Source organism: Nycticebus coucang, chromosome 13 (genome assembly GCF_027406575.1).
Source record: "Nycticebus coucang isolate mNycCou1 chromosome 13, mNycCou1.pri, whole genome shotgun sequence".
NCBI classification, from domain to species: domain Eukaryota; kingdom Metazoa; phylum Chordata; class Mammalia; order Primates; family Lorisidae; genus Nycticebus; species Nycticebus coucang.
This window is the reverse complement of record NC_069792.1, coordinates 46,440,498-46,512,155: the sequence shown is the minus strand read 5'-3', so window position 1 is coordinate 46,512,155 and position 71,658 is coordinate 46,440,498. Positions and strand designations below refer to the sequence as shown.

General features: G+C 44.7%; 1 protein-coding gene and 2 pseudogenes across 1 annotated transcript; 2 read left to right on the top strand and 1 right to left on the bottom strand.

Annotated features, from left to right (window-relative positions):
* Positions 1–17,238: 17,238 nt before the first annotated feature.
* Positions 17,239–48,566, bottom strand: LOC128564021 (ras-GEF domain-containing family member 1C-like). The gene is made up of 11 exons (XM_053559608.1): positions 48,462–48,566; positions 44,793–44,993; positions 43,722–43,796; positions 28,912–29,012; positions 27,392–27,483; positions 26,877–26,951; positions 26,694–26,794; positions 24,317–24,412; positions 22,786–22,909; positions 17,873–17,945; positions 17,239–17,376 (listed from the first exon to the last, which is right to left on the bottom strand). Exons 2-11 carry the CDS (start codon positions 44,976–44,978, stop codon positions 17,352–17,354), a joined length of 948 nt encoding a protein of 315 aa, XP_053415583.1. The 5' UTR covers positions 44,979–44,993; positions 48,462–48,566; the 3' UTR covers positions 17,239–17,351.
* LOC128564020 (pre-mRNA-splicing factor RBM22-like) lies at positions 33,789–35,321 on the top strand (annotated as a pseudogene).
* On the top strand, positions 48,366–54,258 carry LOC128563365 (2,4-dienoyl-CoA reductase [(3E)-enoyl-CoA-producing], mitochondrial-like; annotated as a pseudogene).
* Positions 54,259–71,658: the final 17,400 nt, after the last annotated feature.

The following is a 71,658-nucleotide window of genomic DNA, read 5'->3' as shown; positions in this document are numbered from 1 at the left end:
TTTCTGTTTCTGTTCATTTTTGTATGGGTCTTGCTCTTGCCCAGGCTGATCTCAAATGGCTGAGCTCAAGTAATTCACCTGCCTTAGCCTTCCAGAATGCTAGGATTATAGGCGTGAGCCATGATGACTGGCCCTTCAATTTTTGTATGATTAAAAAAAGTATTTCACTTCTATTTTTGAAAGACATTTTCTGTGGGTATTAAATTCTAGGTTGGTAGTTATTATGGTTCAGTATTCTTTTTTTTTTTTTTTTTTTGAAGGACAGAATCTCAGGCTGTTGCCTAGGCTGAACTGCAGTGGCCTAATCATAGGCTCACTATAATCTCAACCTCCTAGACTCAAGTGACCTCCTGCCTCAGTTTCCAGAGGAGGTAGGACTACTGGGTTGTACCACCACACCTGGCTAATTAAAAAAAAATGTTTTAAGACGTGGGTTCCTACTATGTTGCCCAGGCTGATCTTGAACTCCGGGCCTTCAGCAATCCTCCCATCCTATCACAGCCTCCCAAAGAATGGGGCTTCTGTGAGCCACAGTGTTAAATGAAAAAGTAGCCAGTTTCAAAACATCCTGTGTATTAAGATGCTATTTAATGTGTGTGTGTGTGTGTGTGTCTCCAGTGAAATGTCTGGAAATTAAAAAGAACTAAATCTGGTGCTGATGAGAATATGGGGAACAGGTTATTCTCCTATGTGGCTGGTTGAAAGGAATCTGGCAACATCATTTAAAACTTAAAAGGCATACTCTTCAACCCAGCAGTTCTTACTCCTAGGAATTTGTCTCAGGAATAAATCGGCAGCATGCAATGACTGTGTATAAGAATGTTTATTAGATAATTGTTTTTGTGGCAAGAAGAAAACAACCAAAAGTGAAATGAATACTCAGGAATAGTAGGATGGCTGAGTTAATTACGATGAAGCTATGCCATGGAACATTATGCAGCCATTAAAGTTAATGATTTAAACTTTTCTGTTGACACGGAGGGAGGGAATGCCAGGATGAATCATTGTATGAGAAAAACAAGATGCAGAAAAGCATCTAAAATAGAATACTATTTTTGTGACTCAAAGCCTGTGTATGCGCGTGTGCCCTTGAATGTGTGTGTGTGTGTGGTGGGTGGGGTGGTGAAGATTATAGAAAGTATGGAGAAAAACAGACGGGCAACCTCGGCAGAGGGTGTGGGTGGAGAGGGGAGGAGAAGGGAGAGACCAAGTATAAAAGGAAAAGTCACATTCAGGAAATCATTAGGATTCTGTAAATTTGTAGATATACATTGTTTATGTGGAGACAGGTGTCTTAGGACAGATGTTAGTAATTTCTGGAGGTATATTTATTTATTAAGAGCTTAACAGTGATTATTTCTGGATCGTGGGTTTTTGTTGATGTTTTTATTTTTCTTTTACATTTTTAAGTATTCTTAAAATTAATAATAATGTCGTGATGTGTTGCTAATATGATTAGGGAAAACTATTTGACTTTGGAGGAAAGGAAGGAAAGAAGAAGGGAGGAGGGATGGGAAGGTTCTCTTTGAGTGGGAGCTCTGAGGGTGGAGGGCACAGCGGTGAGGGGTGCCAGCCTGAGCTCAGCCCATAGTGCGGAGGCAGCGTCTCCTCTTCCTTCAGCACCAAAGATGCCTGAGCCTCTGGTCTCTGAAACCAACGATGAGCCTTATGTGATGCTACCCTGCCACCCCCACAGAAGCCCAGGGGTGGGAGCTTTCTTCCTGTCCCAGGAGCCACTCTGTGGGCACACAGCCCCTCCTAGAGGCCAAGGCCAGATAGAGACTCGACAGAGGGCCATGTCTGGGCCAAGTCACAGAGGTCAGGGGCAGGTGAGTCATTTCGTGGGAAGCCCTGGGCTGTCCTTTGGGCCTTGATTCCTGCCCAAGCTTGGTCCTCCCACCTTCCTCTTGACTTGTGAGCTGCCCAGTGCCCTGGCCACAAGCGTCCTTTCCATCTGGATCGTGCAGAGCTGGCTTGTATCGTTTGTAGATGGAGCTTTCCCCCTCAGGGAGGCGGAGAGAAAGGCCAGCTCAGTGAAGTAACCCCTGCTGTGTGCCAGCACCCTGCACCTGCAAGCCCTACGACAGATGTCACCTCCTCGGCAGGACCTCCCTGACCCCTCTCCAGGCTAGGAGGCATAAGATGCTCTTGCTAAAGGTCTCCAGTTAGCATCCCCAGGTAGAGCAGGGCTAGGTGGATTGGAGTTGTGACTGGCTGGGAGACCTTCAGGGAGGAGCCAAGTGATTGTTCTCCCTGCTTCCTTCCACACCTGTCCCCTCTGGATTCCCCAGGGGCCTCTCTTTCCTTCCTCCCTAACCCCATTCCTGCCCCTTCCCTGGGGTGGAGGGGCCTTGACTGACAGGTAGTGCCCTCGCACTGGGATGACACTGAGAAGGAGGTCTTTGCTTTTCTGCCCATGAAGGGCTGCTGGAACTGTCAGCTTCCAAGTCTTGCACCTGCAAAGCAGTGGTCATCTTCTCCCTCAGGGTCCCTGGAGTCAAACACACTCAAGTCCTCAACTGTGAGCTTCTCTGGAGACGGCTCAGGCTGCGCCACACATTCATCCTGCACCTTTCCATGGCTGTAGTCACAGGGTACCACAAGCTTGTGGCTTAAGACAACACAAATTTGTTCTCTCACAGTGCTGCAGGTCAGAATGTGTATGCTGCCACCAACTTCAAATCGCTCTGGTGCCGCCTCCATCATCACTTCTTCTACAGTCAACTCTCCCTCCTCCTCCCCCCATAGGAGCTCTTGTCATCACATTTAGGGGTAACCTAGATAATCCAGGATCACTCTTATCTCCAGATCCTTAAATTTGTCCCACCTGCAAGATCCCTTTTGCTGTGCAAGGTCCCTGGGACTAGGACATTGCGGCCTGCTGTTCAGTCCCCACAGTCACTGTGGCCTTATTATGCTTATGGAGCATCTGCCTCCTTCTGGTGTGACTTTTTCCCCTACAAGGGGTCCCTATAGTAACCAAAACACCTCTTTCTGAGGGTCTCCATGCTCACGTGACCTCTCCAAGCCCCAGGTAAACTCCCCAGAGACAGTGTGCATCCGTCCTGCTTGCACACCTGTCTCAGAGCCATTCCTCACTGATCACCTCAGCACTGACGCCTGATGTGCCTGGGGCAGGAGGCCACATGTATCTGCTGCCTGCAGTGGAAGAGGCCTGTTCCTCTGTTCTCCAAGAACAGGATGGTTGAGCCAAAATTTAGGTCCATTACTCTCCCATGTTATTGCCTGGGTCCATGGCACAGCCCTCTATCCTCCTGGAGGCAGAGAGGGAGAGCCTCTGCCCGCTCCCTGGCCTCTCAAGGACCAGTCCAGCTGCTCCTCTGGAATGTGGGCAAGTGGGATTCCAGGGGCAAAGGGGAAGCCTGCGTCACTTGGCACCTCACCCTATCTGTGCCATCTAGCCTGGCCAGCAAAGCCAGAGCTTCACTGCTCAGAGCCCAGATATCAGGAAGGGCAGCCAGGCCCACCTGACAGGCTAGATGTAAAAAGAAGGGGGTAGGGTGGAGGAAAAAAATACTGTATTTTAATTTTTTTTTTTTTTTTGGTAGAGACAGAGTCTCACTTTATGGCCCATGGTAGAGTGCCATGGCATCACACAGCTCACAGCAACCTCCAACTCCTGGGCTGAAGCGATTCTCTTGCCTCAGCCTCCCGAGTAGCTGGGACTACAGGCATCCGCCACAACGCCCAGCTATTTTTTGGTTGCAGTTCAGCTGGGGCCGGGTTTGAACCCGCCACCCTCGGTATATGGGGCTGGCGCCTTACCGACTGAGCCACAGGTGCCGCCCTGTATTTTAATTTTTAAGTGGATGGAAATTAAGCCCAGATCAGATCACACAGGGCCGTAGATATCATTTGAAACCATGTGGGCACTATCCTAAGGGGCCCCTCCAGGGCCCCAAACCCAGCTGCTGTAGATAGAATGTTCGTGTTCCTCCTATTCCCTCAAATTTATGTGTTGAAATGTAATCCCCAATGGGACGGTATTAGGAGATGGGTCTTGGAGGGCCATTAGGTCATGAAGGTAAAGACCTTAGAATGGAATTAGTTGCCTCACCCCTTTCTGCCACATGAAGACACAGTAAGAAGGCGCCTTCTACGAACCAGCAATCAGGCCCTCGCCAGACACCAAGTCTGCCAACACCTTGATCTTGGACTTCCAGCCTCCAGAACTGTTCGAAATAAATGGCTATGATTGTATGGGTTATGCAGTCTATGGTATTCTCATATAGCTGCATGAACAACTAACTGAAGATGCCAAGGACCGGAGCCCAGGTGTACCAAGGGAGCGTGTGAGGAGCCCCTGGGGGTGGTGTTAACTGCTGGAGGGGATGTGGCCAGAGGGGGCAGATGATGCAGATTCTCAAGAACAGCCAGAAATCTGGATTGTGATATATAATCTCTGAATTCGAAATGTTTGTCATCAATTAACGAGATTGCAGCTACCACACAAGCTGGGCTAAGGAGCCTGGCTGGGAGCTGGGTCCACCACTTTGTGCTTTTGGACCGTCGTTGACTTTCACACTGTGGTCTGCAAAGCCCGCACTGCTGTTGTCTCAGAGTGAGGACCACGGACCACCTATATCAGCATCACCTGGGGACACATTACCAAGCAACTCCCAGGCCCATCCCAAATCCCTGAGTCTGAGTCTTAGGGGTGGGGCCCAGGTCGCTGGCTCTGCCACAGTGTCACAGTGCCACTGTGGTGGAGGCAGAGTCGCCTCTGCATTTGAGAACTCTGGCCCAGGGGCATTCAGACATGCAGAGCTGTTTAGCCTCAGTGTTGTATCTGAAACTTATGTAATATAAGAGTTCCTTTAAAAAACAACCCCACTTGGCTCGGTGCCTGTCGCAAGGTGGTTACGGCCTCAGACACATACACCAAGGCTGGTGGGTTTGAATCCAGCCTGGGCTGGCTGAACAACAGTGACAACTGCAACAAAAAGTAGCCGGGCGTTGTGGCAGGTGCCTGTAGTCCCAGCTACTTGGGAGGCTGAGGGAAGAGAATCACGTAAGCCCAAGAGTTTGAGGTTGCCGTGAGCTGTGATGCCAAAGCACTCTATCGAGGGCAACATCGTGAGACCCTGTCTCAAAAAAAAAAAAAAAAAAAAGATGAAATCCAAAAACAACCACTTGCCAAACTAAGTTTGCTATCTAGCTCTGCCAATCAGGGGTCAGGGATATAGAATCCCTGTATCTGGAGGAACTCGATCTTTTGAAAAGGAGTCTGGCCAGATCACTTGTTTGATGACACGCTTCCCCCGGCCCCATAGTCCCGTGCTCCCCAAGCCCGGCAGTCCAGGCCCCACCCTGCTATGGCCTCAGGTCCCGCTGGCTGGGCGCCTCCACCTCTTTGCTGTCATCCCCCACCGTTCTGCTTGCTCCTTTGCTCAAATGTCACTTTCTTAGGCAGCTTCCTGGCTCCTTAATCACCACGCCCTCCACCCCACAGGCCTTCCCTTCCCATTTTGTTTTCCTTCCCGCCCTTTGCTGCTTTCCCGCCCCGATATTACATTATAGGATGTTTTCCTCCCTGCTGTACCCACCATGAATAGTACCGAGCACAGACTAGGGGTTCAATAACTATTTGTGAAGTGCATGAATGACTACACAGAGGGGGGGTCTCTGGATTGTTCTTCCTCCTCGCTGAACCCCTCGCTGGCTCCTTCTTGCCCCTCAGGTCCCATCAACATCAAGTTTGTCTTCATCTCAGAGAGCCCTTCCTAGTCACCTCGTCCTTATTCTGCTTTACTTTCTTTTTATTTAAATAAGGATGTAATTCACCTACCATGAAAGCGTATATACCTTAAAATGTATCCTCTTAAAAGCGTACAATCAGTGGTTTTGAGTATATTCAGGAGGTTGTGCCACCATCCCTACCGTCGATGCCATAGCATGCCCACCACCCCAAAGAGAAACTTCATGCCATTAGCTGTCACTCCTCACTCTCCCTCCCCAGTCCCTGGCAATCATTATTTCTGTCCCTCATTCTAGATATTCCATGTAAGAGTAACCATACAACATGTAACCTTTTACATCTAACTTCTTTCATTTTTTATTTTATTTTATTTTTTGGAGACAGAGCCTCAAGCTTTCGCCCTGGGTAGAGTGCTGTGGCATTACAGCTCACAGCAATCTCCAACTCCTGGGCTTAAGCGATTCTCTTGCCTCTGCCTCCCAAGTAGGGGACTACAGGCACCCGCCACAATGCCCGGCTATTTTTTGGTTGCAGCTGTCATTGTTGTTTGGCAGGCCCGGGCTGCATTCGAACCCCCAGCTCAGGTGTATGTGGCTGGCGCTTTAGCCGCTTGAGCCACAGGTGCCGAGCCAAACTTCTTTCATTTTTGTTTTCAAGGTTCACCTATGTAGTAGCATAAGTATGAAGTGCATTCCTCCTCATGGCTGAATACTATTCCATCGTATGAATATGCCACTGAGTGTAGAAAATCTCAAGCTGTTTGTTTGCCACTCTCACACCACAACAAGCAACACAGAAGGTTTCTGTGGCCAAATGTGTGTGTTTTTTCCTCACACAGCAGCAAGTAAGCATTTGATTTTGCAGCAGTCACCAGCTGGGTGTCCTCTAATTCTATGAGGCTGAGGGAAGAGGATCACTTAAGACCAAGAGTTTGAGGACCTGGTGGTACTGGTCCATGGCCTGTTAGGAACTGGGGGCCACAGCAGGAGGTGAGCCAAGGGTAAGCAAGTGAAGTTTCATCTGTATTTACAGCTGCTCCCCATCGCTGGCATTGCTGTCTGAGCTCCACCTCCTGTCAGATAAGTGACAGCATTAGGTTCTCACAGGAAGACAAACCTTACTGTAAACTGTGCATGCGGGGGGTCAAGGCTATGTGCTCCTTGTAAGAATCTAATGCCCGATGATCTATAATGTGCTTGAATCATCCCAAAGCCACAGTCCCCCCACCTCATCCATGGAAAAATTTTGTTCCATGAAACCAGCCCCTGGTGCCAAAAAGGTTGGAGACCACTGTTCTAATTCAACTCTGACCTGATCCACCTGGAGGCTGAGTCAGAGCCCATAGTAAGAGGTCATCCCCAGGACTACCCCCACGCTCAGACAGCAGTCCCAAACCAGGGTCCCTGGAACTTCTGACTGACTGGCTTCAAGTTAGGGTTCCCACAACCACCTTTTTGGGTTCCATTAATTTGCTGGAGCAGCTCATTGAACTAAGGGAAATACCTACTTAACATTGTACCAGTTTATTATAAAGGATATTCTGAAGGATACAGATGAAGGGATGGGGTGGGGGTCAAGGCACTTCTAAGCCCTCCCTGGATGTACATCCTCCATGTGTCCAGCTCTCCTGAACACTGTGTCCTCTGAACACTGTCCTTTTGGGATTTTATGAAGGCCTCATGACATGAGCATGACTGATCAAACCTCTGGACATCGGTGATCAACTGACCTTTGGCCCCCTTCCCTCCCTGAGGTTGGGGGGTAGGGCTAGAAGTCCAAGTCCTCTAATCCTGCCTTGGTCTTTTCTGTGACCCACACTCATCCTGAAAATCCAGCCACCCGTCATCTTATTAGTATACGGAAGACTTCTCTGTAGAGATTCCAAGGATCTTAGGAGTTGTGTACCCGGAAACAGAGATGAAGACTAAATTTGTATTTTACAATATCACAGCCACATTTTTGCTTAACCATTCATCCATTAATGCACATTTTATTTTTTTCTACTCCTTGGCTATTATGAATAATGTTGCTTAAGAACATTTGTATACAGGTTTGTTTGTGTGTGTGTGTGTATGTGTGTGTGTGTGAGAGAGAGAGAGAGAGTGTGTGTGTGTGTGTGTATGTGAGTGTGTGTGTTTTCATTTCCTTTGGGTATATGCCAAGGAGCAGAATTGCTGGATCATATGGTAATGTTTAATTTTCTTTGGAGCTCTTATCATTTTCTGAAATTACTACCAGGATTATTTGTTTATCTCTCCTGGGGCTGGGACTGGGATGGGTACCCAAAATCTCAGTCATTGCCATAAATAATCTTTTAATGCAATAAAAAAAAATCAAAGACAAGGTCAGAGTCCTGGAGCTTGAGGCAAAAACAAAAGCCTAATCCTGTCTTTATTTATTTTTTGTTCATGAACTTTTTGCATTCACTTTAGTTTTTAAGAAATACTGTATTAAACTATTACTAATCTTGATGACTGAGGCTTTTGTCCCCCCATTACATCTTGCTAGAGAGGGGAGTGAGGCACCCTGAAGGTCTTTTGTTCAGTGGACACAACAGGCTCACAGGTCTGTTCAGGTCTGGCTGAAGGGAAAGACTGCAAGCAGGGAGTATTTAAGGTCAGCTTTGATTTTAGGGCAGGCTTTCATGCTGTGAGGCCTGTCCTAAAATGGAAAGGTGAGAACAATCTCATGAGGTGAGAGTAGTTAAGGCCAGAGCTCAATGAGGGATGCAGGATGGAAAGGAGGGAATAGATGCCAGCACACCTTGAATGAGAAATGGACACAGGCTGGTGACCAACTGATGGGAGGGCATCTGGGTGTAGGAGGCACAGTGCAGGTGGTTCCAGTCCATGTGGCCAGTACTATGCCCCACACACTTGCATGGCCTCCACAGTAAGCAACCTATCAGGGCTGGAACCTGGGTGCCCAAGTTTTTCATGCAGCAAGCTACTACCCACATGTTTTTGTAAATAAAGTTTTATTGGAAATTGGGCAAATATTGGTGAGCAAAAGCCTCTGGAACCAGCCAAGTATCAGGGAAATGTATGGGTGGAGGGGGCTGGGTGTTGTCATAGCCTTTCCAGAAAGTAATGAGGTTTGACAATTAAGTTCACAAATTTGTCACCTTGTTCACTGCACTTGCAGCACTGTATAAACAACTCAGTAAGGTTTTATAACCTTGGTATATCAGTGTCTCGCAGCTGTGTTTGTGTCGATGTGTGGTGGTGTCTTGCTGAGTGGTGTTCATGTTTTTGTTACTTTGTGCATGTGTTTGTGTGCTGTTGGGAGAATGTCAGAGCTCAATTAGAGCAATGAAGAAACATTAAATTTCTTGTTAAACTTACCAAGAGTGGAAGTGAAATTGAGAACATATTATTCCAAGTGTATGGGGATAATGCCATGAATAAAATGGCACTGTACAAATGGATTAACTTTTTTTGAGGGGAGAGAAAGCATCACTGATGAAGAGAGGTCAGAAGGAACCAATAAAAACATGGAATTTTGCATCAGAATCATTAGCTGACTGTGAGAAGCATGGCAAACCAAGTAAACATTGGTAGAGTAATATGAAAACCTTTTTTTCTTTTTTCTTTTTTTTTTGAGACAGAGCCTCAAGCTGTTGCCCTGGTTAGAATGCTGTGACATCACAGCTCACAGCAACCTCCAATTCCTGGGCTCAAGCGATTCTCCTGCCTCAGCCTCCCAAGTAGCTGGGACTACAGGCGCCCGCCACAATGCCCAGCTATTTTTTGGTGCAGCCATCATTGTTTGGCCAGCCCAGGCTGGATTTGAACCTGCCAGCTCAGGTATATGTGGCTGGTGCCCTAGCCACTTGAGCCGCAGGTGCTGAGCCAGAGTAACAGGAAAATCTTAACTGGAAAGCTTGGCATAAGAAAGGTTTGTGTGGAAATGGTCCCAAAGGAGCTCACAGATAAACAAAAGCAAAGGAGAGTTAAAGTTTGCCAGGACCTGTCGAAGAGACAAGATGATGTTTTGGTCCATGTTATCAATGGTGATGAAACATGGCTATATCAACACAACCCTGATAGGAAACCTCACAGCGCACAATGGAAGTCAGCCAATTTGCCATGACCCAAAAATTTTCATTAGTCCAAATCGAGAGTCAAAACTTTTTTGATATCAGAGGGATTATTCATTATGAATTTGTACCAACTGGGCAAATAGTCATGTTTACTGTTTGGAAGTGCTGAAAAGGGTGTGTCAAAAGTGGGAAAGAAAATGTACATTGATCTATCTTCATGCTGCTGGTACTTTCTTCTGTCAGTTCAGATCTACTGCTGAACCTCTGTAATAATATTCTTTTCATTTCAGTTATTGTACTTTAAACTCATATTTCCATTCAGTTTGTTTTTATCATTTCTATCTCTCTATTGATATTTTCTGTTTGACGAGATGTTTTCATCTCATCCTTTATTTCTCTAAGCAGGATTTCAGTTAGTTCTTAAAACATATTTATAATGACTTCTTTGAAGTCTGTTAAATCTGGTATCCTCTCTGAGTTTCTGTTTCCTGCTCCCCCTGCCCCCATGCATGGTAAAATATTCCAGTTTCTTTTCATGGCCTGTAATTATTTTTTTTTATTTTTTATTCTTTTTGGCCGGAGCTGGGTTTGAACCCACCACTTCTGGCATATGGGGTTGGCACCGACTCCTTTGAGCCACAGGTGCTGCCCTGCCTGTAATGTTTTTGTTGGAAATTGGACATTTTAGAAACTAGCATGTCTGGTTTATGAAAATTAGGTCAACTTTAGGAAGTGGTCAGTGTAGGGAGGTGGTCAACTATGGAGGTTCTACTGTATATTGTAGCAACTTTGAGTATTGGACCCACATCCCCAGACTACTTGTTATTTTCTTGCTTATTTGTTGTTTGATGACTTAGCTGGACTATTTTTGCGAAGTCTATTTCCCTAGTGATGTGAAGCCTCATTGCTCCTCCGAGCGTGCAGCCTTGGGCATGGTCACAGTCCTCCTGGGATGGCCAGTTATCAGGGCTCTCTGGCTCTTTCCTTCATTTCTCTGTTAGCAGTCTGCCTTCATTGGTATCACACCCAGCCATTTGGCTCTGCTAATCACTGGATGATCGTTCTCCTGTTTACAGCAGTGTTTTTCAACCTTTTTAAAATCTCACAGCACACTTTAACCTATAGTTAAGCTTGCACAGCACACCTTCCTGACCTTCACCCTCTGTCTCCCGTTCTTACTGTTTTGTAAATTTAGCTCCTACCGTAAAGAAGCCTATCTTGAGTAGTTCAGCTGGACTGATTTAGGAGATTAACTCTTGAAGTAGAGTGTTGTAACAGGTCACTGAGTTATGCTAAGGGTTAATGGGATCTTTGCTTTGAACTAAGCAAATTAAGAAAGAATATCACATTGAAAAGAGGATAGCTTGGGTAGTGCCTGCGGCTCAAAGGGTTAGTGCGCCAGCCCCATATGCTGGAGGTGGCGGGTTCAAACCCAGCCCTGGCCAAAAACTGCAAAAAAAAAAAAAAGAAAGAAAGAAAGGAGGGTAGCTTTGGGTATTTAAGAAGTAAAAATTTGAGTAAAGATTGGTGAGCTGTTTCTGCCACCCCTTTATTTTAAGCCTTGTGTTAACTTTTGTAGAGCTTTTTTTAGGTCTTTCCGTAAACTCTGCACACTCTAAGGTGGCCTGTACTTTCTTACCTCCTGGTTGTCCTGTCTGTTCAGCAGGGGTGTGTCAACTGAAAGTCTCTGGCCAGGGTACACCCTGGTGTGGCTTGAAGTGCCTCCCTGGAAGGAACATGGATGGATGGATTGCCCGTGAGGGTGGCAAGCAGGTTTTCTTTTTTCTGACTCTCTTCTCACAAGGGACAGTCACCTGTCCTAGTCTGTTTTTGTGGCTCTCTGTTCATTAGTAGTATGTCTTTCAATTCTTTGTTTGACTCCCCCCCAAGAACCTGCCATTCAACGCTCCAGCATGCTCTCAGCCTTACCCTCACCTTTGGGAGCTGCCCCCTGGGGTCATGTGGGGTCTTGCTCTGGTCGATTACTGGGTTAGATGAATGGGCTTCATGGAAGGCTAGATATAGCCAGGTTCCTGGGCTAAGTTGCTGAGCACAACGGAGAGGCCTGCTGTGGTCTGAATGTGGGTGTCCCCCTCCCCCAGATTTATATGTTGAAACTTAATCCCCAATTCGATATCATTAATAGGTGGGGTCTTTTGGGAAGTGATTAAGTCATCTGGGTTCTGCTCTCTCGATGAGAGTGCTGTCCTCATCAAAGCAGCAGGAGGGAGCTCCTCACCCCTCCTGCTCTGTGAGGACACGGAGAAGGCACCACCTACGAGGAAGTGGACTCCAAATCCACAGATACCTTGTCCTGGGTCTCCCAGCTTCCAGAACTGTGAGCAATTAATTTCTGTTGTTTATAAACTACCCAGCCTAATGCTTTTTTTTTTTTTTTGAGACAGAGTCTTACTATGTCGCCCTGGATAGAGTGCCATGATGTCAGCTCACAGCAACCTCCAACTGTTGGGCTTAAGTGATTCTCTTGCCTCAGTCTCCAAGTAGCTGGGACTACAGGCATTCACCACAATGCCGCGCTATTTTTTGTTGCAGTTGTCATTGTTGTTTGTAGCAGACCATATAGCTCATGGCAAAGAGAAGCAAGAGCTAAGCTCGGAGCATTCAGTAATTGCCGCTCCCACGGCATATAGCCGTAGTGAGGCAGTGCTGTCCGCGTTATAGAACGACGGGAAGGTGGTTTGTGCTCCCCGGAGCTTTGCCCCCAGCGCCCCCAGTATACACAGCATCAGAAATGTTGCCTAGCATGCTCAGTTACCCGCTTAAGTTTAAAGATTGTGGCGTCTACTCATGTGTTTGTCATCCTGTACCAGAAGTCTGTTTGTTCTGATAAATTGTCAATATGTACTTTCCTAAGAATGAGCACAATACACTACTAATCCAGATAGAGCACAGCCTTGTAAGCTGCTAAACTCAGTGACACCAACAATGAGCACATAAAGATGTTTTCCCACCAGTGAGCTAAGACGATAAGCCCAAGGACATAAAATACAAATTATCTACATAAGTTACAAAGTCACTGAAACACATCCACCCACCATAAAGTCCTGTTCAGAACATCTTGTTTCACCAATTGTCACACATAATAAAAATCAATAGGAAAAATAATACTTGTCAAAGAATTTACTCTAAATCAAAATTATAATTATCAATAACAATAAGATCAAATAGTAAATGTAAAATTAGTCAAGCATTAAACATAAAGAAGATGTCAAGCTGTTCTAAAAAGATAATAAGAAACTGAGATAGGAGAAAGCAGACAGAGTTGACTAATAACCGCCACCCTCCGGAAGCGGAACATTAAAACATAACAATGCATGATAAATCACACTTGTAAACGCAAAGATAACCCGCACACATAAGCAAAAAGATTGCATTATGTAAGCTCTGTAAAAATGTATAAATACCAACATGTGTACCCAATAAATTCACAGCTGCATACTCCAACCCGTAGTGTGTCAGACTGTCTTTCCTGCGCCGATCTCTCGACCTTCCTCGTTCCTTCTCCCTGCACCCCCTCGGACTGAAGGCCACCGACAGGGCGGTCCGTTGCAAGTAATCATAAGAAACACCTCAGTGATAAGGGCATGGGGAAGGGTTTTGGCTCTGAACACGAGAACATGGGAGCTGGCAAGACGAGAGCATCGAGGATTAGCAGACTCAGCACCTGTGGTGCAAGTAGTCACGGGATTACAGCCATAAGAAGCTGCAGGAGGAGGCAGTGGGAGGGACGCTCATTCTTTCCTGGACCAGCTCACTCTGACTCTTTCGCTTCTCCTGCTAGCAGAATGCCTGCACGGTGTCTCTCTACCAAGACTGCTTTTCTCCCTCAAATACTGTCTCTCTCTCTCTCTCTCTCTCTCTCTCTCTCTTCCTTCTGCTAAAGCGAATAGCCCTCAGGCATCTAAAGGTAATTGTTTCCAAGCAAGATAACAGCTTCTGGATCCTAGATAAGCTGGGGCCAGAGACCTGGTCAGTCCTGGCCCCGACAGTTATTTAGCTGGCTTGGGCTGGGTTCAAACCCACCCCTCTTGGTGTATGTGGCTGGTGCTGTAACCACTGTGCTACGGGCACTGAGCCCAGCTTAATGCTTTTCAAAATAGCAGCCTAGGGCCAGGCACAGTGACTCAGCCTATAATCCTAGCACTCTGGGAGGGTGAGGCAGGTGGATCACTTGAGTTCAGGAGTTCAAGACCAGCCTGAGCAAGAGCAAGACCCTGTCTCTAAAAATAGCTGAGTATTGTGGCAGGTTACTGTTGTCCCAGCTACTGGGGAGGCTGAGGCAAGAGGATTGCTTGAGCCCAAGAGTTTGAGGTTGCTGTGAGCTGTGACACACTAGCATTCTACTGAGAGTGACAAAGTGAGACTCTGTCTCAAAAAAAAAAAAAAAGGGCGGTGCCTGTGGCTCAGTCTGTAAGGCGCCGGCCCCATATACCGAGGGTGGCGGGTTCATACCCGGCCCCGGCTGAACTGCAAACCAAAAAATAGCTGGGTGTTGTGGCGGGCACCTGTAGTCCCAGCTACTCGGGAGGCTGAGGCAAGAGAATCGCTTATGCCCAGGAGTTGGAGGTTGCTGTGAGCTGTGCGATGCCATGGCACTCTACCAAGGGCAATAAAGTGAAACTCTGTCTCTACAAAAAAAAAAAAAAAAAAAAAAAATCAGCCCAATGGTCTAAGACATGTTGTCTTCCAAGAAACCACTTGGGTGGGGGAAGATGAGTCCCAGGGCTGCAGCACTGTTGGAGGCAGAGACTTTAGAGAATGCATGGATCCCTGTATGAGAATGAACTGATTCTGGATCCCAACCAGGCCCAGGGCCTTTGAGGCAAACCCCAATTGGGGAAGAATCTGCCAGTTTTCCTACTCCCACGTCCCCCCAGCTCCTTCCCTGGAAGGATCTGAGAAGTGCTAGGCAACGAAGGGCTAGGCCCACAGCCAGGCCCCTCCAGGGTCCCTGGGGCGTGCCTGTGCTATGCTCAGCGTTTGCATCACCTGGCGCCATGCTGGGCCTCATGGGCATCAGTCTTGGGTACCACTTGTGCTGCTGATACCTGCCCCAAGCCACAGGCCCTGCCCTGGAGAGAGCCCCTGGGGACACTCCCATCTGGCTGCCTATATGGGTAATGGGGCCAGGACCACAGGAGGACAAATATGCCTCTGGAGGGAAGGGCCACAAGGCCTGGATGTGGCTGAGGAACAGCCTGTGTGACTATGAGCAAGGCTCTCTCTGGGCTCTGAGGGTGTACCTGGAGAAAGGGCATACTGTCCCCACTGGGGGCTGCCAGGTGGGTCCCCTGAGGGCCTGGCACCCAACATCTACTCAAGGAGGTAGTGAGCAGTGGTCCCTGGGTGATCCCCAGCTCACATCCTCCCGGGGTTGGCTGTGGGCTGTCGCCTTCTCTCCTGTCTTGGAGAGCCCAGGCTTTACCTTGGCATCCTCCTGCTGCCCATGCTGTGCTGGTCTGCCAAGGCGCTGGCAAGCATGGAAAGCCTGTTGTCAAAAGTACTCCTGGAAAATGGGCTGTGCACCTGAAGCTGCAGCTCTGACAAGATCAACTGGGCAGCAGGAACAGCATGCTGGGCAGCAGGAACAGCATGTGCCAGGATCCTGTACCATGTTTCCTTTGCAATGGGGTCTTCCCACTGGAGTTCCAACCTGGGGGTGGGGGTGGGGTGGGGGTGGCTGTCTTGTTTATCCAACATCCTTTCTTTATGTTTCCTGTGGCCAGGGAGGAGGCTGCCAAGTCAGGGCATACAGTTGCATCTCTGCTGCGGCTGTGGGAGTGCTGGTGGCAGCAGGGGCTGGCCCTGGATAGAGCACTAGGAGCCTGGGCCTGTGCAAGAACTTGCATGTGGGGGCAGGGAGCAGGGGCAGGGCCATGGCCAGTCACCCCAGGCCCCCCGGAACCCACAGGTGTCAGCCTGGACCTCCTCACTCCTATGCTGCATGCCCCCAACCCAGCAGGCAGAAGGTCTTTTCTAATGTTGCCAAGGGTGTTCCAGGGTCTGAGGGTGTGGGGTAGGGATAGAGGTGATAAGGGGCTCTAGCCAGCTCCTGGAACCTCAAGACTCCTCTGGTTTGGCCCCAAGTCCTAGGCCCCAGTTGGGAGCATGAGGAGTGAGGAGAGGCAGAGGGCTGGGGAGGCTGAAGCACCACTTGCCTCTCTGTGATATCAGACGAAGAGGGGTTGGTTTGGGTGCAGAGCAGAGCACAGCCCGCTTGACCCTCACAGGAAGCATTCCTAAGCCTTTGTCAGGCTGCTTCTGGGGCCTTGATGAGGTCCTCTGTTCACCAGACAGAATTCTGAGTTGGATGACGCACCTGGGCCTGTGACTGCTGGCTGCCCTGTCTCTGCCTGTCCTTGCTGGGACCCACGCTCAGGACAGGAGCTGGTCAGGATGTGTCAGTGCACCCCAACATCTCCTCCCCATCCTATTCCTGCCCAACAGGCCCTGCCCAGGACAGCGGGTGTACAGTGCACTCCCTGACTTCCTGGCCTGATGACTTTGTCATGTATCGTGTGGGGGGTCTCACCGCTCCTTGGCCAGTTTGCTCCCTGGCTCAGTGCATGAGGGGCTGGGAACACAGGCTGAGTATGGCCATGGGAGGGACCCTAATTGGCTTCATCACTCACACTCTGCACAAGGGGCGCATGGTGTAGGCAGGGCTTTCAGTATCTGCTCACCAAGGTCACTGAGCACCCACTACCCACCAGGCTCTATTAACACAAGATGCGGTCTGTGGAGGGGAAAAGGCTACCGTGCCCCATGACCAAACCGTGGCTACAACATTCCAGGGGCTGAGTTGAAAACCTGCCCAGCGTCCTAGCCAAAGCTCATCTCAGGCTCGTGGGTCAGGGACACGTGTGGATACGGATGTGCCAGATGTACAAATGTGTTTATAGCAACCCTAATGCTTACAAGAGAGAAGGGCGGCAGGACTGTAATGTACACATTGTCGACTCAGGAGTCCGGTGTGTCCTGATGAGCTATTTCACAGCTGTCACCTGAAGGCTTTCCTTAATACCAGCAGGATCCAGAAGGGGAGGATGTGTAGGGCTGCAGAAACAAGCCCCCTGGGAGGGGTAGGGGACAGGTCCACTGACAGAAGCTCAGGGCCCCTGGTGGGCTCCGAGCTGGCACAGACACACCTCACGTCACACCGTGATGCCTGCTGCAGCTGCAGAGGCTCCAAGCCACTGATGCCAGACTGTGGGCGTTGGTCAAAGAGGCACACATCACTCACGGGGAGCACAAGATTGCAGTTGCCTGACCCTCTGGGGCAGTGCTATGTCCTCACCGAGGACGGACAGATTGACCAGCAACATGACCCCCACAGTCCTGAAGGCAGGGTGTCCTCGAGGTATCTGGAATCCCTGGGCCCTGCCAGGGCTGGGGTCCCGCAGAAGGTCTCCTGTGCCCATGTGGCCACTATGGTGGGTGCCAGGCCAAGGTCTCGGTTTGCAAAACAGTGAGGCACTGCCTCTGCTTCTGCCCATGGGGCCATCTGGGGCAGGGCTGCAGAAGGCTTCTGCTGCCTCCATCTCTTCCTCTCCTTCCACTCAGCGCTTCTCATGTCTTCCCCAAAATAGAAGATCTAGGGATTTAAACACGCCAGAGTGTAGTATCAGCTTGGTGCTAGCCATCCTGCAACTGATGGCTTTCCCCAATAGATGGCCACTTGCTCAGCATGCCCGGTGAGTCAGCCTCCTGCCCCAGGGGCATGCTGCAGGTCCCCTGAGCTCGGCTCTCAGAGCCCACTGTGATGGAATGTCTCCAAGCCCCTTTCAGCTGTATCAACATGCTGAAAAAGTGAGCGGTGTGTGTGTTTCACTGTGGCATAAAAATTTGGACTGGGAGTTCCTGGCCCTGGGGCCACAGAGGCCTCTAGCTATGGGGGCCATGGACTCAGCCTGTTCTCCACTCCAGCCTTCAAGTTCTGCTCTCCTACCTCATGACCTTGGCTTGGTCCTGCCCCCTCCCCATGGCCTCTCTAGGCTCCCAGGAGGCAGATGACCTGGGTATCTCTGAAACCCCTCGGCCCCATCTGGTCCCATGCAACCCCCAGACTCCGTCTTGCCACAAAGACTCACCTTAGAGATTTCCACCTCTCTTTTTCTGTCTGGTTCTCTGGGCTTTCACTTTCATAAGAAGCCAAATAAAGACCTAGACAGAAAAGGAAGTGAAATTATGCAATTATGGTTGATAATAACAACCTGTTCTACACCCAGGCCTTGATCTGCTTTCGGTATTTAAACTTTTTTTTTTTTTTTTTGAGATGAGCCTCAAGCTGTCTCCCTGAGTAGAGTGTTGTGGCATCCCAGCTCACAGCAACCTCCAACTCCTAGGCTCAAGTGATTCTCTTGTCTCTGCCTGCCTCCCAAGTAGCTGGGACTACAGGCGCCTGCCACAACGCCCAGCTATATTTTTGGTTGCAGCCATCATTGTTGCTTGGTGGGCTCAGGCTGGATTCAAACCCGCCAGCTCAGGTGTATGTGGCTGGCGCCTTAGCCGCTTGAGCCACAGGCACCGAGCCAGTATTTAAACTGTGTTTGGAGTTAATTATAGATTCACATGCAGTTGTAAGACAGGACACAGAGATTCCCGTGGATCCTTTACCCAGTTTCCGCAATGCGTAATCCACTTGCAAAACCACAGCATGGTATAGAGTAGTGTCCAGCACAACCAGAATATTCTCTCTGCACAGTCAAGACACAGAATATTTCCACCCCCACCAAAGGATCTACCACCAGTGGATCCCAGGCCCACTCCCCTCCCCTCCCCACCCCTTTCTTAAGCCCTGGGAACCACCAATCTGTTCTCTATTTCTATCATTTTAAGAAAGTTAGGTAAATGTAAGCTTTTGAGATTGGCTTTTTTCACTCAGTGTAACTCTCTGGAGACCTACCCCTGCCCTAGCAGGTATCAGTGGTTGAACATTACATGGTACAATTGTGCCACGGTTTGTTTAATCGCTCACCCACTGAAGGACATTGGGGTTATTTCTAGTTTTTGGCCATAAAAAATACAACTGCTATAAACATTAGTGCACAGGTTTTGGGTTTTGTGTGAACATGAGTATTCGTTACTCTAGAATAAATAAATACTTAAGAATGCAGTCATGGATTCATGTAATAGCTGCATATTTACTGTGATAAGAAACCCTCTGTCTAGTCATATATCCTATAGGTTTTCTGCTGCCTTTTCTCTCGAAAAGTTGTATAGGTTTACATTTTACCTTTCAGTGTGCGATCCATTTTTAGTTAGTTATTAGTGCAAGGTGTGAGATTTAGTTCAAAGTTTATTATTTATTTATTTAAATATTTAGTCTTACTCTGTCACCCTTTGTAGGGTGCTGTGGAGTCACAGCTCACAGCAACCTCAAACTCTTGGGCTCAAGCGATTCTCTTGCCTCAGCCTCCCGAGTAGCCGGGACTACAGGCGCCTGCCACAACGCCCAACTATTTTTAGAGACAGCGTCTTGCTCTAGCTCAGACTGGTCTCAAACTCTGACCTCAAGTAACCCACCTGCCTCTCGGGCTCTCAGAGCGCTAGGACTACAGGTGTGAGCTACTGTGTCCAGTCTAGGGTTTATTTATTGGTCCGTGGATGTCCAAATGCTCTAGCAACATTTGTGGAAAGGCTGTCTTTCCTTCATTAAATTGCCTGTGCACGTTTGTCAAAAATCACCTGGCGTGTTTGTGGGGGTCCATTTCTGGGTTTTCTATTCTGTCCGTTGATCTCTGTGCCTATCCCCTCTGTACCTCACTGTCTCGACTGGTATAACTGCAAGGTCAGCCTCACTATCAGGTAGACTGATTCCTCCCACTAACCCTCTTTTCCAAAATTGTCTTAGCTTTTCTAGTTCCTTTGCCATTCCATATAAAGTTTAGGATAATCTTGTCTATGTCTCATAAAACATCTTGCTGGGGTTTTGATGGGTATTACATCAAACCTGTACTTAAATTCTGGGGCAAGAATTGACACTTGTTATGTTAGTCTTCCACTTCATGAACGTCATGTCTCTCATTTATTATGATCTTCTTGGATTGCTTTCATCAGCATTTGTGTAGTAGCTGTTTTTTTTTTTTTTTTGAGACAGAGTCTCACTCCATTGCCCTGGGTAGAGTGCCCTGGCATTGTAGCTCACAGCAACCTCAAACTCCTGGGCTCAAGTGATCCTCTTCTCTCAGCCTTCTGAGAATCAGATGCCCGTCACAATGCCCAGCTACTTTTCTAATTTTAGTAGAGATGTGGTCTCCCTCTTGTGTAGACTGGTCTTCAACCCTGAGCTCAAGCAATCCTCCCACCTCAGCCTTCCGGAGTGCTAGGATGACAGGTGTGAGCCATTGAGCCTGGCCAGCATAGTGTAGTTTTTAGCGTACACATCCTATATATGTTTTATTTACACCCACATGTTTTATTTTTTCAGTGATTGTAAGTGGCATTATATTTTCAATTTTGATGTCCACACATTTATTGCTAGTATATAGAAATACAATTAATTTTTGCAGGTGTAACTTGTATTCCGTAACCTTGCTGAACTCACTTATTAGTTCTAGGACTTCTTACAGGTCCCCTGGGATTGTTGTAATCCCACAGATGAGGCTCTGTTTCTGTCTATTTCCTCTCTGTTGTTTAGCTTGCATACTTTTTAATTTTTCTAGCTTCCAGGTTGCTGATTCTTTCCTGTGTCCTATCATTCTGCTGGTGAGCCCATTGACTGGCCTCTATTTCTATTATTGTACTTTCTAGTTCTAAAACTTCCATTGGCTCTTCCTTGTAACTTCTCTTTCTTTGCTGAGACTTTCTAATATTTTCATTTGCTTCAAGGAGTCCAGTGGCTGGCCAGTTGCCAGGTGGGCCCTGCCGTGGGAAGCCTGGGGCTGTCAGGGGCTGTGACCAACCCAGTTGGAGTCTAACACGTCTTAAATCTCTTATCGTACTTTCCTCTACTTTCCTAAGGAGGAAAATAGTCAAAATAGCAGATACTCTTCTCCAGGGTAGCTCTGGGAGGGCTGTTTGATCACTACCACATTGCTGCCTGGCACACATGACGCTCTCAAGAAATCCTGAAAGACTGAATGAAATGCCCCCTTTTTATTACCTCCCTGCCCCAAGACTCCTATCACTCCCCTCATGTGTCTTTGACACATATTATTGTGATCATGAGCTGACAACAATCATCACAGTAACTAGTACAGTAGGTTGAATAATGGCCTTCAGACATACCCACGTCCTCATCCCCAGGACCTTTGAATGTTACTTTTTGTGGCAAGAAGGGATTCAGCACATGGGATTAATTTAAGGATCTGGAGCTGGGGAGATGACCCTGGATTATCTGGGTGGGCCCTGAATGCAACCAAAAGTGTCCTTTATAAGACTTGTGATTGCATTTAGGGCCCCAAAGAGGGAGATTTGAGAGAGGATGATGTGATGATGGGAGCGGAGATCGAAGTGAGACATTTCGAAGATGGGGGAAGGGGTCACAAGCCTGGGAACACAGGTGGCCACTGGAAGTTCAAAAAGGCCCGGAAGTGGATTCTCCTTGCAGACCCTGCAGAAGAAATCAGCCCTGCCAACAGTTAGGCCAGCAAAACTGATTTCAGACTTCTAACCCCCACAACTATACAAGGGTCAATCTGTGTTGTTTTGAGCTGTCAAATTTGTGGTGATTTGTTTCGGCACCAAACTAATACACTAGGATGAATCAGGTATAGTCCTGTGGGCTTCACCTCTGCCAACCCAAGCAATTCTCACCCTGGGAAGGATATTTTCTCAGTCTCACTTTGCAAACGTAGCAGGTGAGACCTAGACAGGACGAGGCCTTCCTGGGCCACACAGCTCGCTGCACTGGGAGCAGGTCAGGTGGGTTTATCGGGTGCTGAGCTTCTTGGGGCGGGGGTACAGATATGAATAAAACCCCCTCCCAAAAGTTCCTGGCTTTAAAATGTAAGAAATAAAATGGCAAAGTTGAAAGTGTTCAAAAGCATAATCATTAAAAAATCCTTCCCTCTAATATATTATTTTTTGGCAGCTTTTGGTGCATGTCATTTCTTAATACATTTACTGTGGTGCGGCGGAGCCAGGCCCAGGGTGAGCAGCTGACCTCAGGGCTGCACTGTCCACAGGGACGGCCAGCTCAAGCCCAGCTGGACACTTACTTCTCTACCACTTCTGCTTCCTGAAAGAGGGCGATGCTGGCACCCACCCACATAACACATTTGCAAGCAAATTTGTATCTGACAAATGATCATGTGGGAATGCTTATTTACTTGAAGAAACCAAAATTAACAGTCCTCTGGAGGAAAGAGGCCTCACCTTGTGCCAGTGTGCATTGCACACCTCTACCTGCACAGATGTGGCCCTGTGCATGAGCCCAGGAGGGTGGTTTTTATCATCGGGCCCTCTTCAGAGCTGGATGGCTCAGATTTACAATGCCCAACTGTGTCCAAACTGTGTCCAAGGAGGAGCCTGCCCTAGGTGTCCTTGAAGTCCTAACCTGAAGCACCTTGGGCCCATCCTATGCTCCTGGTTTGGCAGTGGGCCAGCCAGGGGGAAGCAGCTTCCCCTATTCCCTTCTGGAGCCAGCACAGGTAGGCATGGTACATCCCTACTCTGAGCAAGATGCCATGAATGGTGACTAAGAGGCCACTCCAAAGTCCTCTGGCCTGGCTTGGTGCCCATAGCTCAGCAGTTAGGGCGCTGGCTACATACACCCGAGCTGGCCCACAGCCTTCTTTAAGCTGGAGGGTTTGAACCCAGCCTGGGCCTGCTAAACAACAATGACAGCTGCAATAACAACAAAAAATAGCTGGGTGTTGTGGCGAGTGCCTGTAGTCCCAGCTACTTGGGAGGCTGAGGCAAGAGAATTGCTTAAGCCCAAGAGTTTGAAGTTGCTGTGAGCTGTGATGCCATAGCACTCTACCAAGGGTGAAATAATGGAACTCTGTCCCCCCCCCCAAAAAAAAAGTCCTGTGGCCTGGGAGCAGGGAGGCTGTGGGGCCATCCTCACTGAAGATGGGGGCGGTGTACAGGTAGTAGGTGATGCTGGGGTCTTGCTCGAAGGGACACTCCACTTGTTTCCATGTGATGAACTCTCCAATCTGCTTGGCCAGCTCCAAAAATTTCTGCCAGGGTCACAGAGACACAGAATGGAGGCACCCCAGTGACTGGAGGTCCCTGTCAGTGTGAGTGACTGGCCCCAGGAAAGCCTCTTTCCCACCTACCAGTGATCTCTGGGATCTGTGGAGGAACATGGGGCAGTAAGTGAGAGACAGAGCACCCTTGGCCCACAGCCTTCTTCTAGCAAGAGCGCATATTTTATTTTCATTGGATTTATTTTTGTAGTTATCCCCTATTTATGACAAGTGATTGATGTTTGTTGATCTAGGGAATAACGCAAATACATTTAAATAATGCACTTAAGTAAGATTTAAGTAAATTCATATGACTATAATATAAATACATGTATTTAAATTTTAAATAGTGTGCCAACTTTAAGAAGGATTTAAATAAATAGCAGCGCAGTTTTGTTTGGCGGGGAGCCCTACTCTGTGGTGTCCCTTGCTCTGTCCTGGCAGCTAGGCCCAGTGCCTACTGCCATTTCCTTAAGCCAGGACCACCTGAGCCTTTTGCAGTCTTACCCATCCTGGGCTCCATTCTGAGGACCAGCTCAAGAAAGGCTGTGTGCTGGTGTCACCTGTGGAGGAAGCCCCCAGGCCTCATGGCCCCTGCAGTCTTGCCTAAGCCCCGTCTCATCTGTGTTACATCCAGCTTGGGCTGTCTCCAAGCTGTTCACCACCTGCTGAATTGGACTTTCCCCAGATCTGCTGGCCCTGAGGAGTAACCAGGTCTGCGAGCAGCATGTGATGGTCTGTGGGGGTGTCCATGCAGAGGGCAGCTCCAGGCCAAAGGGCCCAGGTATGTGCTGTGACCCTGTCAGCAGGGGACACTCACAGAGCCCTGGGTGGGCCCTGCTGCATAGCTACTTTTCATAGCTTCTCCATGTGGTGGGAGTCGGAGCCCTATTTTATGGAGAGACAGAGACTGAGGCTCAGACAAAGCAAGTGACTGGCTTAGGACTTACTGCCCCTTGGAGTGGGAGGCTGGGTGGGGCACCCGCATCGCTGCTGAGGGCAGCGCCCCTCCTTCCTGGAGACTGGGGGTGCTGCTGCTGCCTGGTGCACTGTCTGTCCAGTGCCTGCCCAGCCCATAGCCGTTGAGATGCACGTGCAAGGTGCACTGGCGCTGAGCAGCCTGTCACAGTTGCTACCTGCATTCGTGGAGCTGTCTTCTCTCCACCTAGTGCTCACCAAGGTCTGAAAGGGTTCTGTCTCACCTGTGCTGGGCACAAAGCCTAGCCTGGAGTGGCTATCGCCCTGTGGGTGAGGCTCAAGTGGAGGGCATGGAACAGGGGAAAGACTGATAACTGCCCTGACGTCAGCTGGGAAGTGCTGTGCTCTGCCCAGACTGGCTGAGTGTTCAGGGGCCCTGGACTAACACAGTGGGAGTCCCCTTGAGGTCCTAAACACTACCTCAAAGTTGACGCATCCATTGGGAAGGCTGTTGGCGCAGCCCTCGTTGAGGAAGTAGATGTCTTTGATGAGCAAACTGAAGAAGGGAAGGACGATCTGGAAGGGAGAGGTGCAGGTCAGCCCCAGCTGGCCTCCCATAGCGCACCCCAATACTGCCACATGCATCTGTGCCCTGGGAAAAGGAGGCTGCCTGGTGGAGTGCCGACCCTGCTGTGCAGAGCCAGGCAGGCAGGAGATTGGTCCTGGCTCTGCCACCTACTCAGGTGGGACTTGAACTAGTGATGTCTCTTCCTTCAGTCTTCTATCTGGGAAATGGCAGTTCTGACACCCATCCCACAGGGCAGTGGTCAGAATTAAGTGTGTGTGGGTCAAGTGGCCAGAAGGAGGTAGGTGCTCAGTGAAGTGAGCTTCCTGCCTGCTGCCCAGTTCCCTGGCCTCCACTCCTGGGATCTGGGGGCAAGCCCATATGCCTTGGCATTTGAGGTCACATCTCACTAGACACTTCTCACTGCAGCAGAGTCACTGAAGTGCTCATAGCCTGAGCAGGAAAGGCCAGTTGGACACACTGCCAGCAGTGTGGCTGGCAACTGCCGGTTGGGTGGGGTCTAGGAAGGCCTGGCTGGGGCACAGGTGTGCATACTCAGCTGGTTTCCACAAACTTGACCACCATACATCCAATACAATTCCCCAGTGAATGAGAATTTCAAGAACAGCAATTTGTCCTATTATTCCTCAAGTTGAAGACAGACCTCCACAAACCACAGCAGGGACTTGGTTCCACCAATGTTCCTGCAACAGCCCAGCTTTAAAGGCACAACAAGTCTTGGGGGTTTCTGTCCATGGAGATGAACAATTCTGATCATCAGGCTGGTGACAGGTTTTAAACCAGAGGATCATTGTAATCCCAGGGCCTATGCATGATTTGCTATATTAGGAGGCATGAGAAGAATTTGGAGGAGAAATAAAATTGATCAGGGTCAGCAAAGGTCCCCCCAATGCAAATGTATAAGAATATGACTTGTGGGGCGGCACCTGTGGCTCAGTGAGTAGGGTGCCGGCCCCATATGCTGAGGGTGGCGGATTCAAACCCAGCCCTGGCCAAACTGCAACAAAAAATTAGCAGGGCCTTGTGGCAGGCGCCTGTAGTCCCAGCTGCTCGGGAGGCTGAGGCAAGAGAATCGCGTAAGCCCAAGAGTTAGAGGTTGCTGTGAGCCATGTGACACCATGACACTCTATTGAGGGCGGTACAGTGAGACTCTGTCTCTAAAAAAAAAAAAAACGAATATGACTTGTGAACAGGCCGTTTGGCCAAGAAGAAGCTTGATTCAGCCATTGCCAAAAACATAAATGTGATCTGAGGCCACATAAATGAAGGTATTGTGTTTAGAATAGGGGAGGTGAAAGATTCTATGTACTTGGAACCACACCTGAAACAGAAGGGATTCTGACAAATGGAGCTGTTCAGAGACCACAGGAACCCACTCAGGAAGGGGACTGGGAATCATATTAATATTATAGCATAAGATGTAGAATCAATCCAAGTGCCCAACAACTTATGAATGGATTAACAAACTGTGGTATATGTATACCATGGAACACTACTCTATGGAGTACCATAAGAAAAGATGGAGGCTTGACTTCTTTTGTGATTACCTAGATGGAGTTGAAACCCTTTCTTTTTAGTAAAGTATCTCAAGAATGGAAAAAAAGTATCTAGTGTACTCAATACTAAATGAAACCAATATATAAACAACTACATGCCCACATGAAAGAAAAAACACAAGTATAGTCTAGCGAGGAGGGAGATGGGAGGATGAGGAGGGAGGGTGACTAGCAGGATCTCACCTAGTGTGCACAATGTGAGGGTGTTCAGCACACCCCTGGGTGAGGGCCCAACTACAATGTGAACATTACCTTAGAAATGAAATCAATGTAACCTAAACATTTGTACCCTCATATTAATCTGAAATTTAAAAAAAAATTGTATGGCAGGATGTCTCTGGAGCTGCTAACTCAGGAGAGGAGAGGACAGGGACATGGAGGCTCTGGAGGTCTGGGGAGCAGAAGAGGAAATGGCTTTACTCTGTGTGCCTCCCCCGACAGGACGGCCCCAGGCAGCTGGCTTCGGCCTCTCTAGGAATAACTTCCTCTAGTCACTGCTGGAGCATGAGCTGACCTATTTTGCGAGGTGGTGAGCTCCCCACACTGGAGGCATGCAAGTGGGGCAATATGGCTATCTGTTACAGATACTGTAGGAGGGCAGGGCTGGACCGCGTGGTCCCTGAGCTAGTGCCCAGTTTGCCTGATACAGTCCACCTGGGCCAAGGTGGTCTGGAGCAGGGAAGAGATCTGAAGGCTGGGCAGGCTCCTAACCTACTTTTTCCCGGCTGCTGTGGGCGGTCAGGGAGCGGTGGGCAGCCCCTCGCAGGGCTGTCCTGTAGTTGCAAAAGTTCCCTGTTGGGTCCATCTGGTGCTGGAAGGAGACAGGGAGGCATTTGGGCAGTCCCGTGCAAGGGATGACCAGGGGCACCTGGCAGCCCAGCTAGCTTGTTTAACTAGAGGATGAAAAACTTGGCCATCTTCAGTTTGGCCCAGGTCTTCTTCAGCCTGGAGACAGGGCTCATGTTCATGCCCGCTGGAAGAGGGAGGGCTGGGCTGGGGCTGCCCCAGGGGGCAGGAGGCCTCTGTGTAGCTGCAGGGGCCTCTCCATGGCTAGGTCTACAGAAGCTCCACCTGTCAGATGGTGGGTGGGTGCAGGTGGGCACTGTGTTGAGGTGGGCACAGCTTCTGTGTGTGCAGACCCTGTCCCCACCCCCATCCTTTGGGCAGTACTTGCTTTGGGCCCTCATTCTCTGAATCTAGGACACCCTGCCATCCTTTTCCAAGCACCCTGAGGACTTGTCTCAAGAGGGGTGTCTTAGGGCCCCCGAGGCAGAGACACAGCTGTTGGCTGCCTGGGGGCTGTGTGCAGCCCACATGCACCTGCTGTGCAGAGGAGGGCCCTGGCTTGCACCCACTCTGACCTCTCTGGGGGTCTTCACTCTGGGGGTGCCAGGGCTGGGCCAGCCCACTCACAGATGATGGCCATCAGAGAGTTGAAGTTGCTGATGTTGAAGCACTCTCGGGCCACATCAATGAAGAACTCGATCACCTGGGCCCTGTTTCTTCTTGGCTGGCTGTGGACAGGGCACCAGAGCCTCAGGGGTGCTGCGCTGTCAGCTGGCCTGGTCATTTAACTTCTCTAAACCCATTTCACAGCACAGAAGCTTGAGCCCAGGGAAATGTCCCAGGGCTCAGGGTCTCAGAGGTCTTCACTGGCAGAGCGAGCAGGCAGCCCTCAGTCAAGGAGGGTTTGGGTGGGGCCAGTGGGGTCCCAGGAACCCCTTACAGCCAGAGAGCTGCTGAGAGGCACCACAGGAGCAGCGGGGAGGCCCTGCCTGCCCCTCCTCCCAGCTCCTGGTTTGCTCTCCCCTCCCTGAGGGCTGCATGCTGGCCCTGAGACTTGTCCCCTGAGTAGCTTCTCCAGCACTTTCTATGGACTAACTGCATGACTGCTAATCCCCTCTGATGGTGCAGAGCCGCACTGCATCCTTCCCTTGTGCATCCTGCCAAGCTAATTCCCTGGCAGGCTCAGTCCTGGCTCCACTCAGGTAAACCCCATCTGGGCTGTTGGACCAGTGACAGGAGGGTTGGGAGGGGGCTGAGCCAGCCATGCCCTTGGTATCATTCCTTCCACACAGACAGGTTTTTCTTGCCTACTAAACATTCAGCAATGACATTACTGCCATCAAGAAGCATGCTGTGGTGCCCATAGAGACCTGTCACCAAACTGCTTTCCTGGGGCAGCCTCGGGTGCAGAGAGCTCCCCATCCAAGACCTTGCCCCGTTCTTCCAAGGGCAGCCTGGGCTGCACCTGTGACAGTGATGAAGCTGGGCATGGGATAGGGGCCAACCATTTTGGCCTTGTGTGGCCATTGCAGGCCAACTGTTCCCTCAGTGCAATGCTGTCTCTTCCCTGTTCTCCCAGCTGCTGTTCCTACATGTTCATCTGCCCCCATGCCATCTCACCACCTGGCTGGGCTTCCTTTTTTGGTGAGACAGTGGGTCCAGAGAAGGTTCCCTCTGATGTAAGGATGAGAAGGAGACAGGTGAGTGTGGCCAGGTGGGACTCAGTGACCAGCACATCTGGCTCAAAGTGGCTGGGTCTTCCTGCCTGCCAGGAGCTGCCAGAGATCTGGACTTTTCCCTTACCATCTCCCATTTCTTACAGGGTGGATTACTTGTACCTCTAAATCCCGAGCGAGCCTGACAAAAGCAGTTGCAGGCCAGGCTGCCCAGACAGGTAGGCACAGATGTGGGGAGCGGAGCCCCTCACTCCTTCAGCAGACCAAGTCTGACACCCTCTGTGATCGGCCAGCTCTACCCAGGAAGAAATAGTTTTTGATGTCTAGTGTCCTGAAGGGCATGCCCAGGCTGATCCTGGACTTGTGGACGGATGCGGCTCAAGAGACCTTTCTGGTTCCCTCCCTGGTAGGCTCCTCCCACCCCCTGGGCACTCTGGGTCATGCCCACCACCAGGTCACGCCCACTGTGGCTTTCTACTCACCATGCAGATCTCGGTTGCCACGAGGTAGCACAATCTGTTGAACCATTTCATGTAAGCCTCCAGGTTATTAGTCTTGTCACTGAAACAAGGCTGGAAAAGACACACAGGACAGCATTCTTGAATGTTTTTGTCAACACCTTTTTAGAGCATGAAGTCAGTTCATGATCCTTGCAGACAATCTCACATCAAAACCTCAAGACCAACTAGAAATACCAATGATTTGGTCTTCTATACACTTAAGGTCTACTTGAAAATTATGTACACGCATACATGCAATCCTCATGATTCATGAAGTCTGTGTTTGTGAATTTGCCTGCTTCCTAACATTTATCGGTAACCCTACACCTTGTGTCGACTTTGCATCTGTGTGCATTAGAAGAAAAGTGAAAATTCTGGAATCACTCAATGTGCGTGCACACCCCCAACTGGGCTCTACGCAAGTGACACGCTTCTTGTGTCAGCTCTCATACTGTAAACAAGTGTCTTTTTATCAGACGAATAGTGTCATGTATCTGTATTTTTGTGCTTTGTGTTGATAATTTCACCGTTTAGAAAGGTCCTGAAGCATAGTGTTGAGGTGGGGTCTGGAGTTCCTAAGTGCAAAACCGCCGTGCTGTGCCCTACAGAGAAATTGCACAATTAGGTAAGCTGCATTCAGGCATGAATTAACAGTGCTGCTGGCTGGGAGTTACTGTTAATCAACAATATATACAAAAAAATGTATCTTCAAATGGAACAAAAAGTAAAATCATATACTGATACTGATCAGTTGATGAAAATGTTGTGATGAGAGGATTGTAGGAACTGAACCTTATATTTCCCTGGAGCAATGGTTTGGTATTTGCTGATTTAGTGTTGGTGATAACATTATGCAAATAGACAACTATTTTAAATTGCACATGAACTTTATGGCCACCCCGTATAACACAATTATTGGGAATAACAAGAATTAACCATATATGTGTATATTTATCTATCTATAACTATCCATCTATAATTATTTATATATGTAGGTATTTCCATACTTTGCCATAAGAATCTTTTCCTGTGCCATAAAATATCCTTTGGAAACATAAGTCTGTTTTTTGAGACAGTCTTGCTATGTTGCCCAGACTGATCTTGAACACCTGGGCTCAAGTGACCCTCCTCCCTCAGCCTATCGAGTAGCTGGGATTACAGGCACACGCCACCACACCCACCTTGGAAACCATTTTTTAATCAATGTTAAACATTCCACTGTTTATATGTACCACAGTTTAAGAGATTAAACTGATGCTTACTTAAATGTAAATGTTAAAGCTGCTACGGTAACTCGCAATGAATAAAGTGGGAAGACAGGATAGGGGACCTATTAATCCAAAAGAAACAAGGAAAACAGAGACAGTAAGGAAGAAAACTAAACAGTACAACTGAACAAACCTTTACATATCAGTAATTACAATCATCAAAATTAAAAAGAAATTCAGCTGTTCACCATCTTCAAGAGACACATTACAAACTCAAAGATACATGAGGCGGGTGGTGCCTGTGGCTCAAAGGGGTAAGGCACCGGCCCCATATGCTAGAGGTGGCAGGTTCAAACTCAGCTCCAGCCAAAAACTGCAAAAAAAAAAAAAAAAAAAAAAAGATACGTGAGGCCTGACCGTTACGTGTGTAAACTTGCCACTGTGTGCTTACGTTGGCAGCACTATGCAAACAGCTCGGTAAGATTCCATCACCTTGGTGTATCAGGGTTTTACAAGGGTGTTCTTTGTTTTTTTTTGAGACCCTTTTTTTCTTTGTCACCCTTGGTAGAGTGCTATGCCATCATAGCTCACGGCAACCTCAAACTCCTGAGCTTAAGCAATTATTGTGCCTCAGCCTCCCAAGTAGCTGGGACTACAGGCACGTGCCACAATGCCTGGCTATTTTTAGAGATGAGGTCTCACTCTGGCTCAGGCTGGTCTCAAACTTATGAGCTCAGGCCATCCACCTGCTTCAGCCTCCAAAGTGCTGGGATTACAGGTGTGAGCCACCCCGCCCGGCCTTCACAGCTGTGTGCTTGTCCATGTGTGCTTGTCCCTTGCCGAGTGGAATTCATTATTGTTGCGTGTTTTTGTGTTCTCTTGAAACAATGTAAGAGCTTGAATTAGAGCAACAAATAATAAATTTCTTGTTCAACTTGGCAAGAGTGGAAGTGAAATTAGGGGCAAGTTATTCTAAGTTTACAGGGATAAAGCCATGAAGAAAATGACAAATGGATTAACTTTTTCTGAGGGAAGAGAAAGCATCACTTATGGTGAGAGGTGAAGGCAGCTAGTAATGAGCAGAACTGATGAAAACTTTGTAAAACTTCATTGAGTTGTGCGTCAAAATTGTCAGCTGACTGTGAGAAGCATCGCAGACCAAGTACATATTGATTGAGAAACAGGACAATCTTAATGAAAAATCTTGGCATAAGAAAGGTGTGTGCAAAAATGGTCCTGAGAGAGCTCACCAATGAACAAAAGCAAAGGAGAGTTGAAGTTTGCCAAGACCTTTTGGAGAGGCAAGATGGCGTTTTCGGCTGTGTTATCACTGCTGATGAAACATGGCTGTACCATACCAACACAACCCTGAAACAAAGCATCAAAGTGCACAATGGAAGTCAACCAATTCTTCATAACCAAAAATTCCTTCAGTCCAAATCAAGCATCAAAATGATGTTGCTTGTTTTGGACATCAGAGGGATTGTTGACTCTGCACTTGTACCAACTGGGCTGAGTTTACTATTTGGAAGTGCTGAAAAGTCTGTGTGAAAAAGATAAAAATGACCTGAACTTTTTGCCAGTAACTCATGGCTCTTGCATCACATCAATCCACCAGCTCACATGGCACCGTCTGTGAGGGAGTTTTTAGCCAGTAAACAAAAAACTGCATTGGAACACCCTTTCTTTTTTTTCTTTTTTTTTTTTTGAGACAGATTCGGTAGAGCCCCATGGCATCACAGCTCACAGCAATCTCAAACTCTTGGGCTCATGTGATCCTCTTGCCTCAGCCTCCTGAGTTGCTGAGATTACAGGCACCTGCCAAAATACCCAGCTATTTTTTTTTTTTTTTGAGACAGAGCCTCAAGCTGTCACCCTTGGTAGAGTGCTGTGGCATCAGAGCTCACAGCAACCTCCAACTCCTGGGCTCAAGCGATTCTCCTGCCTCCACCTCCCAAGTAGCTGGGACTACAGGCGCCTGCCACAATGCCTGGCTATTTTTTGTTTGCAGCTGTCATTGTTGTTTGGTGGGCCTGGGCTGGATTCGAACCCGCCAGCTCAGGTGTATGTGGCTGGTGCCTTAGCCGCTTGAGCCACAGGCACTGAGCCTGGAACACCATTTCTACCCACCTGACCTGGCCCTCAATGAGTTTTTTCTTTACCCAAAGAAAAAGGCAATATTAAAAGAAAGATCTTTTGATGAAATTCAGGATATTAAGAGTAATATGACATCAGCTGTAATGGCCATTCCAGAAAAAGAGTTCCAAAATTCCTTTGAAGTGTGGACTAGGTGCTGGTATTGGTGCACAGCTTTCCAAGGGGAGTACTTTGAAGGTGACTGTAGTGATATTCAGCAACGAGGTAAGTAGCACTTTTTCTAGGATTAGTTCATGAATTTAATTGTCAGACCTCGTAAATTAAAAAATGGAAAAATATACGTGCGATAAATATCATGTAGCTATATTGGTGAAAATAGACTTTAAGGCAAAAAAAGACTCAGGCATGAAGCACTGGGAGAGATTCCAGGGTAACTACATAATGACAAAAGATTCAGTTCATCAGGAATATGCCATGAGTTGAAATTTATTTGCATCTAGTAACATAGCCTCAAAATAGGAAAGCAAAAATAATCAGAAGGGTGAAGTTGTTTGTAAGGAGAAGTTAACTCCTACAGTCACAGTGGAAGATTTTAACACATATAGCAGCAATTAATAGGTTAGGAAGATTGAGAAAAGGAAGACAAAACCAAACCCAGGATAAATATTAATTTGAACAACATAATTTACACAATTGAGGTGATAAATATGGAAGCCTAAACTCAATTATTTGAGAACCCTAAAAATTATTTAGAAATCTAAAAATGCACTTAAAAATAATCTATGGATGAAAGATGAAACCAAGGCAAACCTCTCACAGCCCTATAAAGGCGGCGGCTGCAGCGGCAGCAGCCTCTCTCTCTATGGAGTGATGTGAGTCTGTTTCTGTTGTCCATTACAGTGCATGGACAGTGCTCTCCGTGGATTGAATCATGGCACTCATGGCCACACTGGCGACCTCGGGCTTGGTGCGGAAGCGGCTGCCGAAAGAGGAAGACATGACTAAAGTGGAATCTGAGACCAGCAAGAAGTTATATGTGATCCCCACGTTCGACACCATGGGCTTGCGGGAGGACCTGTTGCACGGCATCCACACCTGCCTATGGTTTTGAAAAGCCCTCAGCAATCCAACAGTGAGCTGGTAAGCAGATAATTAAATGGAGAAACGTCATCACAGTCTCAGTCTGGCACAGACAAAACAGCCACTTGCAGCTTCTCAGTCCTCCAGTGCTTGGACATACAGGTAATTTGCTCCTCCGGAGCTGCCCTTTTGGAGATAGTCTTACTTTGTTGCACTCGGTAGAATGCTGTGGAGTCACAGCTCATAGCAACCTCATCTCCTGGGTGTAAGTGATTCTCTTGCCTCAGCCTCCCAAGTAGCTGGGACTACAGGCACCCGCCCCACTGCCTGGCTATTTTTAGAGATGAGGTGTTGCTCTGATTCTGGCAGGTCTCAAACTTGTGAGCTCAGGCAGTCCACCTGCCTGGACCTCCCAAGTGCTGGGATTACAGGCGTGAGCCACCGCGCCTGGCTGTTAAGAAAATCTTGGGTCTTTTCTCCCAACTTGGAAGCTATCACTGCCTCCTGACACCCCCAAGATGGCAACCTCTCTGGGTTCCAACACCTACAACAGGCAGAACTGGGAGGATGTGGACTTCCCCATTCTGTGCCAGAACTGTCTTGGAGAAAACCCATATACTCGAATGACCAAAGAAAAATACGGGAAGGAATGCAAGATCTGTGCTAGGCCATTCACAGTGTTTCGCTGGTGCCCGGGAGTCCACATGCATTCAAGAAGACTGAAGTGTGCCAAACCTACAGTAAATTGAAGAATGTCTGTCAGACCTGCCTCTTAGACTGGAGTATGGCCTGCCCATCCAGGTTCGGGATGCAGGATTGTCTTTTAAAGATGACATGCCAAAGTCAGATGTCAACGAAGAGTACTATACAGAGAACATGGAGAGAGAGATTTCTAACTCATGCTGGAGAAAGCCACATCTACCAGTGACATGCTGCTCAAACTGGCCATGACTGCACCATACTACAAAAGGAATCGGCCGCACATTTGCTCCTTCTGGGTAAAAGGAGAGTGCAGGAGAGGAGAGCAGTGTCCATACAGACATGAGAAGCCTACAGATCCACATGACCCCCTTGCTGATCAGAATATTGAAGACCGAAATTATGGAATCAATGACCCTGTAGCTGATAAGCTTCTAAAGTGGGCTTCAACCATGCCTCGTCTGGACCCACCAGAGGATAAAACTGTCACCACACTATATGTTGGTGGCCTGGGTGATACCATTACTGAGACAGATTTAAGAAGTCATTTCTACAAGTTTGGAGAGATCCGGATGATCACTGCTGTACAGAGACGGCATTGTGCTTTCATCCAGTTTGCCACAAGGCAGGCTGCAGAAGTGACAGCTGAAAAGTTCTTTAATAACTTGATTGTCAATGACCACAGACTCACTGTGAAATGTGGAAGATCCCAATCAGCAGCTAGAGGAAAAGAAAAGAAGGATGGAACCACAAACTCTGGGATCAAGCAAGAGCCTGTTCCAGGATTGCCAGGAGTTTTTCCTCCTCCTCCTGCAGCAGCAGAAGCCTCTGTCAACTACTTAAACTTACCCCCAAGTGGCCCTCCAGCTGTGGTGAACACTGCCCCCCCCCCAGGTTTTGGACCACACATGTTCCACCCAATGAGACCACCCCCTCCTTTCATGAGGGCTCCAGGATCAATCCACTATCCTTCTCAGGACCCTCAGAGGATGGGAGCTCATGCAGGAAAACACAGCAGCCCCTAGCACATTATCACCACTGTGAAACTCTATAGAAGAAAGGACACTGAAAAATCCCAGTAAATTGAATTATGTTTGTGGCCGCCACAGCGCTGCCTGTAGCTCACGGAGCTCCAGCCGAAGAAGAAGGGGGTTAGGTAAGGAGGTCTTTATACCATGTCTGGTACAAACCAGACTGCGGCAAACACACCTGTGTAAAGCACCCAGGAAGCAACTGGCTACAAAAGCCGTTTGCAAGAGTGCGCCCTCTACTGGAGGGGTGAAAAACCTCATCGCTACAGGCCTGGTACCATGGCACTCCCTGAAATCAGATGTTATCAGAAGTCCACTGAACTTCTGATTTGCAAACTTCCTTTCCAGTGTCTGGTGTGAGAAATTGCTTAGGACTTTAAGACAGATCTGCACTTCCAGAGCACAGGTATTGGTGCTTTGCAGGAGGCAGGTGAGGCCTTTTTGAAGACAGCAACCTGTGTGCTATCTATGCCAAATGTATAACAATTAGGCCAGAAGACATTCAGCTAGCATGCTGCATATGTGGAGAAAGTGCTTAAGAGTCCATTATGATGGGAAAACATTGCATTATAAAAAAAACATACTCTATTCCTGTTACTGGTAGTTCTGAACATTTTTTTTTTTTCCCATGGTGTCAAAAGAGACTTAAGTGATGATTGCAACCAGAAAAATAGGGGACAGAAATCAGGTATTGGCAGTTTTTCCATTTTCATTTGCGTGTGAATTTTTGATATAAATGTGGGGATGTGCAGCGTTAATATGAGTCAAAATATTTCAGCAGTTCAACTTTATTTATTTTTTTTTTTTTTTGTAGAGACAGAGTCTCACTTTATGGCCCTCAGTAGAGTGCCATGGCATCACACAGGTCACAGAAACCTCCAACTCCTGGGCTTAAGCGAATCTCTTGCCTCAGCCTCCCGAGTAGCTGGGACTACAGGCGCCCACCACAACACCCAGCTATTTTTTTGTTGTTGTTGTTGCAGTTCAGCCGGGGCCAGGTTTGAACCCGCCACCCTCGGTATATGGGGCCGGCGCCTTACGGACTGAGCCACAGGCGCCGCCCCAGCAGTTCAACTTTATAACAATTATAAATAAACCTGTTAAGTTTTTCTGGACGATTCCAGCATTAGGATTTTTTAAAAACAAGTAATTTCTTATTGGTGGCAACTAAAAAAAAAAAGAAAGAAAGATGAAACCAAAATGAAATTAGCCTGTCAGTGAAGATGCTGAAAAACAAACAGTAAAGAAAGCCACAATACAGAGAGTCAACAAAGCCAAACGATCTTTATTTGAAAAAATTAATAAAATTGATGAACCTTTGGTCAGACTGATATAGAAACAAAGACAGGGCTCGGCGCCTGTAGCTCAGGGGCTAGGGCGCCAGCCACATACACCTAAGGTGGTGGGTTTAAACCCAGCCCGGGCCTGCCAAACAACAATGACAACTACAGTCAAAAAATAGCCGGGCGTTGTGGGCCAGGCACCTGTAGTCCCAGTAGGAAGGCTGAGGCAAGAGAATCACTTAAGCCCAAGAGTTGGAGGTTGCTGTGAGCTGTGACATCATAGCACTCTACCCAGTGCGATAGCTTGAGACTTTGTCTCAATTAAAAAAAAAAAAAAAGAGAGAGAAAGAAAAAGAAACAAAGAGCAAAGTAAATAGTGAAGAATAGTAGAGATGAATCAATATAGACGTGAAAAGATGAAAAAGACAACTAAGTTATTATGAATAACTTAACATCTATAAATGTGAAAACTTAGGGGAAATGGTCAAATTCCCGAAAAATGTAAATTACAAAATAGACTAAAGAGGAAGTAGAAAACACAAATAGTCTTATCATCATTAAAGCAACAAGAATAAACAAATAATATCTTGAACTAGTACATGAAAGTCATCCGTCAAAGAAAATATCTGGCCTGCATGGTTTCGCTGGCTAATTCCATCAAATTCTCCAAGAACAGGCAATTCCAATCTTTCCCACAGAATAAAGAATAGGGAAAGAGAAACAAAGATTATACAAAAAACGTATCAGAGAGGAAAGTAACCATCTCTCTCAGAATTATATCCAAAACAAAACATTCTCAAAACAAATCCAGGGATGTGTAAAAAAGATAATGATTTTTTTTATCCCAATTTCATTTATCTCAGAAGTGCAAGGTTGATTCAACATCAATTAAAAAAAACTAATATAAACAATCACTTAATAGTTTAAAGGAGAAGAGAACATGTGAGTAACAGATCTAGAAAACGAACTGAATACAATTCAACAACCATTCATGGTATGAACTCGCAGAAAACTAGGAATAGGTACTTCCTAAAACTGATGAAGAGTATCTAAAAATATCCTATAGAAAACATTATACTCCATTGTGACACATTAAAAACATTCCTTTTAAAATCAGGACAAAAGAAGAATGCCAGCTATCAACACTTCTATTTGACATTACACCAGAAGTGCAAGTTAGCACAATGAACAGGATGAAGAAACCCTATTAGTGAGACTGGGCAGGATTATCTGCAATGACTAACCATCTCAACATCTCAGAGGTTTAAAATGATGGATTCCGTCAATCATTCTTGTCCAATTCATATTAGTGGAGGGCTCTGTTCTGTGACTGACACAGAAATAAAAACAATGAGAATTTAATAGGAGGGAACAAAAACTATCATTGTTCTCAGATGATATGAATGTCTACATGAAAACCCCTAAAGAATACAGGCCAATTATTGGAATGTATAGAGTTTACAAAATTTCGTATATAAAATTGACATAAGAAAGCAAATTACATTCCTTAAAACAGCAACAAGCAGATAGAAAATACCATCAATACACAATGGAGGTAGTGGACAAATATGAGCCCATGCTCATTTATTTGGAATATACCTTCTTTTCGAACATTCAGAAATCTAAAAATAAATTTTAAAATAATATAAGCAAATATATTATTTTGTATACCATAACAAAAATATGCGTAAGTTACCTGGGGGGGGGGGAATCTATCAAAACGTATATGAGATGTTTATGGAGAAAATTCTGAGACATTAGAAAGACATTATAGAGTAGACTTCAGTAAGTAGAGAGACACGCCACTTTTATGAATTGCTCAATATGATGAAAACGTAAATTCTTCCCAGATTGATTCGTATTTAATATAGTCTAACAAACTCTCAATAGGACTTTTCATAGAATTTTACAAATGATTCTAAAATTTAAATAGGAAAACAAAGGGTCAAAAATAACCAAGGCACTGCTAAAAAACTGAGGATTTGCTTTCCCAGACCCTGAGATTTAGCGTAAGACTGCAGTAATTAAGACAATGTGTCTTGACACGGAGATAGAGAAATGGACCAGGATTTCCGTGGAGCAGGATAGTGTCCTGGAACAGACCTGCACGCATATGGACTGAGTGACGGAACTGCCCCGGCCCATTGAAGGGTGAAGGAATATATAAAAATGCTTGGAAAACAACATAAAAGTGAACCCCCACCTAAAGCTAAATGCACAAAATGAATTTCAGATCGAAGTGTGAAGGGCAAAACTTTAATAAGACTTCCAGAGGAAACAAGAGATCATCTCTGTGATCTGAATAGGGTGTAGGGAAGGACTTCTTAACTGCCCATCCCCTATAAAAAACATAAAGGAAAGTTTAGTGAATTTGATTAGGTGGAGCTTAAGGACACCTAATCATCGAGACAGTGTAATCAGAATGAAAAGCAAAGCAACCACCTAGGAGAGATTATTTAGTATATATGTAATATAAAACAGGAACAAAAAAATTCTTTTTTTTTTTAAAGGTTTTAGGCTTTTAAAAAAAATTTTTATTTATTATTATTATTTTATTTTTGCAGTTTTTGGCTGGGAATGGGTTTGAACCTGTCACCTCTGGTATATGGGGCCGGCGCCCTACTTCTCTGAGCCACAGGTGCCGCCCAGGAACAAAAAAATTCTTAAAAATCCTTCAGAAAAACACAAACCACCAATAGAAAACTGGGGAAAAGTAAGTGGTAGGAATCTCACAGAGGAGGAAACCAGAATGACCAAAACTCATGAAAAGATGCTCCATTTGACGGTTTAACAAAAGCATAAAAGTCTGACAATTCTAAGTGTCCATGAGGATGTGGAGCAAGAAGAACTCCCTTTTGGGGTATAACTGGTATTTCCTTACCTGACAGTACCCTGTAGGTTGCCCATATGCATCCTGAGAAGCAGTAATTCCTTTCCTAAGCATATCCTAAAGCAACAGTTCTCAACATGTTGTCCAGGGACCTCTGGGGTGTTCCTGGGACTCTTTTGGGGAGTCCACAAGGCAAAGCTATTTTCATAATAATATGATATTATTGGCTTTTCCACCGTGTGGAGATTTACATTGATGGTACAAAAGCAATGGATGGAGGTAAAATTGTCCAGTAGAAAAAAAAAAGTGAGCATGTGAGTGTAATTTGACTTAATAATGTTGGGCGGCACCTGTGGCTCAGTGAGTAGGGCGCTAGCCCCATATACCGAGGGTGGTGGGTTCAAACCCATCCCTGGCCGAACGGCAACAAAAAAAATAGCCGGGTGTTGTGGTGGCTGCCTGTGGTCCCAGCTACTTGGGAGGCTGAGGCAAGAGAATTGCCTAAGCCCAGGAACTGGAGGTTGCAGTGAGCTGTGTGACACCACGCCACTCTACTGAGGGTGATAAAGTGAGACTCTGTCTCTACCAAAAAAAAGAAAAGAATGTCAAGTGAGGGCGGCGCCTGTGGCTCAGTGAGTAGGGTGCCGGCCCCATATGCCGAGGGTGGTGGGTTCAAACCCTAGCCCTGGCCAAACTGCAACAGAAAAATAGCCGGGTGTTGTGGCGGGCACCTGTAGTCCCAGCTGCTCGGGAGGCCGAGGCAGGAGAATCGCGTAAGCCCAAGAGTTAGAGGTTGCTGTGAGCCGTGTGACGCCACGGCACTCTACCCGAGGGCGGTACCGTGAGACTCTGTCTCTACAAAAAAAAAAAAAAAAAAAAAGAATGTCAAGTGAGGCAATACTTTTTAATTTTATGAAATCTTGACCCTTGAGTACATGTAATCCACATGACATGACCCAGCACACACAGACCTTCTGCTGTGCACAGAAGTACCATGGCTGTCTTAAAGGGAAGCACTATACATATATATATATATATATATTTTTTTTTTATTGTTGGGGATTCATTGAGGGTACAATAAACCAAGTTACACTGATTGCATTTGTTAGGTGAAGTCCCTCTTGCAATTGTGTCTTGCCCCCCAAAGGTGTGGCACACACCAAGGCTCCACCCCGCTCCCTTCTTCCCTCTCTCTGCTCTTAAAGGGAAGCACTTTTTTTTTCTTTTGCAAACAGAGTCTCACTCTGTTGCCCTAGATAGAGTGCTATGGCATCATAGCTCACAGCAAGCTCAAATTCTTGGGCTTGAGCAATCCTCTTGCCTCAGCCTCCCCAGTAGTTGGAAATAGAGGCACCAGACACTACACTTGGTTAGTTTTGTTTTTGGTAGGGAGGGCAGCTTGGTCTTGATTATGCTGGTCTCGAACTCCTGAGCTCAACAGTCCACCCTCCTCGGCCTCCCAGAGTGCTGGGATTACAGGTGTGAACCACAACACTGCCGGGCCAAAGAAAGCACTTGGTTGACTTGTGAGCTGAAGTGGCCACCGTTGTTGTGGAATATCATTTTTATTTGAAAGAAGGATTGCTGGACAAACCGTGTTAATTCAGACTTCAGTATTTGGTAGATATTTTCTTTATGATGAGCAAATAAACCTGTCACTTCAAAAAAACAATTGGCAGTATTTGTTGCCCATGATAAAAAATTCAAGCTTTAAAGAGATAAAAAATTCAAGCTTTAAAGAGAAAACTTGAAACTTGTAAAACACATTTCCTCCTCTGTGAATCTGACAAGCTTCCTAATGCTTACAGACTTTTTTAAAAAATGGGGATTGATAATAATGAATATGATTTTTAAAATTATGGTATAAAAATATGCCACCATTCGGAAGATCTGCCATATTTTCCAAATGAACAATGAATGATGTTACAAAATCATGCATTCAAGATATAAAACCAATAGATTTCAATGCCAGAGAGTACAGAAAGTTCACTGATATATATTCAGATTTCACACAGCAGTTAATCATTAAAAGCTGGTGAGTTTTAGTGTAGTATCAAAGAAAAATAGTCATAGGTATTTGAAAAAGCTTTTCCAATTACCTATCGTGTGAGGTTAGATTTTCTTTAACCTTAACCTTTAATGCATTTCAAGAGGTTGCAGAAGCAGATAAGGGAATCCTGTGGTCTTCTATTAAGTCAGACATTAAAGAGATATAGAAAAATGTAAAACACAATCATTCTTCTCAATAATTTTCTATTTCATAAAAAAGGGTCACGTTCACAAAATATTACTGTCAACATGTAATAGATTATTATTATTTTTTTTTTTTTTACAGAGTCTCACTTAGTTGCCCTTGATAGAATGCCATGCCATCACAGCTCACAGCAACCTCCAGCTCTTGGGCTTAGGCAATTCTCTTGCCTCAGCCTCCCGAGTAGCTGGGACTACAGGCACCAGCCACAACACCTGGCTATTTTTTTGTTGCAGTTTGGCCAGGGCTGGGTTCAAACCCGCCACCCTCAGTATATGGGGCCGGCGCCCTACTCACTGAGCCACAGGCACCTCCCATAGATTATTGTTGTTATTTTGAAGTAAATATTTATGAAAGTTAGTCTTAATATCATTAATATTGATAGAAATAATATAATAAACAAAAAAGTCCATTGGGGTCTTCAATAATTTTTTTTGAGAGAGGGTCTCTTTCTATCACCTAGGTTAGAGTCCAGTGATCATAGGTGACTGCAACCTTGAACTCTTGGGCTTGAGCAAACCTCCTTCATCAGCCTCCCAAGTAGCTGAGATTAAGGGGAGGGGGTGCCACCTCACCTGGCTACTCAATAAATTTTAAGGCCATAAAAGGGTCCTGACACCAAAATATTTGAGAACTGATGCCCTAGTGAAAATGTGTGCTTATGTGTGCCAGGAGACACCTGCAAGAATGCCCACAGCAGTGATATTTATAATAGCAAAGAGCTGGAAACACAATGTTCATCTACAGCATGATGGATTAAGTGAATGTTATGTACAATCTTGATATATTTCACAATAAAAAAGTAATATTCAGGATGGGGCCAGTGACTCATGCCTGTAATCTTAGTACTCTGAGAGGCCAGGTGGGTGGATTGCTTGACTTCAGGAGTTCAAGACCAGCCTGAGCAAACACAAGACCCTCTCTTTACTAAAAATAGAAGAATAAACAAACAAACAAAAACAAAGGAAAAAAGTAGCCCAGAACTGTGATGGCACCTGTAGTCCCAGCTACTTGGGAGACTGAGGCAAGAGGATTGCTTGATCTTAAGAGTTTGAGGCTGCTGTGAGCTACAATGTTACCACAGCACTCTACCCAGAGCAACAGAGTGAGACTCTGTCTCAAATAAAAAAACAAAAACTGTAGTACTCAAAAAATGGCCAAGCAACATACACAAAACCCTCTAAGAATAGCAAAGTCTCGCTCCCTCCCATTCCTGCCTCCCAGCACCACAGCTGCCCAGAATTCCCAGAGCAATAAGAATTTCTAAAGATTGTTTATGGACATGTGTGGGCATGTACGTGTCCTGCACCCTCCCTTTTTTGGGGTCCTCTTGATATTCCCATCACTGTTCTTCACTCTGTCTTTTTCTCTTGGCGATTGGATGATCTTGCTGATTGTTCTATACACACAGTTGCCCTAGTTGCCTCTAACAGTTGCACAGCTTTCTATTTAGACAAGTATTAGAATTTGTCATTCAGTCCTCATGGTTGATAGGGTAATTTGCCTCCGGCTTTTGCCCATAACATGTATACCTCTATCTCAGCTACCTTTGTGTGTTCATCTTTATGCACACAGATGTGTGTATCTGTAGGATAAATTCTTAGATCTGGGAAGCTGAGGTCAAGGATGTACTTTAAAGTGTGGAAGCTATTGCCAAGCTGCCCTGCAAAATGGCTGTGCCGACTTCACCGCTCCCCGTCAGACATTTAGACTGTGCTTTCCCTACACACCCACGACCATCTTGGTTTATCCGATAAGTGAAATGCAATCGCAGATTTACTTTGTACTTTTATTTATTAGGTGTGAGGGCAGAAGACACAACGCTTCGGATTTAACCCATTAGAAAGCACCAGGCACCTGCTTGTTGGGCTCCTAGAAAGGAAGGGCAGGATCGAAATCCCGGTGTGGGGGACCAGGTCAGGAGGGTGACCCAGGCAGGGGACGTCTTACCTTTGCAGGGGAGCGCACACTGGCCCGTGCTTCCCCACGTGGCCGCTGGAGGGCACTGGCGCCCACGGAAACGCTCTAGGAGGGCGTGGGTCAGAGCGCAGGCGGGGTGGGGGCCCTCCACCCGCCTCCCCAGCCAGGGCCTAGCCTGACCCGAGGCCAGCCAACCGCCCGTTCCCCTCCCACCCTGAGCCCTCCCCGCTTCCCTGGGACTCAGGGCTGTGTGGGCTGCATGGGCGCCTCCAAGCCTATCTGTCCCACTCTGGGCCGCTCAGGATCCCTCTCAGAGTGGTCAGTCATTGGCTGGGTGGGGGCGGTCACTATTGGGACCGCCTGTCCAAGAGCGTCCTTCTACCTTTGTACTGGCTAGAGGGTTCTTGTTCACAAAAGCCTGGACAAACTCTTCAGGCCCGATGTGTCGCAGCTGTTCCTGCAGGGGAAGGGAGAAGAGGCGAAGAAGAGGGCAGGTCCGGGGAGGGTACTCCTGTTGGGCTCCCTGGTATACCAGGCCACCCCCCAAATGTCTCTCTCCACCTACTCTGGGGCGTGGAGAACTTGTCCTGAGTTGTCACAGGGCTCAGTACCATCCCTGAAAGAGGTAGTCCTTCTTTTTGGTCCATGGGGTTGGGGTACGATGCATATGGGGGCTGACGTTCAAGGGAAGCAGGCTGAACACCAGGTAACCGAAGTGACCTGCTCCCCTGGGGTCAGGTATGGTGGCCAAGAGCACAGGATCTGGGTCAGAATTGAATCCTGGCTGTGTCCCTTCTGCTGTGTGACTTTAACTAATCACTTGCCCTTTGGGGACCGTAGTTCCTTTATCTGTGAAAAGGGAATAATAATGGCACCTCCCTGGTAGGGTGAAGGGAAGACAGAACAAGTCAGCGCACTTGAGTGTGCTGAGTAAAGGGCCTGGGAGGCAGTCAGGGTGCCATAAAGGGAAGACCAGCTCCCAGCCTCCCCTCTCTCTAGGCTGGACCCACAGCCTCTGTGTCCGTAAGAAGCTGGGTGGGGGGCATCCGCTTTGCAAGCAAAAAGAGTTTGTGCTGTTGCTGCTGTGGAATGATGGGGAGGGCACAGTGTGTCTATGAGTCCTGGACGGGGAAACTTAGGCCCTGGTGGGGAAGGCATCACACAGCAGGTCGTGTCAGAGGAGGGATTTGAACCCAGTTTCTCCTTCCCAGACTGGGACCCTCAGGCAGACCAGGGGCAGGCACCTGTCTCTTGTCCCAGTTCTGGGAGACTGCTGTAGGGCCCAGAGCCTCTGGAGATGCCAGCTGGCCTGCTATGCCAGGCACCTTCATCTGTGGGTTATGGGGATTATGGGGAGACCAAGTTGGGGGAGTGAGATGGAGGGGAGGGGTGGCTGCGTTCCCAATTGCTCCCTGCTCTGGGTCTGGGTGGAAGGTGGTGCCAGCCTGCTCACCAGCTCCACGTGGGTCAGCTGCTGGGCCAGCGTGTAGGGCTCACTACAGATGCCAAGGAGCTCCCTGTGGATGGAGGCCGGCGGCTTGGTCCTGTAGGAGATGGGCTTGTCGGCGCCCACCAGACCTTCTGGGCCCTGGCCCAGGACTGCTAGCCTCTGGTGCAGTGCCTGCAGGAGCTGCTGCATCCTCTTCCAGTATGCCTGGGCAGGGGAACAGGGCGCTCAGGCCTCACCCACCTCCAAAGGGATGGCACCTGCCCCACCCTGAAATGGGACCTGACCCTAGGCAGGTGGGGGCTGGGGCCACAAGTCCAGGCCAGGTGGGGAGAAGGCTTCAGGGACACAAGGGAAGCTTAGAAGAGCACACAGTAGGGAGGCTGATAAGCTGTTGTGGGGCAGCTGTCTGCATAGCAGGGCAGAGTGGTGCGGATGATGCCAGGAAGCCAGAGGAAGGGAAAGCCAGAGGAGGGAGACAGGGAATAGGCCCTGCCCTGGAAGGCTGGTCTGCTGCTTGGTTTTGATGGCCACATCTCCCAGGCTCAGCTCAGAGAGGTCTTCCGTGACCAGCCCTGCCATCCTGCCATCTCCGCTGAGCAGTCCTCATGGGACTTCTATAGAACCACTATGGAGACAATTGGGTTTATTCACATCCTTGATAGAATGGCAGCTGCACAGGGCAGGAACATCTGTGTTGCCCCCTCCATGTTAGCAGAGCCGAGCCCGGCTCTGGGCACGTAGTTATTATACCAACCGGGTCCCCTCCCAGCCAGCCCAGAAGGACATGCCCTTGGCAGAGTACAGGGATGGAAGGGTACAGAGGCCCTCAAGGGGCACCTATCCTTCCACCCCTAAGGAGAAACTGGTTATTTCCCCTTAGAGACCCTTGTTTAAAGGAAATGCCATCACCCTGGCTGGGGTATTAAGTAAGACATCCACATGTCTCCAAGGGTTTTGGTCTAAGCCTCAGAATAGGCCCATGAGCTCATCGGCTCATAGCAAACATCACTCCCAGTGGTGGATTCAACCCCCAGTAGCCAAGGAGATGGCTTCAGTGCTGACAGAGGCAGTGTGGGCAGCTGGGGGGCAGGCCTCTGGCAATGGCAAGCCATGAACCAGACTGCCTATTCCCAGAGGCCTCAGGAAATAACAGGTGGGGAATAGTCTGAATTGTCAGGTGATAGAAGACAGTCAGGGTGAGTTTTTCTTCATGCTCTTTTGAAACACACAGAGCCTGCAGCGTTCTGCAGGTGTGACCTCTGGCACATTAGCTGTGAGGGCCTGGGAACCTCTGATGGACCCAAGGGTGCTGCTGCTATCTGAGGACTGAGGACAAAGCTCTGGTGACAGAGGGGGCACCTCCCTGGCTCCTTATGGCAGTACTTCTCTGTGAAGTAACCATGGGCAACTGTGGGAGAGCCATCAGACACAAGGAGGAGGACAAGAGACTACTTAACCTGACGGGGTTAAGACCAGAAGGCACCCACTGGCTAGCTGGGCTGCGGTGGGTAACTCGAGGTCTGGCTCGTCCACCTCCTGCGCACTGAAGAAGTAGCCCCTCTCAGCAAGGGTCACCTGTTATCATCCAATGTAAAGGTCTAGTGCTTGGAGGACATCCTCTTTGGGTCGGTGCTTTTTTGTGGAAGGGCAACTTGAGGATACCAAAGATACTGGGGTGCACCCCTGGCCAAGGCCAGGGTAAGGGATCTCCTATTCTACTCCACACTACACAGTGTGTGTAGGCACAGTGACAGGCCTGGAACATTCTCAAGGTCAGTGAGGAAGCACTGACTTTCCAAGGGGAACAAGCTAGGGACTTACACCCATCCCCCACGACCCAACTTCACCAATGCCAGGCAGGCCAAACAAGGGCAGATAATCCTGTCTTGTCTTATGACTTAGACCTCACTGTTACTGAAGACCTGGGGGCAGGGAAGAGGACAAAGCAGAAGACTGGGCTCTCATCCCCTTGCATACCTTCTACCCCATCCACCTACCCGCCCACTTCCCACACCTGTCTCTTCTCCACACACGTGCTATCACCAACCTCCCTTTTATATAGGGAGCCACCCACAGATCCACTAACTCACTCACCTATCCTCTTTCCCTTCTGATATCCACCCATTCACCCATCCACCCACCCTCCCACCTATCCACCACCCACCTTCATTCATCCATCCATCATTCACTTGTACTCATCTTTCCTCCACCCATGAGCAGATTCAGCAATTCACTCATCTGTCCTTCCTCCCTCCTTTCTAACACCACCCACTCACATATTTACCCACCCACTGACCTTGCCATCCATCTATTCCTCCATCCACCCATCCACCGGTCTACCTTTCCTACTTTTCTCTTTCCTCCTTCCATTCATTGTTCCACATCTGCTTACCCTGGACATCCACTTGCCTATGCAGTTACCCAAACACCTGTCCTCCCCTACATCGTCCATAGAAGGAGTCAGCTATCTGCCCAGCCAGTCAGAAGCACCCACTCTCCTGACCCCTGTCCATCCAATCATCAACTCTTCCTGACCCTGTTCTGTGCTGCACCCTAAGCCAAGTGTTATGTTATGATCCTGAGATGGATCGGGGGTGTGGAGGAGGAGGGGGAGGTAACCCTTGTCTCACTCAGCCTCAGATCAGCTCAGTCACTTGCCTGATACGTGCAATGACCCTCTCAGCCTGTTATGCTGTAGGTATGGCTTCCTGTTACCCAGCTTTGTCTTACATGCAGCTGGTTTTGCCATGTCCAGACCTACTTTGGGGTACATCAGTAGCTACCAGCTTGCCAAGGTCAGTTTCTTCCCAGGGAAGTGGACATATCCCCCACCCATTTCTCTCCTTCTAGATAATGCAACACCAAGGCTGCCCACAGCATTACTCTGGGGATGCTGATAAACCTGCCCCTTCTATCAATAAATACACCAGGAGACATCTGTCCCTGTAAATCCTGGGAGCTAAAGGTTTCTGTCTTCCTTTCACCCATAAAGGAAGTAGAGCTTGGAGATCTGTACCTGCTCTCCACAGAGTAGTACTGGGAGAGCACAGTGGACACCGGTGCAGAGGCTGCTGCTGCCTCCCAAGTCTCTGGGTTTCCCAGCACAAGGGCCACTTTTATCTGTGGGGTGGTTTTAGGGCAGGGGCACCTGTCCCCACCTCTGCCTTCAGCCTGCAGGGCTCACAGCTGACCCCTGGAAGGCTGAGATGATCCCATGAGAATCTAACAGACAGTGACAGGTCCTTGTCCCCAGCACTGCGGTTCTTTTGCTTCAGCCAGGAAAGCCCTTTCCTGCCCCTGATTTGCAGGTCCTTGCTCAGGTGAGAGCACTGACCACCAGCCCAGCCCTGGACATGGTGCTGGACATGGTGCTGGTCTGTGGCAAAAGGCTTAGGACCAAGGCCGAGCCATATCAAGAGCTCACCAGTGGATTTCCCCATCCTCACCACCTGATGCTTCCCTGAGAGCAGTCTTGAGAGAAGTCAGCTCAAGAGTCAGGCGTGGATCCTGAGGCTGAGATTCCCTCCCAGCTCTGCAGTGCCTGCTTCTAGAGGGGCTGCAGTGTGCAGTGCAGTGATGGGGGACAAAGGCTCTGAGAGGAGGCTCCGGGAACAGGCCCAGGCCCGGGATGTGAGGGTGCGGAGAGGGAAGCCCTCTGCCCAGCTTGCTCACCTTGTCACAGGGGGCAATGAGGCCCACCACGTCCTTCAGGTGCCCGATGGTCGACTCCTCCTGGAAGTCCCGTGGGAAGGTCTCTGTCCACTCGGCCAACAGCTGGAGCAGTTTAGGACCAAACTTCCGGACCTGCGCCTGCACAGCAAGGCGAGTGAGGGGTGGGCGCCTCCACCCTCATTCCTGTCCTCAGCATGGTCTGGGGTGCCCCAGCGTGTGGCTGAAGGCGACAGGGATGGACACGAGGGTGGGGTGCTGACCCTGATGGCTCGTATACCTCCCTGGTGTGATCATTAAGCCCAGCAAAATATCAGAGAACAGACAGAAGCAACATGCAAGATGGTTGTGAGAGGAGGCTTTAGAGCCTGAGTTTAAAACTTGGTTCTGCAACCTTGAAAATATGTTTGATCTTTCCGAGTCCTTCCTGTTCCATGGAATAAAAATAATACCTATTTCATGTGGTTGTTTTGAAGATTGGTAATTCACTATCTCATCCTTGCGCATAGTAACTATTTGATGAGTGCTTGCTAGCTCCTATTGTTTGTTACTATGTTCAAACCTCGTTTGTTTATATAATTAAATGTGAGATAATGGCAGTAATTTTTTTTACAAGTACTGTGAATATAAGCTATAAAATGTAAAGTACAGCAATACAAATATATTTATTTCAAAATGCATTGATCTTCTCCTCATTCAAAAAATAACAGATTTTATAACTGTTCTAAATTTTGGGAGTAGAAGACAGCATGGGAAAAGGCAATTGATTTAATAAAGTTTTTTTTTTATATAATTTTCTTCAGTGATTCAAAGATGGAATGAGATTTTTATCCAAATTATTCTTGTTAAAAGACACAAATGCTTCACATTAGTTTTTTAAAAGTTAAATTTGAACAAACACCTTCTGGCCTTTATAGCATGCAGTACATACTGCTCTAGATGTTTTACTTACCACATATAATTAACGCATATAATCCACATAGGTCCAATGAAGAAGGTTCTTTTATAATCCGCATTTTATAGATGAAGGAACTGAGGAGCAGAGAGGTTAAAATAACTACCTGAAGTTCATATGGGAGGGTATTCTGTCCTATGCAGTCTAGCTCCAGAACCCATGCTTTTTAAACCATTCCATAATGCTACTTAACATTCAGAAAGCAAGAGAATAATAATTATTATTATATGTTTCCAGTGAGTTTATGTTAGTATAAGAATTGGATTAATAGAAAATTTCAGATTAAGTTTTTAAAAATTCATCTCTTTCTTGGAAATCCATGTATGCAAGTGTTAATTTATTTTTGTCCGTTTTAGTTTTTCAGTTATGGGACGAAAACATTGTATGAAAACACTGAAGCTGTGCAGTCTAAATTTTTTCCACCCCTTCAAAAAGCGATGTTGCTACCTAATAGTTTTCAAGGAAAGGTGGTGTTCGTTACAGGGGAGGTACTGGCCTCGGTAAAGGAATGACAACTCTTCTGTCAGTTTAGGTGCTCAGTGCGTGATAGCTAGCTGGGAAGTCTGTCTCTGCACATTGCTTGGTGAGAGTGTATTAAAGAAACTGTTCTGTGTTCTAGTTTTGAAAACACCATTTACCAGAGTTGTTTGATTTGCAGTGTAATCTTAAATGAAATATTTGTTAGGTTATTTAAATAAATCTCCTTGGAAAAAGATAGTTATAATTTGAGATGTTAGAAATAGTGACTGTTATGGAACTGATAATGTTTGTGTGTCCCAAGTTCAGTGATAAGTCTTGTTTTCTTTTGTTAAAATTAAAAAGCTTGGGGGCTCAGCCTGTAGTCAGCTACTTGGGAGGTTTAGGCAAGAGGATAGCTTGAGTCTAGGAGTTTGACACCAGTCTGTAATGAGACCCATCTCAAAAAATGTGTGTATATATGTTTTGAAAGTAGTACTACCTACATGAAAGGTGCTTTGTTTTCAGTAGAAGTGATCATGTTTAATCACTTTAAACATAATTGATGATTTAATTGCTTTAATTGATGATTAACCTTGTATTAGAAAAATGGATATAATCCTTCCATTTTCTAGAAGGTGGACAGCTATTTCACAATTATCTATTGTGATAAATATGTGAATGGTAAGAGCATGTGGAAGGAATTTCTTTTTATATAGTCGTACCCTGGTACCCTATAACTATGTGAGTCTGAGAGTTTAGGGACCAGTCAGAAAATCCATCCTTTCCTCCAATTTGAATGGTATAAAATTTTAGGTACATCAAGTAGTCATCTGAATGACAGTTCTTATGTCATTCATAGCTGCAAATTAGCCAGAATATTTTTTTATGTAGTGCTGTTGTTAAGAGTTTTAAAATCTTATTTTAATATTATATAATTTTATATTCATGGTTTATATTTTGTGTTTCTTCAATGGTGTGAATCTCTGAATGGATGTATCCACACACGTAAATTTTGCCTAAAACCTACTAACATTATACCATAAATGTATTTTCTTTGTAAAGCTGGCTTGAGGAAAAATCAGTGATTGTAATTAAGGAAATAATTTAAATATATGAGTAGATAATGCTGCAGTAACTGGTTTAAAATTAACTAATTCAATAAATTAGTATCAGATATGTAAAAATTATTTAAATTTGACTTTTAGAAAAATAATTCATTTGAATTGATTTGTATTTAGATATATTTTATACATTCTCAGAAATGCTTTTCTTTAAGCTGTAGATTTTCTATATTCTTACAGAATTGAAAAGAAAAATATAAAGTTATTTCAGAACTCATGCAAAATACCATGTGTTTATTTCTAGGAACATGGATGTTTTGAAAGCTACTGCAGAACAAATTTCTTCTTAAACTGGAAACAAGGTATATTAAAAAGGAGTCATGGCTCGGCACCTGTAGCTCAGTGGCTAGGGCACCAGCCATGCATACCAGAGCTGGTGGGTTTGAACCCAGCCTGGGCCTGCCGAACATCAACGGCAACTACAACCAAAAAAATAGCTGGGCGTTGTGGTGGGCGCCGATAGTCCCAGCTAATTGGGAGGCTGAGACAATTGCTTAAGCTCAAGAGTCAAGAGTTTGAGGTTGCTGTGTGCTGTGACCCCAAAGTACTCTACCCAGAGTGACATAGTGAGACTCTACCTAAAAAAAAAAGCAGTCATTTAATTTAGATTCAGGAATTACAATGTTTTAAAATATTAATAATTTATTCTTCTTTTGGTTTAGGATAATCTATAACACAGTCTTTTTTCTTTTTCTTTTTTGTAGGTTCATGCAATTCAGTGTGATGTGAGGGATCCTGATATGGTTAAAAACACTGTGTCAGAACTGATAAAAAATCACAGGACATCCTGATGTAAGTGTAATTGGTGATGATACCAAAGTCTGAGGTATCTGTTGTCCATAACAACCACCAAAATGTACAAAGGAATACCTATGCAAGCACGTTGTGTGTTGGGAAGCACCTATTCCATGCCTCGAAAAATGCCAGCTCTGCTTAAAATAGGGAACATATTAGGAGGACTGCTGCACTGCCTCCTTTCAGGAATACTTAAAACATACATTTATGATTGATGCTAGAGCAAACTTGATTTTAGTTCATTTAATAAGATTTTGAAATAACAAGAGCAGTTCTCTAGGAGTGTAGTATCTAGTTTAAATGATTCATGTTCTTTGTTTTTCATAATAATTTTTAATTCTGTCTCTCAGTGGAAAAGAACAATACAAATAAGAAACCTATAGACTGGGAGCGGTGGCTAATGCCTGTAATCTTAGCACTCTGGGTGGCTGAGGCAGGTAGATTGGTCGAGCTCATGAGTTTGAGACCAGCTTGAGCAGGAATGAGACTCCATCTGTACTAAAAATAGAAAAAACTAGCTGGGCGTCATGGTGGGCACCTGTAGTCCCAGCTACTCGGCAGGCTGAGGCAAAGGGATCTCCATAGTCCACGAGTTTGAGGTTACTGTGAGCTATGATGATACTACCGCACTCTACCCAGGGTGGCAGAGTGAAACTCTATCTCAAAATAAATAAATAAGAATAAAATAAGGAAAACACTACAAGCAATTCTAAATGTCTCCATGTGCATAGGTATTTTGTTGTTGTTTGGTTCATTTGTTAGAGTGAAGCCATTTCTTTTTTTTTTTTTTTTTTTTTGTGGTTTTTTGGCCGGGGCTGGGTTTGAACCCGCCACCTCCGGCATATGGGATCAGCGCCCTACTCCTTGAGCCACAGGCGCCACCCGAGTGAAGCCATTTCTTCCAGTAGTCTGAAAGAGAGCATTTTTCTATGTTAAAGCCATTTTCAGGCACACCAATAACATTGAATCTGCTGTAGAACTAAGCAGAATCTTTATTGATATTAAAGGAACAGGTCACCAGCCAAGAATTTCACTGGGTAAATTAAACAAAAATGACACCAGAACTTAAAAGGCTTTTCTTGAGATTCCTTAAAATAGTCACATGTTAAATACACTTAATGTGTATTCATTTTTGTTTTTGTTTTTGTTTTTGTTTTTTTGAGGTAAGCTCTGTCACTGAGACTGTAGTGATGTCATCATAGCTCACTGCACCTCCCAACCCCTGAGTCTTCTGTCTTAGCCTCCCTAGTAGCTGGGACTTTAGGTACATTCCACCATGCCTGCTAATTTTTAAAAAAAATTTTTGTAGAGGGTCTGCTATTGCCTAGTTTGCTTTTGAACTCCTGGCACCAAGGAATTCTCCTGTATCTTATTCCCAATGTATTAGGATTTACAGGTGTGAGCCACTATGCCTTAACTGTATTAATTTCTTAATAATAGGAGTCTACCGTAATTTAAAGACAGGGGTAAGGATTCTGAAATTGCTTAGTAACAAAGATTTTCACAGACTCAAAAAACCCAATTTCATGGTACTGTTTTGTTGCTGACTCTGAACCTCAGCTTTATTGTGTTATTTGGACAAGTAAATTTCAGAAATGAAAGCTCTGGAAAAAAAAAATGTTTTTCTTCATCTAAAAGATTCTGTATCTTGCCTTATTCACTTAATAGATTGTGATAAACAATGCAGCAGGGAATTTTATTTCTCCCACTGAAAGACGCTCTCCTAATGCTTGGAAGGCCCATACTGACATAGTTCTAAATGGTACAGCCTTTGTAACACTAGAAATTGGAAAACAACTTATTAAAGCACAGAAAGGTATGTTTGCTTATTTTTCCTGTATTTATTGGGCCCATATTACATGTGAGGTTCTGTGCTAAGTTCTGGGATACATTAAAAAGTCAAAGAGACTGTCTACACTTGTATAACTCACAGTGTAATAGAGAAGAAAGATAATTACCACACGGTATGATTTGAGCAATAATAAAGTATATGTTTCAAGTGCATTGGAAGTCCATAGAAAGGAACTAACTCTCCCTAGGATCGATGATCAGATTACGGAATGAGATGCAATTTGAGCTGAATTTTTTTTCTCTCTAGATGTGGAGAAAGGTTAGGGAAAAGAAATGTGAATCTCCATGGATAGAGGCAGCTTGAGGGAAGTGAAAAGCAGGGGTGTTTAGGGAATAATGAGAAATTTGATGTGCCTGGAAATGGAGAGAGAGGGGGTAAGAAATGATTTTGGGAAGGTGGATTGGGGTGTAGTTGGGAACATTCTCAGTATCAAAATAGGGAGTTTGCTGTTTACTTTATGGGTTTCCATTGAAAGCATCTCATGAAGAATTCGACTTCATTGGAAAGTTTATTGGCAAAAATGTGAGAGAAAAGTATGAAGATTCCCATTGGGGAGTGTTTCATTTTTCTTTTGGCATGCAAACAGATAGTATGGGAGATAAAGTAGGAGACTTTTAAAAGACAAAGATCAACAGGCCTTGACTGAAAGTTTTTAGCTGAGTGAGTAGTTGGATGGTGATAACACCAGTGAGGTTGAGAACACTGGAGGGAGAATAGATTTAGAGAGGACTTGTTTGTATACGCATGAATAGTAAACATGTGTCATACGTATATGTGTGTGTATACAAATATGTCTGGAACCAGCAGACATTTATTCACTTAAATACTGATGACATTTGTGTACCCAGTTCTATGCTGCATGACCTAAGCACAGAACCAGACCCAGCTCTGTCCCTGAAAAAAATTGTGGTTGGAACTTGAAAGAATGGGGACATTTTGTCAGAGAGGGTGGAGAGTATTCTGAGCAAGGGCAAGGAGGAAGAGCTGGATGCTCCTCAGAGGATGTCCTTTGAGGCTCAAGGAAGGAAAGGCTGGCATAGAGCTGGCCAGGCTCCTCCTTGTGGTTCAGAAGCCTTTACCTTACAAGGTTCAAATTTTTGCTCTTGTTCAATTTCTTGTTCAATTTCAGCTTGATAATCTTAAAATCAATTTGAGAGAGGAAGTAAAAACTGACAAGGGGGTGCTGGGGAGGCACTAGCCTTTTCGTGTGCATGTGCTAATAGCTTCCATCCTTTTTCTGTGAACTCACTGAAATTGAAATCCCCAATCATCACTTGTTTCCACTACAGTGGAGTAGATATGATTTGTATTTAGAGTTTGGATGATGAGATTTTGGTTTTATTTGCTTTTCCTCAGGAGAGATGAATGAGAGTGGGAAGGTAGAGAGGGAGAGTGGGTGGAGTCCTCTGCCTTCCCTTCTCTGACCAAGGAACCTGACTCTCCTTTCCTTTATTTCTCTGCCTCTGTCTGATTTTCTTTCTCCTCACCTCTGGCTTGTGTCTTGATTTCTTTACCTCTCTGCCTCTGTCAGCATTTCATTTTTGGTTTCCTGTTTTTCTCTTCTTCTCTCTTTTTTCACTTTTTCCTTGCCCTTGTTGTCTCTTTTATTTCCTCCTTTGTCCATCGCTGTGACCCTTGATTCTTATCTGGCTCTCTCTTTTTTCATTATTGTCTTTCATTTTAACATAGACTTTGATCTATTTTTATTCATCTCATTGGATTAAAATTCTGTGGGCTTTATGAAAAATATATTAGGTAAGACATTTTAAAAGATGGAAACCAGTTTTTATTCTACCAAGATTAATGTCAGTTACTGATGTGGTACAAAACCTGATAGAATTTGGAGAACTTGGACCACTGGGCAGAGGAGAGTGCAGTGTACAGGATCCGTTCTGGTCTTAGATCCATAGGGTAAGGACCTCAAGTGTGTCAAAGTGGGTGGACTTGGAGGTCAGTTCACAGAGCAGTAATCTGTGATCAGAAATGTGTTAGGAGGTCTGGCATCTAGGAAGTCAGGCAAAGTAAGATATCTTGGAAGTCAAAGTAGAGAAGATGAGGGTACAGCAGCTAGAAGATGGACGCTCACTTGCCATGAGGAGGAATTACTGACAGAGGGCACTGGGAGTAGATGCCCTCAGCAGATGGCTGAGGATCAGAAGCACAGTGGCTCTAAAGACTTTACCCCAGGGACCTCTTACAGCTACAAAGGTCAGTAAATATGCGGCTTATCCTTATTGGGAAGGATATTGGAAATACCATACTAAAATCTGTTCATCACCAGCATATTGTACATAAAACTTTCCAAAAAGGCCGTATTAGCTTGCATTCTCACCAGCAGTGTAGAAACGTTCCCTTCTCTCCTCATCCACACCAACATTTGTGGTTTTGGGATTTTGTGATGTGGGCTAATCTTACTGGAGTTAGATGATATCTCAAAGTGGTTTTGATTTGCATTTCTCTGATGATTAAGGATGATGAGCATTTTTTTCATGTGTTTGTAGACCATGCACTTGTCTTCTTCAGTGAAGTTTCTGTTCAAGTCTCTTGCCCACTTAGAAATGGGGTGATTTGTTCTTATTGATTAGATTGAGTTCTCTGGATTCCAGTTATTAGACCTTCGTTGGAAGTATAACCTGCAAATATCTTCTCCCATTCTGAAGGTTTGCTTTACTTACTATGCTTTTGGCTGTGTAGCAGTTTATTAGTTTAATCAGATCCCAGTAATATATTTTTTGTATTGCTTCATTTGCCCAGGGAGTCCTCCTCATAAAATATTCTTCCAGTTCTTCAATATTTTTCCTGCACTCTCTTCTAGTATTTTTATAGTTTTATGATCAATATGATACTGAATGGAGTAAAATTAAAACATTTCCACTCAGATCAGAAACTAGGCAAGGATGCCCACTTGTCTCCACTGCTATTCAACATAGTAATGGAAATCTTAGCCATCGCAATTAAGCAAGAGAAGGTGATCAAGGGTATTCACATGGGGTCAGAGGAGATCAAACTCTCACTCTTCGCAGATGATATGATCCTGTACCTGGAAAATCCCAGGGACTCAACTACAAAATTCTTAGAAGTGATCAGGAATACAGCAGCATCTCAGGATACAAAATCAATTTTTATAAATCAGTAGCTTTTATATACACTAACAATAGTCAAGCAGAAAATACAGTCAAGAACTCTATTCCTTTTACAGTAGTCCCAAAGAAGATGAAATAGTTGGGAATTTACCTAACAAAGGACATGAAATATCTCTATAAGAAGAATTATGAAACTCAGAAAATAAATAGTTGAAGATGTTAACAAATGGAAAAAACATACCATGCTCACAGCTGGGAATAATCAACATTGTTAAAATGTCTGTACTACCCAAAGCAATCTACAGATTTGATGCAATCCCTATTAAAGTACCGTCGTCATACTTTCAAGAGCTTGACAAAATAGTGCTTTGTGTTATATTGAATCAGAAAATACCTCAAATAGCCAATACATTGCTCAGAAATAAAAACAAAGTAGGAGGTATCATATTACCAGACTTCAGGCTATACTATAAATCTGTAGTGATCAAAACAGCATGGTATTGGCACAAAAACAGAGAGGTAGATTTATGGAACAGAATAGAGAACCAAGAGATGAACTGAACCACTTACCATTTGATCTTTGCTAAGCCTATCAAAAACATAAAGTGGGGGAAAGACTCCCTATTTAGCAAATGGTGCTAAACGAACTGGCTGGTGACCTGTAGAAGACTGAAACAGGTCCCCCACTTTTCACCATTAACAAAAATTGATTCTCAATGGATAAAAGATTTAAGCTTACGACAGAATCTCACTTTCTTGCCCACCATAGAATGCTGTGGCGTCCTCAAACTCTTGGCTCAAGCTATTCTTTTGTCTCAGCCTCCCAAGTAGCTGGGACTATAGGTGCCCACCACAATGCCCAGCTAATTTTTAGCGATGGGGTTTCACTCTTGCTCAGGCTGGTCTCTCCACCTCTCTTTATAAAGGCATCGATCCAATCACAGGGGCTTCAACCTCATGCTGTACATCCCTAGTTACCTGCCAGAAGTCCCACATCCAACTACCATAATTGGGGATCAGTGTTTCAACATATGAGTTGTGGGGGAGAGATGCAAACATGCAGTTTGTGGGAATAATACTTTATATTACTGATGTTATATTTAAGCTAAACCCAACGAATATCTCTTGTGTCACCATCAAAGACATATTATGTTAAGTATTCAACACAGTATGATACTCTCCATGTTTAGATTTTTAAAACAATCTTAAATTACTTAACATTCAAGTAAAAATGTTAGCCTTGTATCCATTATTGTCTTTTAGACATTTAGATTACATTTAAAAAAATTAAAACATTTTCTCTTTTATTCTTTTACATGTATCAATTAAAACATTAAAACATATTAAAATTAACATTAAAACAACATTAAAATATATGACAGGCAACCCAGATGTTATACTTGATTTGAAGTATCTTTGGCATTTGAATCACATGGATTACTTTATACCAGACGTCTAGAATTCCATCTTGCTAAGACCATGTGAGAATTCTATCGTGATTGCTAAAAATTTTATAATTATTAAATAAAGGTATGTGACATAACAGGTGTTAGAGTGTAGAAGCATATTAGAAAGTGAAGCATTATTCTTTAAGGACATGCCCTAATTTTAAGCAAATTTTCCTTCCTCTCTTCATTTCATCTTCCCTTCCTTCCTTTTTTACCTTGTTAAACTCCTCACCTCCTTTCTTCTTCCCTTCATTTCTTCCTTCCTTTATTCTTTATTTTTAACAGCTAACATTTATTGAGTGTTTCTTCTATATGAGGTATTGTTCTAAGTGCTAAATATTTATTAACTTTAATATTTTTAAGACTGTGTAAGGTAAGTGCTATTTTATCCCTCTTCATAGATCTGGGTTGAAACTGATGCACAGTTATTCTTTTTTTAATATATGAACTAAGTGTTTTCAGTACTTACATTTACAGATGAGAAACTATGATTTATTAAATGCCTAGTGTTAACTATTACTATTAAAATCAATGATTGATATACTTTATGAAAAAATTCACTGTAGGGTGGAGTAGCAGGGAAAAAGAAATGACTGTGACTTTGTTATAATCATGGTCAGTCTCCTACTTTATACCTGATACTTGGACAGTTAGTGAGTCATAGTATTTTTACTGTAACTCAGATTTCTATTCCTGCAAAATAGATTTGATAATAAATCCCTAATATTTAATAACAAAAGAAGGTGTTAACAATAAAATCTAATGAAAAAATATAGATTTCTTTACAAATGTACATGTGCCTCTTCATGTGAAAGAGCATATGGTACCCCAGCTAATTTAAGAGTTTGACTGAAATAATTTTAAGAGCTCCAGGGAATGTAAAGTAAGGGATTTTCAGTAGCACCCCAAGGAAAGGGAAAGAGTGAAAATTCATTATCTAGGCAGGTTCGTCATGTAATATGAAGGGGGGAAAGGAAGTAAGTAAGAAATGTCTGTAAAAGGAATTGTGGATAGTATAGTCTTACTGAAACTATGCCTGCGGTCATCTTACCAGAAGCCTTGTGTTGGAGGAAGAGAAGGATAAACGAGGCCTTGGCAACAATGAACTAAGCTGTAAAATACTTTATACTGTTTTGCAATTCAGTTAAATTATCAGAAAATGTTTGTAACCATCTTGCTTCTCTCCTCATAACTGAGGAGAACTTTAAATGCAAAAATAAATTTCAAAACATTCTTTTTATCCATAGGCACTGTACTTGACCCGTTACTCTTCATCATCCACCATAATGAGGCACCCTCAGCTTCTCCATCTCCTGTCCATTCATAACAACCATGCTTTTGAGTGCCCTGTTCCACACATTCTGACTAAAATCATTCTTTCCACCATACAGAATCTTCATTTCCAGCTTTAGTCCCATTCCTCGTTGAAATATTCCTGTGCCAAGCCTATAATGCATACTTTGGCATTTAAAAACACATCTCATTTTTTTACTGTTTCAAAATTTCCTATCAAGATTAGAAATCCTTTTATCCATCAGAAACCATTCCTCTGACCCACCTGCAGAATCTTTCCGATTTCCACTCACTTCTTTCTCCATTTCCAAACTTAATACTAAACACAGAGGTGGCTAACATTGCACACAAAAGTGGTGCTTTGTTTATCCAAGGAAACATTCTAGACACCTACAAAGGAAAAGTGAGTTGAGGATGTATTTAATATTTCCTTCAATTTTGTCCTTCAGCTTTACCCTTAGAGAGAAAATACCACTCATATGACATGATCAACTAGGATGGAGGCAAATGCACCTTGTTTCAGAAGCAGGAAGAGTAGAACAGAAGGAGGTGGTTTTCTTATTTATCAGGACTGTGATTGCAAGGTGTAGGTTGTTTTGATTTTAAAGTGTCAAGAACTATATATTTACATTTCTTTGTACTGTCTTCAGTTTTGTTTAAAACACATTTTTAGTAGTCAGTTGAAATTTATTATGGCAGCATTAGTATCCTTTTTTGTTAGAATTTTCTTGCTAGTTTGATAAAAGATTTCTTGGAGCAACTAAGCACCTTAGTTCAGTGTTTTGTAAGATAGTGTAAAGTAAGGTGATATGGGAGTTTTGGAAAGGAATCTTTTTTTTTTCTTGTTAAGAATGATATTGGATTCATGCTTCTCCATTCTTGTGATGCTTTACTAAGAATAGTGTCTTCCACTTCCATCCAGGTTAATACGAAGGATGTAAAGTCTCCATTTTTTTTTAATAGCTGAATAGTATTAGAAGAAGCATGAACCTATGTACTCAATTTTGATATGAGGACAGTTAATGACAATTAAGGTTATGGGGGGAGGAAAAGCAGAAAGAGGGACAGAGGGAGGGGGTGGGGCCTTGGTGTGTGTCACACTTTATGGGGACAAGACATAATTGCAAGAGGGACGTTACCTAACAATTGCAATCAGTGTAACCTGGCTTATTGTACCCTCAATGAATCCCCAACAATAAAAAATAAAAAAAAAAGAATGTAATTGGAAATTCCTTGGTGAGGCTGCTTTACATATTGGTTAAAAGTGTAGGCTCTGAAGCCTACTTCCTATCCTGGTGACATCTCTTATTAGTTCTGTCAACCTGGACAGGTCTTCACTGTGCCTCAATCTCTTCTGTAAAATGTTAATAATAAAGCCTTCCTCCTAGGATTACTGCAATGATTAAATGAGCTAGTGTCTGTAAAGGGTTGAGAGCAGTGCTTCAGTCAGACTAGTCTAATACTCAATAAATGTTAGTTATTAAAGGAAATGTTTTCTCCAAGAAAGTATATTTTCACCACCCCTTTTACGAGGGGACCATCAAGAAACTGAAATTTAGGCTATGATTAAAATGGATTAGAAAAACCAGAGCCTTGATATCATTTATTGTAGTTAAACTTGCAAATTGCCGCCTACACGGTGGATGCAAATGACAAAAATGTTTACTTAGTAGGTAATATTCTTTTATGCATCATCCTACATTTTTAAATTTTATATTTCTCCTTTATGCAACTTCAAAAGCATTGATGATTTTTAGTTTTTAATTTGGGTTCTCATTGAAAGATGACCGGGAGATAAGTTTCCTCTGTGCCCTCATCAAAAAGACAGAGAAGTTTCTCTTGCCATGATTGTCAGTAAGATTAATTGCCAGCAATAACAATGGAAGAGTTCAAGCTACAAACAATAGGTCAGTTCTGTGTTTAGGAAGTACAAGGAGTTCAGCAGTGCTTATGTGCAGCGTATAATGCCTGGAGAGGTTGGGAGGAGACTGAGGGACATGGATTTATCCTCAGAGATGGATATAGTTAAACTGAAGGACAGTTATGATTTATAAAAAAAAAGTTGTTAAAAGAAGAGAAAAAGAGGAAGAGACATATTCAGAGTGGTTACTGGAGCCTGATTAATGACTGAGGGGAGGGCCCAAGGAAGAGAGGTGCTAAGGAGGAAGGAGAAAGAAGAGACAACCAGTGAAGGACTAGTTTAGCCTCAGGAGCTGTGAGTCAGAAACACAGGCACAGAGGCTTACTCTGCATGTGAAAGAGTTGACAGGTACCATTGAGAGCCTGGGTAGACTCATCTTTCCAATGGCATTCACCTACAGTTTGTAGCAGTATTAAACTGCCTCTGTGCAAGAATGGAGAAGGCAGCTGTGGTGTGAAGAGTGACAGAGAGAATTCTCTCATATCTTGAGACAATATAGTGGCTAGGAATTGAGTGATTAATTCACATAATAGTCTAGGCTGTAGATACTCAAATTAGAGTAGGAAGGAATAAACTAAAGAAGATGGGAGAAAAAAAGCACCCCTCCTTTATAATGAAGTCTAAAAGATCATGTACAGTATGAGAGGGGGAGAGAAGTGGAAGGACAGAGTCCAGAGCGTAGGCATTCTCTCTATTCAGTGATTCGGAATGACTGCGAAGGTCAGGTTGTGGCTGGCAATGAAGGTCCATGGGATGGGACATCATTGACCTGTAGGATTTATGATGTTATCTACCTGGACATTCAGATCTACGGGATGATGACAGATATTGGGTTTGAAATTTGGGTACAGATGAATTTGTAGGTTTGAGACCAGAAGTCAAATTTCAGTGAAAGTGGCAGTTTAGCTGTGAAGTCAAAGATAACATCATTTTTTGGCTGGGTATGGTGGTTCATGGATATAATCCTAGGACTTTGGGAGACCAAGAGCTTGAGACCAGCCTGAGCAACAGAGTAAAAAAATTAAAAAAAAAAAAATTAACTGGGTGTGGTGGTGTCTGCTTATAGTCCCAGCTACTTGGGAGGCTGAGGGAGGTTCACTTGCACCCTGGAATTTGAGGTCTCAGTGATCTATGATGGTTCTACTGCACTGTAGCCTCGGTGATAGAGTGAGACCCTGAATCAAAATACATAAATAAATAAATAAAATAACATCTATTTTAGTTACAGGTGGAGATTAAAAAGCTGGATATTATTACTTGCCAAATGAGGCTTTTTGCATGAAGGCTCAGAAGAGCAGTAATAGGTAGAAACAACAGCAACAATGAATTAACAAGTAATCCTTAGAATTTAATGACATTTGCTGGACAATCCCTATTTTATTAATTTTTAAGTAGTAACTCTAGGGCTCAGAGTAGAGATGAGACTTGCCTACATGGCTAGTCTGTGTAAATAATGTAATCAGCATTTGTGCCCAGATGTCTTTTACTGTACTACTGTACCTCTGTTGGACATTAGAAGTAAAATTGTTCACTAATTCTTTTAATTTTCATTATGTGTATGTAAATCAGATTTTAGAGCGTTTAAGTCTTATTTTGAAATTGAATCATGCCTGTACACATTTTGGATTTTTTGATAGTGTGGTTTTTAATATTTCTTTGTTAACTATTTTCCCCCATGTTAAAATAATGGGTGGGTTAGCATAATATTTGTTTTGTTTGTTGCTTCCTTTCTCTATTTTCTTAACTTCATCAAATAACATAGATTCCTTTCTCTTGTCTGCACTGGTCTATTAGAACTTGCCTTTTACACACCTCTTCCATGGGCAATTATTCTAATAGAAATAATTGGCCTTCCTACAAGAAGAAAAAACGTATCTGTAACTAACTTGAGCTTTTAGACCCACTGTTCATTTTTTGAAGTCCAGCTGTTAATTATTACACTGTCCAGCATAAATCCTATTAGAACAGCAATTTAAATTTTTTACCTTTTGTTTATACTCAGGGAGAACCAAAATTAGCAGTATCTTCATTCTAAGCAGTGGGCTATACAGATTTTTTAGGTTAAGAAAACAGCATCTAAGTTACATTAGAATAGTCGAACTCCTCTCCCACTCTTGGAGAAACATTATCGGCTAAATCTTTATTGGAAGTTAGTGCACTTTCTATTGGAGCACGTTCTTTGTGTAAGTAATTGTCACTCTTAAAGTAGTTTTAAAAATAATTTTGCTGCAAGAATGATGCAGTTAACATCTGTTTCAATGCTCTGTAATAAAGCCCACTAGTGTTCCGCATGCCTCCTCTTTCACAGAGTAAGATTTTGAGTTTGAAATATAAAAGGAGTTACCAGAATGACTAACATAACCATTCTTATTTTTCATATCCTCAAAATGGTGCTCCTGCCCCCTCCTTCACCCCCATTTTCCAGGATGTGCTGAGTTTTATTTCTACTGTGGAAAATGCTGAGAGAAAGAGAAACTAAATATGTGGAGGAGAGAAAAAACTGAACTGAATGTTCTTCCAAAGACTTTCCTTGCAGTCCTTCAAAGTTAAATTTCTTAAAGTAGGCCCTGTTTTGTGAAATATATAAATGTGTTTGATCCTTTTGGAAATGTTAAACTCAAGAGTATTGTCTTATCTACTGTTGTGATTAAGTAAGAAGTAGAAAATCACTGATTTCACAGGAGCTAAAGATTATTCCTTTAAGCTTTCATTCATTCAGTTAGTTAATGAAGAACCTACTGTGACCCAGGTACTGTTCATTACTGTACAACATTGCCACTTTTTAGTGTATCTTTATATGGTCAGTTATTTTAAAAAGAAATTTAGAAAACAAAAAAAAAGTGTTATATTTGCCTACATATCTACTGTTTCTGTTATAAGACTTTCCTTTGATGATCTGAGCTTTTATCATTTTCAGTTAGCCTTGAAGAATGCTCTTTAACATTTCTTATGGTGCAGGGCTGATAGCAGTGACTTCTCATAGCTTTCGTTTATTCAAAAATATCACCTTCACTTTTGAAGGATGTTTTTGCTGGATACAGAATTACAGAGTTGACAAGTTTTTATTTCAGCACCTTCAAGATATCATTCCATTGCTTTCTACTGTACATTTCTTATGAGAAGTCAAAGAAAAATTGCTGTATTCCCATATTTACATTGTTTATATTTTTGTTTAGCTGCTAAGATTTTTATGTATCATTGATGTTAAGTTATTGATTATGGCATGTCTTGAGTTTTCCCTCTGCTCATCCTGCTTGGGATTTCTTTTGCTCTCTGTAAGTAATAGTTTTTACCTAATTTGGAAATGTTTTGTCCTCCAAGTACTTTTTCTTCCTCTGAGACTCTACTTATACATGTAGTAAAATTTGAGATTTGTTCCACAGGTCACCGAGGCGCTGCTATTTTCTTTTCTCAGTTGTTTACTCCTCTGTCCTTCATTTTGGATATTATATTGCTGTGTTTTCAAGTTCATGGATTGTTTTTCCTGCAGCTAAGCTAATGTGTTTAATTTTTATCTCAGATATTGAATCCTTTGCTTTAGATGTTGTATTTTATATTTTTGTGCTTTCCATTTTCTTATTAGGCAAAAATCTGGGATGATCTTAGGGCTTATTTCATTCATTTTTCCATCTCTCAGGGAATCACTGCCTTTCCCTACCTGCTGTACAATATCAGAAAATAATTGTATCGTACATCTTACTTTTCTTTATATCTGCAGTGGAAGGATAAGTCCATCATGGCTTGAGGCAGAAAACCTTACTTATTTAATTTTAATTCTAATTTATTCTTGTTTAATTGGTACTTGGTTAATAGGAATCCTGTCCAGCTGATGTTGTAGGGCACACTTCTGAGATTTGAGCTTTTGTATTGACTTTCTGGGTATAGAATTCCAAATTAGTACAGACCTGGGCCACCCTAAGAGACAGCAAGATTAATAGCAGGTTATGGCGATTTTTAAAAGTTTATATTTCTTTTTCAAAATTTAATTTTTTTATTTCAAATTAATATGAGGGTACAAATGTTTTTTAAGGTAAAGTTCAAGTTGTAGTTGAGCCTTTCACCCAGCAGGTGTGCTGAACACCCTCACCTGGTGCACGTTAGGTGGATCCCACCAGTCGCCCTCCTTTCCTCCTCATCCCCTGTCTCCTGCCCTCCCCCCTTTACTAGACTATATTTGTGCTTTATCTTTCTTGTGGGCATGTAGTTGTTATATTTTGGTTTCATAATAGTATTGAGTACATTAGATACACTTTTTCCATTCCTGAGATACTTTAATAAGAAGGATCTATTTCAACTCCATCCAGGTAAACACAAATTATGTAAAGTCTCTATCTTTTCTTGTGGCTGAATAGTACTCCTTGGTAAACAAACACCACAGTAATTATCTTTGCTAAAGTCAATATGAAAGAGAAATAGTTAATTTTCTTAGATTACTTTTTCATTAACTTGGAGCTAGTAAAGATTAAAAAAGTGTTTCTGTTTTTGTTAATGCCCTTTTGAATCAGATCCTATTCTTATAAATCATGTTTTCCTAATTTGAATTGATATAGCTGTATTGTTAATCAATTGTATCTTTTTAAAATTTATATAAATTATGATAGTGATCAAATAAACCGATTTGCAGTTTATGATTCTGTCTGCCCCCTGCAGCTACAAAGAAGAGTTTTCCTTTGTTTTTATTCCCCAAATCCCATTAGTAGAGGAGGCCTAGTCTTTAAAAACAACAGACTATCTACAAGCTGACATAAGAGAATAATTCAATTCAATTCAGGTTGTGGGAAGGGGGAACAAGGTAGAGGGGAGGAGGAGAGTGGATTGAAGTACTGCCCCTTAGAGGACACCATGTAAGAGTATATGGCACATGTTTTGGGTTTAGGAGAAAATTATAAGAGGGGACTCCCTGACAGATGAAAATACTGTAACCTAGTTGTTTGTACCCTCACATTAACTTGGAAAAAAAAATCTAAACAGATCGCCGCAGATCGCACTGACTGGGGGTGAGCTGGACAGCTTCCCTTTGCTTCTCCAGATGGCTTCTTCTTTGCTTTCCTGCACTATGGGAAGTTGATCACCAGGAAGTCAACAATAGGCTTCCTTACTTCCTGCCTTTTGGTATGTTTAGTTAAGAGAGAGCTGATTGAAGGAAGGAAATAAAGGGAGATAGAAAAGTTTATTTAGGAACTACTAATTTGTGGCTGCTGCATCTTTAAGTAAGAGTTACCATTTCTACCAGGCAGCTGGTTTTGCACCTGTTTATCTGTCTGTCTCTTTCTCTCCGTCTCTCTCCTTCTCTGTCTAGCTCTCTGCTTTGATAACTGCCCCCTCCTCTTGTTCTGTCAGGCCTGGGGTTCAAAGGCCTTCCTGTTACTAGCCTCAGGGTCTTGCACTATCTCTGGTGGTTTCCACCCCCCACCCCCATGCCTTTGTAAATAGTGCCCCTATTAAATTTCACTCATATTATTCTTTAGATGGTTCTGTTTGCTGTAAGGATTCTTGTAATAAATGGTAACTGGAATGGATACAGGAACCAAACTCACAAAAATGTAATTATGGAATGGGGTTATGTTAAAATGTAATATAGCAGGAATCCTCTCCTTCCTTGCAGAATGGCTCAGGAGTGGTAGATGAAATGCAATGATATTCAAAACATCATCAGTGCTGGTTCAGGATAAAGTGAGGGTCATGGCACAGTGATGAGTGATCCTGGGGCTATGGCAATTAGGATTTGTCAAAAGCCAAGTGGTATAAAGGTAGTAGTATTATCTGGTTTCTTCTAGATGCCCTGAAATTAACATAGGCAAAGGATATATTGAAGCCACCAAGCACACACATGGAAAATAAGAAATCCTCCAGGGCAATTTGAAAGGGTCATTGTTTTCTTCATAGAGCAGATCAGGATGAAAACCAAGTCCTGGGGCTGATCATGAGGATTTGGACTTGTAGCCCCATTTTGGTGGTGGATCCTGCCAGGGCTCATGCCTAGATCAGGCTTGAAGGGGAAGATGTGGGCCACTGTAAGGAGGAATGGGAAATTGGGCACTCACACTCAAGCCTGAGAACTTTGGAACCCCTTTCTCCCTGGCCCCATCTTCCTGGAAGTTCCCATGGTGTGTTAGAGAGTCTCACCCTCACCGTTGGAAGAAAAGTCTTCTAGTGACAGCACCTGTCTCAAGTGCTCACACTGAGGTGAGTTTCCTCACATCGCACCCCTACCTCCCCTCATTGCCTGTCTAGGCCCTTGAGTTAATTCTCAGCATTGCACAGAGACCAGAGGTGGTACCTGCTTCTGGGGAAAATAGCCTATATCCTGAAGGAATTACAGGGTGTTTTCAGTTTCCTTCAGCAGGAGTAGAAGAGCCTGTTTAGGAGTGAATTCTGAGGATGTGTAGTAGATTTGCATATTTTATGCTCCTCAGCATCCATTGTGAATATAGCTCCATCCTTCTAATACTGGAAGCAGGACAAAGTTGCCCTTGACACTGTTTCTGTTCTCCACCTCTTCCCAGTGCTTCAGTGTGGTTGGTCCAGATATCTGTTTTATACAATCCTTTGCTGGTGATCATCTCCCTTGGGACATATTGACTTCATCAACCTGACTCACTCCAATGACCCTGACGTCCCATATGTCCTGTGCAGATGTACACTGTGACCATCTCTTAGTCATGGTGTGACCCCCTGGGTTGTGCCCCTGCTTGCTCTAAGCCCATCTCTTAGAGCTCCCCATGGGAAACCTGCTTGAGTAATGCCCTGGATACCAATAAAGGCCTGAGTGCAAGGCCCATCTCTCTCCAGATCCCCTCCTGCTGGCTGTGCACACTGTCTCTGTGACCTTCCTATTCGACCTAACTGGTTCCTCTCTTCCTTCATGGGCCTATAAGTAATAAATACCTGTCATTTCTTATTTTTCATATTGTTTGTGTTGCCCCCTCTGTGTCTCACTTGGCTGATATCACTGCCCTAACTTTTATCCTGAAAAGGCTCTCCTCGGGAGTAGTTATCTTAACAGGAATAAACTTAACAGTAGTCAGAAGAGAGAAACACGGGGACATACCTGATTACAGTTCAGATAAGTAAGCATTGGTCCTTTTACCAAGATAAAGATGTCCCCATGTAAGGCACATTGTAAACGTCCAAGACTTAATCCCTTGCAGCCAGAGCAAGGCAGGGCTAGAGCTTGTAGCTACTCTCCTGAGAGACACAAGACCAAATTAGAGAAGGAAACAAAAGGTTGTAAGACCAAGTGGGATAAAAAAGAAGGCCATGAGTGCAAATTTATTTACGTGGGTGTACTCGCCCAGAATCTGGATTTATTATGTAAGCTCAAGTGCTGGGGAGAAACAACAATAGTCAGTTAGACCTATTGATTGAGACCCAAAGTCAGTGGCAGCCCCTTTAAATCAGTTTGAAGTATTAGAACTCCTGTTGCATTCTGTGACCAAAGGAGACCAATGAGAAATGGAAATATTATATGTAACTTATGTGCATTTTGTCCACTCCCCTTTAGCCATAACCCCCAGCTTAGGGGAGCCTGAGCAAAGCACCCTTCAGTGAAAACATCAAGAAAGACTTTACGATTATCCTTGAAAACTTACATTGTGTCCATCGTCTGTAGGCCAGAGAAAGTGGGATGGTTGTAACACAGTAAGAACTAACAGAAACAGAATTTGGTGACCAATGTGGGTTTTTTTCTAGGAATGAGTTTGATGTTTGAAAAGCAATCAATTCACTACATTACCAAAATAAAGGAGAAAAAATTATCTCAAGGAGGTAGAAAAGACACTTGTTAAAATAAAGTAATCATTCATTGTAAAAAAGGTCATGAAACTGGATAATAAAAGGAAATTTTCTTAATCTCATAAGGAGTATCTACAAAAATCCTTCAGCCAAATCATACTTAATGGTAAAACATTGAACACTTTCTTTCTTGGGTCAGAAAAAGAAACACCACTTTTATGTAAACATTTTCTGCATATTTCCAGAAGATAACGAAAGTAAGTTAAAGGTATTAAAATTGGAAAAGAAACGAACAATTGAAAGTGTTATTAATTACAAAGTACATAATTGTGTACCCTAAAGAATCTGCAAGCAATGTACTAGAATTAATGGTGAATCTGAAAAAGTTGTATGTAAGTAAAAAACACAAAATTGTATTTCTATATATGAAATATAAACACTTTAAAAATGAAATAAAGAAAAATAGCATAAAACATCAAACATTTAGGAAAGATCTAACAAAAGCTCTAAAAATTTTTTTATACTGAAAACCAAAAGAAAAATGCTGAAGTAAATGTCAGGATAAAAGAATGGAGAGATAAATTGGTATTTATGAATTGAGTAAATACACTGAACATTGTTAAAATGTCTTTTATTAGTAGATCGATGTATGGAGTCAAAAGCTCAGTCTTTGAAGGGAAGAAAACAGTTGGTAAAGTGATAACAGATTTCAAGAATTAAAGATTTTTTTTTTTTTTTTTGTAGAGACAGAGTCTCACTTTTATGGCCCTCGGTAGAGTGCCGTGGCCTCACACAGCTCACAGCAACCTCCAACTCCTGGGCTTAAGCGACTCTCCTGCCTCAGCCTCCCGAGTAGCTGGGACCACAGGCGCCCGCCACAACGCCCGGCTATTTTTTGGTTGCAGTTCGGCCGGGGCCGGGTCCGAACCCGCCACCCTCGGTACATGGGGCCGGCGCCCCACCGACTGAGCCACAGGCGCCGCCCTAAAGATTTTTTAATTAAAGAAGTGTGGTATTAATTTACACAGTGTAGTATTAATCAAAGTAGTGTGGACAAATAGAACAAAAGTCCGGATGTCAATCCCCTGTCTACTCAGTATGTTAATTTAATAACAAAACTTTCTTGATAATTTAGTGGAGGAAAAAAAAGTCAAATAATTGAACATCTGTATGTAGATGAACAACTACTTGTTCTAACATTGTGCCAAACACACACCGAAAAAAATCTAAGATGGATCGTAGAGCTAAATGTAAAAGGTAAAATATTATATTTGTAAACAAAATCATAACATAATATCTTCATGGCCTTCAGGTATACACAAAGATATACATCTCCATCACTCTGGGATTGGTCAGTGGAGCCTTATGTAGTTCATTTGGTGAGGTCATCATGTTTTCTTGGACACTCTTGATGCTTGTAGCTGTTTATTGTTGTCTGCACATTGAAGATATTGAAGACTACGCTTTCTGTCTGGGCATATTTGTACCCATCCTTTTTGGTATTCAGAGGGAATTAAGTGTTGTTCTCTAAGTCTTTGGTCAGTGCAGCCATGCCAAAACTAGGGGTTGCTCAAGCACAGAATCGCCAAGTCTCTTGCAGCCTCTTGGTGGTACTGCCTGGGTGGGCCTGGGTAAGGCAGGTGAGAATTCCCTAATTACCATCTCCCCCTCTTCCTTCACTTTTCCCCAAATGTAAGGAGTCTCATTCCCCATTTTGGGCTGCCTGGGATAGGCGGGGTGATGATGCCAGCCCTCCTCACCTCCAACACTGGTGATATTGCTCTTGTCACACCAGACTACGGGGCCTGGCTATTGCTGGTGTTTATTCAAGGCCCAAGCACTTTTAAGTGAGAAGGTGGTGAATCCAGCCAGGACTGGGTCCTTCCCTTCAGGGAAGCATGTTCTCTTATGGTCCAGGGTTAAATCTAGTAATGTCATCTAGGAACTAATGTCTTCTTTCAGGAACTTCAGGCATCTGTGTGGCACTTGACTTTATGGTGGCTGAGATGTCAGTCGAGGTGTATAAGAAAGTTCCCTGTACTATTCCTTTTCATTTTGCCAAGTGGAACAGCTTCTCCCTGTGCTGCACTGCCTGCATTTGGGAGAGTGGTGATGCGAGTACTCCCTTGGCCACCAGAGCTGGCGTTCCAGCTATGCCATTCCACATCCATTGTATCTAAGCCTAAAGCAGCACCAACACTTGTGCAAGGACAAAGTGCTTGTGGCCTGACTATCTTTCACATTTATTCCTGGCCTCAGGCCACTTTCATGAGCTGCTCATGGTGCTAGCTGGAACACAGGTCCCCAAGGCTGGGGTGGAAGATTCCCTTCTGGGGCTGCTCTGAATGCTCCCTTTATGGGTGCCAGCAGAATTCTGCCCTATGCTGTGTTCCCCTGTCTTAGGGTGGCCTTGAGTTCCAATGTGAAGTCCCACAGTCCTGTCCCCTCCTTTCCCCAAGCACATAGATTCTCTCCCTACCCAGCACTAGTCTGACACTGGTGGGGGATAGTGGAGGGTTGTGATATTGTGTGGCCCAAG

Bases quoted from the DNA above. Each gene is read 5' to 3' on its own strand.
- LOC128564021 (XM_053559608.1), bottom strand. From the start codon at position 44,978: ATGCAGCAGCTCCTGCAGGCACTGCACCAGAGGCTAGCAGTCCTGGGC. The intron at 26,795-26,876 runs TCTAGTTAAACA...TCCCTGTCTCCT, and splicing joins GATGGCCAAGTTTTTCATCC to TCCAGCACCAGATGGACCCA. The intron at 17,946-22,785 runs GCCCCACAGCCT...TTTTCTGTCTAG, and splicing joins CCCCATCTTCAGTGAGGATG to GTCTTTATTTGGCTTCTTAT.